The sequence below is a fragment of the Apodemus sylvaticus genome, chromosome 1, assembly GCF_947179515.1.
Source record: "Apodemus sylvaticus chromosome 1, mApoSyl1.1, whole genome shotgun sequence".
Lineage (NCBI taxonomy): Eukaryota > Metazoa > Chordata > Mammalia > Rodentia > Muridae > Apodemus > Apodemus sylvaticus.
Window position 1 is genome coordinate 187779340 of NC_067472.1, and position 72089 is coordinate 187851428.

Genomic DNA, 72089 nt, shown 5'->3' on the forward strand with positions numbered 1-72089 from the left:
ACTTCGTGGGTTCTTTAAAATCACAAGCAAGCTCACTAAATGCAAATCTCCCATAGTCACCGGTATGCAAAGGAACTGTATAAAAACAATCCTACAAATCCATAATAACTTTGTATACGTTTCCTGGAATGGCAGCTGGAATGGGCAAACCAGGCTGCAAAGCCCCCACAAGTTCCATAGCTTCATCAACCCTTTGCTACCTTGCAAAAATCACAACCTGCCCAACCACTCATCCTAATTACAAATATGTGTGAGTTAAAATCCTCAGCCTATGATTGAACTGCAAACTGCACCCAATGAAACACTGGCAGTACAACCACAATCTTCAAGTTCCCCTTGCAACAACAGAGAGCATACCCACAACTTTTGGAAGCAAAATTCAACCTTTAACAAACATTCCATTCTCTCCAAAATCAATACCAAGTGATTTTGCTACCCCTATGCTACAAATTTTGGCTGCCAGTTCCTGTACACAACACATGATGATGCAGCCTCCAACACCTCACCAAAGAGACACTGCCCAAATTCTATCTCCCTCCTTCCTCCTTGGTAACCATGGTATAATCCTGCTGCCCAGGTCATGTCCTGGATAGGACAGGCATTGACTGAATTCCACAAGAAGGGCACTGCTTCCTCTTCCGCATGCCATCTCTCTTTCCAGCAGAGATGTGAAGTCCCTTTAAGAAAGATGGGCACAGAACCCCTTGCTTTTCATCTTAGCTTTGAAGAGGTTAAGATTAAGGATCAGTCCTTGCCTGGGTAACATGGAAAGATCCTGTCTAAAAATTAAAACTATTACAAGGGCTGGTTGATGTACCATAGAGGTAAAGCCTGGCCTTCACTAGCCACAGGTAAAGCATCCCAGATGTGTGTTAGTGTTAGGGGACTTTACCAGCATGTTTGAGGTCCTAGGTTAATCTCCATGAAGAAAGATAAAGACAGGTAGAGAGGGGTGGAAAATCATGACATAGATAAAGAAGTAGGGATAAAAGGCAGATTAATCACAGAGATTCATAATAGAGAAAGAATATGAAAGCAAGAAATTAAGAAAGAAGCCACGAATCTGAGAGAAGCAAAACAAGAAAGTATAAACATAAAGGCCAGATACTCAGGGACTCAAGAAGAGAGTGTTGGGTAGGTCACTCAGTATCTGAAGCTGAGGAAATACACTGGGCTATGATGGTTCAACTTCATTGTTGTTCAGGTCAGATAATCACAAACCTGAGCCTTTAGTGTGTAAAGTCTTGCCCTCAGGGCAGATTTTCAGACACGTACATATAGGCAAATTTAGGATCACACGAACCATTTCTCTGGGTCTGCCTTTTAAAGGGCATTTCTACAAATGTTTCATTGAATAGAGAATCCCTACCCTGAATATAGACAGGCATCACCATTGATAATGTGTCCCAGACAAAATTAAAAGGAGAATGTAGGATGAACACAGCACACATCTACCTCTGGCTCATGACTGTGGATGCATTGTGCCAATCTGTCATCTGCTGCTGTGTATGCATTGTGACAGTCTGTTATATGCTCCTGTCACCCCTGATGGATGGAACCCTCAAAACAAACTCTTTCTGTTTCCTGTTGCTGCTTGTCAGGTACTTAGTCACCACAATGGAGAAGTGATTCCTGCTGGAAGTTTGTACACACAGGGGTTTGCAACTGTGATAAGCCTGATCTTGTGGTTCCCAGATCTTTGGAACTGATTTATGGAAAGAACATAGGCCTTTAAAGAAGCCCTAAAATGACCTGTGTTGGGGTGATCTGATGAAACTTTGGAAGACCAGGATAATAAAAGAATTGCAAAGAACAGTAGGACTCTATGAGAATGAGGATAAACACCACCCAAACATTCTGGGAAAGAATCTAGTTCTGTCTGTGTCCTGAGAACCTGTAAGAAGCTGAATTTTAAAGGAATGGAATCCTTTATTTGGTGGAGGACATTTCTTGACAAGGGGCAGTAGTGCCGTGGCATGGCTACTGCTCATCCCATAGATTCAAGTCTACATGAGAAGGAACAAAAAGGGGCAGGAAGACTAGTGGCAATTTAACAAGAAAAGAATAAGAGAACATTTAAGGTTGCAGATGATGTGGGTTCAGAGGAAGGGGCTCTAATTGTTAAGGTAAAAAGACCTTAAGTAGAAGCATATGCTCTGCACTTGCACAATAGGAAACCTGTTCCAAGGGGAAGACTTCACCCGTTGTAGGCTAGGTTTGCATTAAGCAAGATTTAATTTAATTTAATTTAATTTAATTTTATGTTTCCTAAAATAAATATAGTCTCCCTGTTAGTGACTATATTTTTCATACCCCAGGGTCACAGCAGCCAACAGCATTTCAGGAAACAAAACAACTCATCCACAGGAACAGGCTATAGTTTTCTAGCAGTAGAATTTGGATACTGTTTCCCCCCAGAAGTTATTTCACTGTTGAGAACAGTTTTAGCTGGGTTTTTGTAATTCCAGATGAATTTGAGAACTGCCTTTTCTTTTTTCTTTTCTTTTTATTGAATATAATCTTCATTTACATTTCAAACGGGTTTCCCTCCCTTCCCAAAAACCCCCAACACCTCCTCCCACCCCCTGCCTCCAAGTATATGCCCCTCCACCCTACCCACTCACACCTACACCCCCTCAATTTCCCTTTGTTGGGGAATCTATTGAGCCTTCACCTGACCAAGGACCACTCCTCCCACAGATGCCCTACAAGGCATTCCTCTGCCACATTTTTGTCTGGAATTGTGTGTACCTCTTGGTTGATGGTTTAGTCCCTGGGAGTCTTGTGGCATCTGGGTGGCCAACATCTTTGTTCTTCCCATGGGGCTGCAAACCCCTTCAACTCCTCTGGAACACCCTCCAACTCTTGCATTGGGGACGCCATGCCCAGACCAATGATTGGCTGCTAGCATTTGCCTCTGTATGTATAAGGCTCTGGCAGGGCCCCTCCAGAGACAACCATGGCATGCTCTTTTTGTTATGCACTTCTTGTTGCCCATAATAGGGTCAGGGTAGGGTGACTGTTTATAGGATGAATCCCCAGGTAGCACAGTCTCTGGGTGGCCTTTACTTCAGGCTCTGATCCACACATTGCCTCCCTTATTGCTCCTGTGAGTATTTTGTTCCCTTTCTCAGAGGAACCAAAGCACCCTCACTTAAGTCCTCCTTCTTCTTGTGCTTCCCGTGCTGGGTGAATTGTAACTTGTTTATTTTGAGCTTTTGGGCTAACATCAATTTATCAGTTAGTACATACCATGTGTGTTCTTTTGTAATTGGGTTACCTCACGCAGGATGACACTTTCTAGTTCCATCCATTTGCCTAAGAATTTCATGACTTCATTGTTTTTAACAGATGAATAGTACTCCATTGTGTAAATATACCACATTTTCTGTATCCATTCTTCTGCTGAAGGACATCTGGGTTCTTTCCAGCCTCTGGCTATTATAAATAAGGCTGCTATGAACTTAGTGGAGCATGTGTCCTTATTACATATCCGTGTATCTTCTGGGTATATGCCCAGGAGTGGTATAGCTGGGTCCTCAGGTAGTACTATGTTCAGTTTTCTGAGGAACTTCCAAACTGATTTCCAGAGTGGTTTTACCAGCTTGCAATCCCACCAGCAATGGAGGAATGTTCCTCTTTCTCCAAATCCTCTCCAGCATCTGCTGTCCCCTGAGTTTTTCATCTTAGCCATTCCGACTGGTGTGAGGTGGAATCCCAATGTTGTTTTGATTTTCATTTCCCTGATAACTAAGGATGCTGAACATTTCTTTAGGTGCTTCAGAGCTATTCGAGTTTCCTCAGTTGAGAATTTCCTGTTTAGCTCTGTACCTCATTTTTAATAGGGCTATTTGACACTCTGGAGTCTAACTTCTTGAATTCTTTTTATATATTGGATATTAGCACTATATCAGAAATAGGATTGGTAAGGATCTTTCCCCATTCTATTGGCTGCCATTTTGTCCTATTGACAGTCTCCTTTGCCTTGCAGAAGATTTCTAGTTTTATGAGGTCCCATTTTTCTATTCTTGTTCTTAGAGCATAAGCCATTGGTATTCTATTCAGGAAATTTTCCCCTGTGCCCATGTGTTCAAGATTCTTACCCACTTTCTCCTTTATTAGCTTCAGTGTATCTGGTTTTATGTGGAGGTCCTTGATCCACTTGTACTTGAGTTTTGTACAAGGAGATAAGAATGGATGGATTTGCATTCTTCTGCAGGCTAACTGCCACTTGGACCAGCACCATTTGTTAAAAATGTTGTCTTTTTTCCACTGGATGGTTTTAGCTCCTTTGTTAAATATCAAGTGGCCATAGGTATGTGGGTTCATATCTAGGTTTTAAATTCTATTCCTTGATCTTCCTGTCTGTCTCTGTAGCAATATCATACAGTTGTTATCACTATTGCTCTGTAGTAGAGCTTGAGGTTAGGGATGATGATTCCCCCAGAAGATCTTTTGTTGTGGAGAATAGTTTTCCCTATTCCGCGTTTTTTTGTTATTCAAAATGAATTTGCAGATTGCTCTTTCTAGCTCTATGAAGAATTGATTTGTAATTTTGATGGGGATTACACTGAATCTGTAGATTGCTTTCAGCATGATGGCCATTTTAACTATATTAATCCTGCCAATCAATGAGCATGGAAGATCTTTCCATCTTCTGAGATCTTCTACAATTTCTTTCTTCACTAAAGTTCTTATCATGCAAGTCTTTCACATGCTTGGTTAGAGTCACACCAAGGTATGTAATATTATTTGTGACTATTGTGAAAGGGTGTCATTTCCCTAATTTCTTTCTCGCTTGTTTATCCTTTGAATAGAGGAAGGCTACTTATTTGTTTGAGTTAATTTTATATCCAGCCACTGTGCTGAAGTTGTTTATCAGATTTAGGAATTCTCTGGTGTAATTTTTGGGGCCACTTAAGTATATGATCATATCATCTGCAAATAGTGATACTTTGACTTCTTCATTTCCAATCTGTATCTCTTTGACCTCCTTTTGTTGTCTAATTGTTCTGGATAAGAATTCAAGTACTATATTGAATAGACAGTGAGAAAATGGGCAACCTAGTCTGGACCCTGATTTTAGTGGGATTGCTTCATGTTTCTCTCCATTTAGTTTGATGTTAGCTACCGGTTTACAGTATATTGCTTTCACCATGTTCAGATACCTTGAATTTCAAGTCTCTCCAAGAATTTTATCATGAAGGGATGCTGAATTTTGTCAAAAGATTTTTCAGCATCTAATGAAATGACCATGTGGCTTTTTCTTTGAGTTTGCTTATGTAGTATATTATATATATGGATTTATGTATATTGAACCATCCCAGCATCCCTGGGATGAAGCCTACTTGATCGGGATGAATTATCATTTTGATGCATTCTTGGATTCAGTTGGCAAGAATCTTGTTGAGTATTTTTGCATCAATGTTCATAAGGGAAATTGGTCTGAAGTTCTTTCTCTTTCCTTGTTTGGTCTTTGTTTGGTTTAGGTATTGTAGCTTCATAGAATGATTGGGTAGTGTTCCTAGAGTTTCTATTTTGTGGAATAGTTTGAAGAGTAATGGATTTAGCTCTTCTTTGGGGATCTGATAGAATTCCCCACTAAACCCATCTGCTCCTGGGCTTTTCTTGTTGGGAGACTATTAACAACTGCTTCTATTTTCTCAGGTATTGTGGAATATTAGATGGTTTATCTGATCCTGTTTTAACGTTGGCACCTGGTATGTATCTAGAATATTGTCAGTTTCATCCAGATTTTACAATTTTGTTGATTATAAGCTCTTGCAGTAGGATCTGATGATTTTTTTAAATTTCCATGGTTTCTGTGGTTATGTCTCTCTTTTCATTTCTGATTTTATTAATTTGGGTAATGCCTCTGAGCCCTCTGGCTAGTCTGGCTAAGGGCCTATCTATCTTGTTGATTTTCTCAAAGAACAAGCTCCTGCTTTTGCTGATTCTTTGTATAGTTCTTTTTGTTTCTATTTGGTTGATTTCAGCCCTGAGTTTGATTATTTTCTGCTGCCTACTCCTCTTGGGTATATTTGTTTCTTTTCCTTCTGGAGTTTTCAGGTGTATTGTCAAGCTGTTAGTGTAAGCTCTCTCCATTTTCTTTTTGGAGGCACTTAGAGCTGTGAGTTTTCCTCTTAGCACTGCTTTCATTGAGTCCCATAAGTTTTGGTATGACATTCATTTTCATTAAATTCTAAAAAGTCTTTAATTTCTTTATTTCTTCCTTGACCCAACTATCATTGAGTAGAGCATTGTTCAACGTCCATGTTATTTGTGTTTTCTGTTGGTTTTGTTTGAACTTAAGACCAGCCTCAAGCTGTGGTAAATTCATGGAATTATTTCAATATTCCTGTATCTGTTGCGACCTGTTTTGTGACAAATTCTATGGCCAATTTTAGAGAAGGTTCCATAAGGTGATGAGAAGAAAGTATATTTGTTTGCTCAAAAATGGAATGTTCTATAAATATCTGTTAGATCCATTTGGCCCATAACTTAAATTAGTTTCACTGTGTCTCTGCTTAGTTTCTGTTTACATGATTTGTCTATTGTTGAGAGTGGGGTGTTGAAGTCTCCCACTATAATTGTGTGGGGTGCAATGTGTGTTTTAAACTTTAGTAAATTTTCTTTCATGAATGTTGGTGCCCTTACATTTGGAGCATAGATGTTCAGAATTGAGAGTTTATCTTGGTAGATTTTTCCTTTGACAAGTATGAAGTGTCCCTCCTTATCTTTTTTGACAACTTTTGGTAGAAAGTCGATTTTATCCAATATAAGTATGGCCACTCCAGTTTGTTTCTTGAGACCATTTGCTTGCAAAAATGTTTTCCAAACTTTTGACTGTCTTTATCACTGAGGTGGGTTTGCTATATGCAGCAAAATAGTGGGTCCTGTTTATGTGTCCAGTCTGTTTGTCTATGTCTTTTTTATTGGTGAATTGAGTCCGTTGATGTTAAGAGATATTGAGGAAAAGTGATCGTTTCTTCCTGTTATTTTTGTTGGTACAGGTGGAATTCTGTTTGTGTGGCTATTTTCTTTTGAGTTTGTTGAAAGAAGATTACGTTATTGCTTTTTCTAGGGTGTAGTTTCCTGCCTTGTGTTGTTATTTTCCACCCACTATCCTTTGCAGAGCTGAATTTGTGGAAAGATATTCGGTAAATTTAGTTTTGTCATGGAATGTCTTGTTTTCTCCGTCTATGGTAATTGAGAGTTTTGCTGGGTATAGTAGCCTGGGCTGACATTTATGTTCTCTTAGGGTGTGTATGACATCTGCCCAGGATCTTCTGGCTTTCATAGTCTCTGGTGAGAACTCTGGTATAATTCTGATAGGTCTGCCTTTATATGTTACTTGACCTTTTTCCCTTATTGTTTTTAATATTCTTTCTTTGTTTGGTGAATTTGGTGTTTTGATTATTATGTGTTGGGAGGAGTTTTTGTTCTGGTCCAGTCTGTTTGGAGTTCTGTAAACTTCTTGCATGTTCATAGGCATCTCTTTTTTAGGTTATGGAAGTTTTCTTCTATAATTTTGTTGAAGATATTTTCTGGTCCTTTAAGTTGTAAATCCTAGCTCTCTTCTATATCTATAATCCTTAGGTTTGGTCTTCTCATTTTGTCCTGGATTTCCTGGATGTTTTGGGTTACAAGCTTTTGGCATTTTGCATTTTCTTTGACGGTTGAATCAATGTTTTCTCTGGTATCTGCAGCTCCTGATATTCTTTGTTCTATCTCTTGTATTCTATTGTTGATGCTTGCATCTATGACTCCTGAATTCTTTCCAAGGTTTTCTGTCTCCAGAGATGTCTCACTTTGTGATTTCTTTATTGTTTCTACTTCTGTTTTTTAGATCCTTGGAAGTTTTGTTTAGTTCCTTCACTTATTTGTCTTTTCCTGAAATTCTTTAAGGGATTTTTTTGTTTCCTTTTTAAGGGCTTCTACCTGTTGACCCATGTTCTCCTGTGTTTCTTTAAGGGATTTTTGTGTTTCCTCTTTAAGGGCTTCTACCTGTTGACCCATGTTCTCTTGTATTCTTTAAGGGAGTTATTTATGTCCTTCTTGAAGTCCTCTGTCAGCATCATTAGATGTGATTTTAAAATTCAGCTCTTGATTTTCTGGTTTGTTGGGTTATCCAGGATTTGCTGTTATGGGAGAACTGGGTTCTGATGGTGCCATGTTGCCTTGGTTTCTGTTGGTTATTATCTTGCATTTGCTTTTTGCCATCTAGTTTTCTCTGGTGTTAGCTGGTCTTGCTGTCTCTGATTTTGGTTTATCTGTCCTACAAGCCTATGTATATGTACTCCTGAGATTCCTGTTCTCTGTGTGCACACAAGTATGTAGACTTTCATGGGAACTAGCTCTTCTGTGCTCCCAGACCTCTCTGCACTCCTAATGACCTGAGTGAGGCTGGTTCTCAAATGCCCTGAGTGTGGCTATTTCTCTAGGCAGTATCAGGAGTTGAATTCTTCACTATGGCTGACCTGGCAAGGTTCTGCCATGGCAGAAAGGGCAAATGCCCTGAGTGGTTGCTTCACAAATGCCCTGAGTAGCTAGTTCTCTAGGAAGTATCAGGAGATGGATTCTTCATTATGGCAGATCTGGTAAGGTTCTGACACAGCAGAAAGGGCTGGCAGCAGTGGAAGGGGGAGAAGAATTGGAAGGAAAATGCTATTCAGAACGTGGGTCTTTGGGTAGTTGCTGGGTAGTATGTCCTGCCAGACCCCTGATGGCAGCTCTGGGCCTCCAGAGGTGGGAGAGGGGTGTTCTCACCAACTGCCCAGAGTGGCTGGTCCTCTAGGATATATCAGGAGATGGATTCTTCACTATGGCAGACCTGGCAAAGTTCTGTCACAGCATAACAGGCTGGCAGCAGCAGAAGGGGAATTAATATTATTATTTATTATGATATTATTTCTCTGTGTAGCCTTGGCTTACCTCTATTTGTTCCATAGATTAGGCTGTCCTTGAACTCACAGGAACCTTTCTATCCCTGTTTTTGTCACTCAAATATTGAAAGCAAAGGTATGAATTTAATTATTTAGTATCTACATAATCTTGAAAATATTTATTTCATTTTTATTTCTTTCTCCATTTTTGGATACTATTATCTATGTAGATGTATTTGGCTTACCCTTTTCTCTCTTAATTTATTATCCATTTCTGTATTCCACTTCATTCACATTCCCTTCTATTTAGTGTATAAGCATATTCCCAAGTAACATTGCATCTGCTTAGAGGTTTTGCCTTGAGTTTATGTACCATGCACTAGGGTGAGCTGTAAACAGTTCACCCATGGGAGCCCACATTTAAAAGACTAGCTGTTTAGAGTAGCATTGACACCATACCTCACTGAAGGTAGAAAGTCCCCAATCTATGTCATTTTAAATGGGACCATCTGTGTGTCCAGTTGAGTATTGTGATGGCATATCACATTGAGACTTTAATTGGCAATAATCCTTTGTCTTTTATAATCTAAAACAATATCATATTGTCTCTTGACATATGTGCTTATTTGATTGATTTATCTTTTTTGACAAAATGCATTTGTATACTATATTCCCAAGTTGATAATGTGTAATATAGTTAATTCACTTGACCATATTATTCTTTATTCTTTTGGCCAGTGGTATCTGGATTCCTTACACTGACTAGCCGAATATGTCTTTCCTGGGGAAAATGCTTTTTGCAATCAGAAAAAGCATTATCTTTCTATTTGAAATGGAAATCATTTGAAATGTTAATGAAAATCTATCGAATAAATAAATAAATAAGTAAATTTTAAAAAAGAAATTATAAACATGTAATATGTGAGTAAATATACCTATATTCCTCTTTTGTATAAATTTAAGATTGAGGTGTGTTTGTTTTTAAAATTACTAAGTATATTTCTACTTACTGTTAAGCAAAAAAAAAAAGTTAAATAGTATCTTTAAGAGAAAAATTATCATTTTGCATTTTAGATTGTCATTTGCAAGTAGCTGTACCTATTGCTAGAGGCTTTAACCCTGACTTTATTGTTTAGATCAGGATAGTCTAGAATTCACAGAGATCTGCTAATTTCTGTCTCATGTCTGTTGTGTTTTAGCTCAGAGGCTGTTGTCCCTTTGTATATAGCGAGAGACATTTAAGCCTGCTACCTGACTTTGGCCATAATAGTCAACCTAGGGCTGCATTTCCACATGCCATGATCTCTGAGCACTTTTCATAGGACAGGATTGGGCCAACCTGCTGTGTCAAGCTTGGAAGAACCTGAAGTGGCTTATCCTACAGATGTAGTCTCCATATAGGTTCCTCCCCTCAGATGATCTGCCCCTCAATTTCTCTGTTCTGCTTTTGAATTTGATAGAGTCTTCTTTAAAAAGCCACTTTCTTTGCTACCTCTCTGTAGACTCCTTCCTGGCCACTAGTCTTGTGCTGTTCCAGGAAGTTTCATCATTCTTTTATTAAGGAACCAAACCTCTTGTCCAGAGAAAAGTAGATATTTCTCTACCTTTTTAAGTAAAATTGTACCTTTTACTTTCTTTTTTCTTTTTATATTTTTATTAGATATTTTCTTTATTTACATTTTAAATTCTATGCCCTTTCCTCATTTCCTTTCCAAAACCCCATTATCACATCCCCCCTTCCCCTGCTCACTAACCCACCTACTCCCCCTTCCGTGACCTGGCATTCTCCTACCCTGGGGCAATGAGCCTTCATGGGTCCAAGGACCTCTCCTCTCATTGAAGTCCAACTGGGCCATCTTCTGATACCCATTTGGCTGGAGCCATAGGTCCCTCCATGTATACTCTTTGGTTGGTGGTTAAGTCCCTTGAAGCTCTGGAGGTACAGGTTATTTCATATTGTTGTTCCCCCAAAGGGGCTGTAAACCCCTTCAGCTCCTGGGGCTCTTTCTCTAACTTCTGAGTTGGGGACCCAGTACTCAGTTCAATGGTTGCCTGACAACATCCACCTCTGTATTTGGCAGTGGCAGGGCCTATCTGGAAACAGCTATATCAGGCTCCTGTCAGCAAGCACTTGTTGGCATCCACAATAGTGTCTAGGATTGGTAACTGTATATGGTATGGATATCCAGGTGGGGCAGTTTCTGGATGGCTTTTTATTCAATCTCAGCTCCACGTCTTGTCTCCTTATTCCTCCCATGGGAATTTTGTACCCTATCTAAGAAGGACCAAACTATCCACACTTTGGTCTTCTTAAGATTCATGTGGTGTGCAAATTATATCTTGGGTATTCCAAGTGTTTGGGCTAATATCCACTTATCAGTGAGTACATACCGTAGGTGTTCTTTTGTAACTGGGTTACCTCACTCAGGATGGCATTTTCTAGTTCCATCCATTTGCCTAAGAATTTCATGAATTCATTGTATTTAACAGCTGAATATTACTCCATTGTGTAAATGTACCACATTTTCTGTATCCATTCCTCTGCTGAGGGACATCTGGGTCCTTTCCAGCTTCTGGCTATTATAAATAAGGCTTCTATGAACATAGTGGGGCTTGTGTCCTCATTACATGTTGGAACATCTTCTGGGTATATGCCCAGGAGTGGTATAGCTGGGTCCTCAGGTAGTACGATGTTCAACTTTCTGAGGAACTGCAAAACTGATTTCCAGAGTGGTTTTAACAGCTTGCAATCCCACCAGCAATGGAGAAGTATTCCTCTTTCTCTACATCCTCTCCAGCATTGCTAACCCTTGAGATTTTTATTCTGGCAATTCTGACTAGTGTGAGGTGGAATCTCAGGGTTGTTTCCATTTGAATTTCCCTGATGATTAAGGATGTTGAACATTTCTTTAGGTGTTTCTCAGCCATCCAGTATTCCTCCATTGAGAATTCTTTGTTTAGCTCTGTACCCCATTTTTAATAGGGTTATTTGGTTCTCTGGAATCTAACTTATTGAGTTCTTTGTATATATTGGATATTAGCTCTCTATCAGATGTAGGATTGGTAAAGATCTTTTCCCAATCTGTTTGTTGCCATTTTGTCCAAAAAAAAACAGTGTCTTTTGCTTTCCAGAAGCTTTGCAATTTTATGGGGTCCCATTTGTCAATTCTTGATCTTAGAGCATAAGCCATTGGTGTTCTATTCAGGAAATGTTCCCCGTGCCCATGTGCTCCAGGTTCTTCCCCAACTTCTCTTCTATTAGATTGAGTGTATCTGGTTTTATGTGGAGGTCCTTTATCCTTGGACTTGAGCTTTATACAGGGAGATAAGGATGGGTGAGTTTGCATCTTTCTACATGTTGACTGCCAGTTGACCCAGCACCTGTTGAAAATGCTTTTTTCCACTGGATCATTTTAGCTCCTTTGTCAAAGATTGAGTGACCATAGGTGTGTGGGTTCATTTCTGTGTCTTTAATTCTATTCCATTGATCTTCTTGCCTGTTTCTGTATGAATACCATGCAGTTTTTAACACTATTGCTCTGTACTAGAACTTGAGGTCAGGGACAATGATTCCACCAGAAGTTCTTTTATTCATGAGAATAGTTTTTATTATCCTGGGGGTTTTGTTATTCCAGAAAAATTTGGAAATTTTATTTTCTAACTCTATGAAGAATTGAGCTGGAATTTTGATTGGGGTTGCATTGATTCTGTAGATTGCTTTAGGCAAGATGGCCATTTTTACTATGTTAACCCTGCCAATCCATGAGCATGGGATATCTTTCCGTCTTTTGAGATATTCAAATTATTTCTTCAGGGACTTGAAGTTCTTTTCATGCAAATCTTTCACTTACTTGGTTAGAGTCAAACCAAGGTATTTTATATTATTTGTGATTATTGTGAAGGGTGTCATTTCCCTAATTAATTTCTCAGCCTCTTTATCCTTTGAGTCTAAGAAGATTACTGATTTGTTTGAGTAAATTTTATATTCAGCCACTTTACTAAAGTTGTTCATCAGGTTTAGGAGTTCTCTAGTGGAATTTTTGGGGTCACACAAGTATACTATCATATCATCTGAAAATAGTGATATTTTGACTTCTTCCTTTCCAATTTGAATCCCTTTGACCTCCTTTTGTTGTTTAATTACACTGGCTATGACTTCGAGTGCTATATTGAACAGGTAGGGAGAGAGTGGAGAGCTTTGTCTAGTCTCTAATTTCAGTGGGAATACTTCTAGTTTCTTGCCATTTATTTTGATGTTGGCTACTGATTTGCTGTATATTGCTTTTACTATGTTTACATATGGGCCTTGAATTCCTGATCTTTCTAAGACTTTTATCATGAAGAGGTGTTGGATTTTGTCAAATGCATTCTCCGCATCTAATGAAATGATCATGTGTTTTTGTTCTTTGAGTTTGTTTATATAGAGGATTACATTGATAGATTTCCATTGAACCATCCCTGCATCCCCGGGATGAAGCCTACTTCATCATGGTGCATGGTCATTTTGGGTAGGCAGGAATTTTATTGAGTATTTTTGCATCAATATTCATAAGGGAAATTGGTCGAAAGTTCTCTTTATTTGTTGGAACTTTGTGTGGTTTTGGTATCAGAGTAATTGTGACTTCATAGAATGAGTTTGGTAGTGTTCCTTCTGTTTCTACTTTGTGCAATGCTTTGAAGAGTTTTGATGTTAGGTCTCCTTTGAAGATCTGATAGAATTCTGCACTAAAACCATCTGGTCCTGAGTTTTTTTTTGGTTGGGAGACTATTAATGGCTACTTCTATTTCTTTAAGGGTTATGGGACTGTTTAGATGGTCTATCTGATCCTGGTTTAACTTTGGTACCTGGTATCTGTCTAGAAAATTGTCCATTTCCTCTAGATTTTCCACTTTTGTTGAATATAGGCTTTTATAGTAGGATCTGATGATTTTTTGGATTTCCTCAGTTTCTGTTGTTATGTCTCTCTTTGAATTTCTGATTTTGCTGATTTGATTACTGTTTCTGTGCCCTCTGGTTGGTTTGGCTAAGGGTTTATCAATATGATTAGTTATTTTCAAAGAGCCAGCTCCTGGTTTGGTTGATTCTTTGTATAGTTCTTTTTGTTTCTCTTTGGTTGATTTCAGCCCTGAGTTGATTTCCTGCCATCTACTTCTCTTGGGTGTATTTGCTTCGTTTTGTTCTAGAGCCTTCAACTGTGCTGTTAAGCTGTTAGTGTATGCTCTCTCTAGTTTCTTTTTGGAGGCACTCAGAGCTGTGAATTTTCCCCTTAGCACTGCTCTCATTGTGTCCCATAAGTTTGGGTATGTTGTGCCTTTGTTTTCATTAAATTCTAAAAAGTCTTTTATTTCTTTCTTTATTTCTTCTTTGACCAAGTTATCATTGAGTAGAGTGTTGTTCAGTTTCTATGTGCATGCGGGCTTTCTGTTGTTGTTGCTTTTATTTAAAACAAGCCTTAGTCCATGGTGATCTGATAGGTAGCATGGAATTATATCAGTCTTCTTATATCTGCTGAGGTCTGTTTTGTGACCGAGTATATGGTCAGTTTTGGAAAAGGTACTGTGTGGTGCTTAGAAGAAGGTATGTTCTTTTGTTTTAGGATAAAATGTTCTATAGATATCTGTTAAATCCATTTTGTTCATAACTTCTGTTAGTTTCATTGTTTCTCTGTTTAGCTTGTGTTTCCATGATCTGTCCATTGAAGAGTGTGGGGTGTTGAAGTTCCCCACTATTATTGTGTGGGGTGGGTGCAATGTGCTCTTTGAGCTTTATTAAAGTTTCTTTTATGAGTATGGGTACTCTTGTACTTGGAGAATATATGTTCAGAATTGAGATTTCATCTTGGTATATTTTTTCCTTTGATGAGTATGAAGTGTCCTTCCTTATCTTTTTTATTACTTTAGGTTGAAAGTTGATTTTATTTTATATTAGGATGGCTACACCAGCTTGTTTCTTGGGACCATTTGCTTGGAAAATTGTCTTCCAGCCTTTTACTCTAAGGTGGTGTTTGTCTTTGTGCATGAGTTGGGTTTCCTGTATGCAGCAAAATGTTGGGTCCTGCTTATGTATCCAGTCTGTTAGTCCATATCTTTTTATTGGAGAACTGAGTCCATTGATATTAAGAGATATTAAGGAGAAGTGATTGTTTCTTCCTGTTATTTTTGTTATTAAAGGTGGAGTTATGTTTGTGTGGCTGTCTTCTTTTTGGTTTGTTAAAAGAAGACTAATTTCTTGCTTTTTCTAGTGTGTAGTTTCTCTCCTTTTGTTGGTGTTTTCCATTCATTATCCTTTGAAAGGCTGGATTTGTGGAAAGATATTGTGTAAATTTGGTTTTGTCATGGAATACCTTGGCTTCTCGATCTATGGTATTTTGTCATGGAATACCTTGGTTTCTCCATTTATGGTAACTGAGAGATTTGCTGGGTATAGCAGACTGGGTTGGCATTTGTGCTCCCTTAGGGTCTTGTATGACATCTGCCCAGGATCTTCTGGCTTTCATAGTCTCTGGTGAGAATTCTGGTGTAATTCTGATAGGTCTACCTTTATATGTTACGTGACCTTTTCCCCTTACTGCTATTAATATTCTTTCTTTCTTTAGTGCATTTAATGTTTTGATTATTATGTGACAGGAGGCATTTCATTTCTGGCCCAATATATTTGGAGTTCTGTAGGCTTCTTGTATGTTCATAGGCATTTCTTTAGGTTAGGGACACTTTCTTCTATAATTTTGTTGAAGACATTTACTGGCCCTTTAAGTTGGAAATCTTCACTCTCTTCTATACCTATAATCTTTAGGTTTGGTCTTCTCATTTTGTCCCAGAATTCATGGATGTTTTGGGTCCAGAGCTATTTGCATTTTGAATTTTCTTTGACTGTTGTGTCAATGCTTTCCATGATATCTTCTGAATCTGAGATTCTTTCTTCTATCTCTTGTATTCTGTTGGTGATGCTTGTATCATGACTCCTGACTTCTTTCCTAGGTTTTCTATGTCCAGAGTTGTTTCCCTTTGTGATTTCTTTGTTGTTTCCGCCTCTATTTTTAGATCCTGGATGTTTTTGTTCAATTCCTTCATCTTTTTTATTGTGCTTTCCTGTAATTCTTTAAGGGCTTCTACCTGTTTACCTGTGTTCTCCCATATTTCTTTAAGGGAGATATTTATGTCCCTCTTGAAGTCCTCTATCAGCAGTATGAGCTGTGATTTTAAATCCAAATCTTTCTTTTCTGGTGTGTTGGGGCATCCAAGACTTGCTGTTGTGGGAGAATTTGGTTCAGATGGTACCATGTTGCCTTGATTTCTGTAAGTAACATCCCTACATTTGCCTTTCATCAACTGGTTATCTCTGTTGTTAGTTGATCCTGCTGTCTCTGGCTGGTGCTTGTCCCAGCTGTGTGCCTGCAAGCCTATCTCAGCACTCCTGGGTGACTAGCTCTCCCCTGGCACAGAGTGCTGTAGCATTGTCCAGCTCCTGGGTGCAGGTGGGGCCCTGGCAGACCCTGTTCCAGTTGTTCTGACACTCGGTGTGCCTTATGCTCTTGACTGTACCTGCCTGTCGAGATTCTCTCTTCTATCTCTTGTATTCTGTTGCTGATGCTCACATCTATGACTCCTGATCTCTTTCCTGGGTATTCTATCTCCATGGTTGTCTCCCTTTTTGATTTATTTATTATTTCATCTTCCATTTTTAGATCTGGGATGGTTTTCTTCAGTTCCTCCACCTGTTTTGGTTGTGATTTCCTGTAATTGTTTAAGGGCTTCTACCTGTTTAACTGTGTTCTCCTGTATTTCTTCAAGGGAATTATTTATATTCTTCTTAAAGTCCTCTATCAGCATCATGAGATGTGATTTTAAATACAACTCTTGCTTTTCCAGTGTGTTGGGGGTATCCAGTACTTGCTGTGATAGGAGAACTGGGTTCTGATGTTGCCAAGTAGCCTTGGCTTTTGTTGGTAGGGTTCTTGCACTTGCCTTTTTCCATGTGGTTATCTCTGGTGTTAGTTGGTCTTGCTGTCTTTGGCTGGAGTTTGTCCCTCCCGTGGGCCTGTAAACCTGTGTCATCACTCCTGGGAGACCAACTCTCTTCTGTTAGGATCTGTGTGCAGTTGGCTATGGAGCCACTCTGCTCCCAGGTGCAGATGGTCACTAGAGGCTCCTGTCCCAGCTGCTCCACTGACTGTATGCTCTGTGCACTCCTAGCTCTTCCACTCCAGACAGCTTTGGAGTGAAGATCCAAAGACAGTGAAGAAAAAGTGGAGATCTCACCTCTGTGCCCAGAAGTGAAAGCACTGCTGGGAGATCACTCTCTCCTGGTGGGCAGTGCCCAGAGGGAGGTAGAGCTGTCTGGCTCCCTGGTGCAAATGGTGACCAGAAGCTTTTCTCTACCTTTTCCTCGGCTTTTTAAGGCTGTAAGCTTGGGTTCTAATTGCCTCATGTTGGTCACCATTTTAGAACTTAAGTGTGGTCTTTCCTCCCAGTCCCATGACCTCAAAAATAGGACTCCGACTCAGAATATATTTAAATGTACCTTGGCCATATGACTAGATCTACTCCTTATTGGGGGTTTCCTTTAATCTCTTTAACAAGCAAAGCTGGTGCTTATTGAAAAGAGACTGTGACATCCTCTAAGCATGGTTGGAGAGATAGGTGCTTGAGAGAAGCACAGGTGTGTGTACCCAAGAGGGCACTGTGTCTTTCTCAGCAGAGTCTCCTTGCTCTGAACTGTTCCTGGGTTATTGGATCCCATAAAGCAGGGTCACTGTTCATTGCCTCCGAAAAGGGGGCACTGTCTATTGTCTTCTTTTTCTGTGTAGAGAAAGTCCAAAAGGAGATTGATCAGATGATCAGCTCACACTGGCTACCAGCCCTTGATGACTGCTCCAAAATACCATACACTGATGCGATCATCCACGAGATTGAGAGACTTTCAGGTCTATCACACAGAGTCACCAAAGACACACTGTTCCAAGGTTGCCAGCTCCCCAAGATGAGACCAGCTATGATTCCTCATCGCTACTCCATGATCATACTCCGCTCTCCTAATCATAAACCTCGTCTTGTTTGTGGTTTCTTCGCATTCCGTGTTTCTTAGGGACTGACTGTTTTCCATAATGGAGTCAGAGCATGTTACCATCTTAATATCTTGTAACATCTCCTAGAACACTGAGATGTACCCCATCCTAGTTCAGATCCTTGAGCAACCAGGATGACCTTGAACAATCAGGACACCTTCAATCCTGAGCACTTCCTGGATGCCAATGGGGCACTGAAGAACAGTGAAGCTTTTCTCCCCTTCTCCACAGGTGAAACAGATCTGTGATTCCTTCCCCATACAACAGAGGGCAGTCCTACCCTCTGGGTCACAAACAGCAATAGATCCCTGTTTACTAAGTCTATCCCAGCTGCTGTGTCTAACCAACCTATTAACTCTAGCTGTAACCCCATGTGGGGACTCATGAATTAAATTAAAGAAGTATCCTAGTCAGAAGGAATTTGGGGATGTGTCTAAAAGCCTCTTAATCTGGGTAAATTAATTTTCTTTCTTTTTTTGAATATGTATGTATGTATGTATGTATGTATGTATGTATGTATGTATGTATTGTACACAGTGTTCTGTCTGAATGTATGTCCACAGTCCCTAAAATTGGAGCTAGAGATAGTTGTGAGCCACCATGTGCTGGGAATTGAACTGAGGTCCTCTAGAAGAGCAGCCAGTGCGCTTAACCACTGAGCCATCTCTCCAGCTCTCATTACCCTTTTTCTTTTATAATTAGGAGAAAATCTTTTTCACTAAATGAAAACATTTGTCTTTAATCATGTTTATATGCTCAACTAAAGAGAATCTTTACAGAGAACAAAATGAGCTCAGTGCAAAGGCAGGTTTCCACCGCTGCTCCAGAAATAAATAACAGATTAATAAAGGAGAGAGGAGCACAGAGTATTCTGTTGTCAGAAAGCCCAAGACATCCTTACATCCAACCAGTAGTTCCTATACAAAGTCCTAAAAATAGCAGAAGATGACTTCTTTGCTTTAGAAACTGTAATGACCAAAATAACTCATCGATTCTTTTTAGTTGCATCAAATTCATTAATTGTATCCCTTAGTCTTATGTTTTTTTTCTTTCTTTTTTCCCTATTGTCACAAATAGACTCTTTTCTCACACAGTATATCCTGGTAACAGTATCCTTTCAACTACTCCTCCCAGTTCCTCCCCACCTCCTCTCCCAACTGGATCCACTTATTAGAAAATATCAGGCTTCTACAAGATAAGAACAAGCCATAACACGATAAAATACAATAAAACAAAAACTTATTGCATTGCACTTGAACAGTGCAAACCAACAGAAGGGAAAGTGCTCAAGGGAAGGCTCAGGAATCAGAGACCCACTCCCTCTCACACGCAGAAATCCCAGGGTAATACTGAACTGATCATGGAGATTTAAAGGCTTTGGTCTGCTGGTGTCCTCCATATCCTCTCCTCTTCTACATTTTCCATCTCCTCTACCTTAGGTTCCCTGAGCTCAGAGGGGAAGGATTTGATGGAGACATCCCATTTAGACCTGTGGATTCCAAGCTCTCTCTCTCTCTCTCTCTCTCTCTCTCTCTCTCTCTCTCTCTCTCTCTCTCTCTCTCTCTCTCTCTGTCTCACTCTCTCTCACTCTCTCTCTCAAATCCATCTTCCCTCCCTATCTGATCCTTCCATTCCTGTTTCCTCTGCTGTAACTAGTCCACCCATATAATCTGTTGTGTTTTACTTTCCCAGGGAGATTCCTGTATGCCTATTTTGTCTATTCATAACCTTTCTAGGTCTATCTTGCACATGTCAGAAAGGCTAAGATCAATAACACAAGTGACAGCTCAGGCTGGCAAGGATGTGGAGCAAGGGGAACAGGCCTCTGTGGTGACAATTTTGGAGTTTTTGATTCTTTGAAAAACACAGAAATACGGGAATGTGTTTTTGTTTGAATCCCATGTGTGGGATATAGGGCTGCATCAGATTTTTTCACAGGAATGAACTGTGGTTTGGCATGATTTTGCCAACTGCAGATAGTTCCTGTGATTATATGACATTTGGAATTCTGTGGACTTCTTTTCCCTTTATTATTTTATTTATTTGATATATTTTTGTTTACATTTCAAATAATTTCCCCTTTTCTGTTTCCCCATTCCCTGAAAGTCCCATAAGCCCTCTTCCCTCCCCCTATTCTCCCATCCACCCCTTCCCACTTCCCTGTTCTGGTATTCCTCTATACTGCTGCACTGAGTCTTTCCAGAACCAGGGGCTACTCCTTCATTCCTCTTGGACATCATTTAATATGTGGATTATGTCTTGGGTATTCCACATTTCTAGGCTAATATCCACTTACCAGTGAGTGCATACCATGATTGATCTTTTGACACTGGGTTGCCTCACTTAGTATGATGTTCTCCAGCTCCATATATTTGTCTAAGAATTTCATGAATTCATTGTTTCTGATGGCTGACTAGTACTCCATTGTGTAAATATACCACATTTTTCTATCAATTCCTCTGTTGAGGGACACCTGGCTTCTTTTCTGTGGACTTTTAAGGCGGTGCATAAATGCTAGGGCACTGAGAGGCTGGGTCGTTGGTGTGTGGGTGATTGTTATTGGTCATGGTTTGTTAAGTATTTGAGTATGAAGTAGAAATAAGAAGGAGGGGAGGAGATGGAAGAGGAGAAAGAGGTGGAGAAGGAGGAGAAAGAAGAGGCCCTTGTTCCTGTGAAAGGGAATGCCATGTCAGGAAAGCAGGAGAGGGGGTTGATAAGCAATGGGAGGGGTGGTGGGATAGGGGGTTTTCAGAGGGGAAACCAGGAAATGGGAATAACATTTGAAATGGAAATAAAGAAAATATCTGGTTGGCAAGGGTGGGATGGCGTAATAATGCAATTTGTTTGTGAAGGCTGCTGGGTGAAGCAGGTTTGTCCTGTAGCCTGATGAGTATTCCTCTGTGAGTTAGTGGACAGAAAATTCAAGAAAGATGTCTAAGCAACAACCAACTCAGTTTATAGATCCAGAAACTCCTAGGTATGTTGGATTTGCAATTCTTCCCAATCAAGTTCACTGAAAATTACTGAAAAGGGGGTTTGAGTTCACCCTGATGGTGGTTGGTGAATCTGGTCTAGGAAAATCAACTCTCGTAAACAGCTTATTCCTGACTGATCTCTACCCTGAAAGATATACCTGGATCTGCAGCAAAAATTGAAAGAACTGTCCAGATAGAGACTTTGACTGTTTAGACTGAAAAGCAGGGTGTAAGCTACAGCTTACAGTAGTGGACACGCCTGGGTATGGGGATGTCATCAACTGCAGGGATTGTTTCGAGGCAGTTATCTTGTACATTGATGAGCAGTTCGAATGCTACCTACATGATGAGAGTTGAGTGAACAGGTGGCACATCATTGATAACAGGGTACATTGCTGCTTCTACTTCATTTCACCTTTCGGACATGGACTGAAGCCCTTAGATGTTGCATGTATGAAAGCGATACACAATAAGAGGAACATTGTGCCTGTCATTGTGAAAGCTGACACTCTAACTCTGAAAGAGTGTGAGTGGCTTATGGGACATAAGGGGGGCTTATGGGCTTATGGGGGGAACTGGGAAAGGGGAAAGCTTTTAGAATATAAACAAAGAATATAGAAAATAAATTTAAAAAAAAAAGTATTTTGGATGAAAGTGAAGAGTATGGCATTAAAATCTATCACTTGCCTGATGCAGAGTCAGACTAGAATCCTCAAGGCCAGTATCCCATTCAGCCAGCTGATTGAAGCCAAAGACAAGAAAGTTAGAGGTGTATCTAACCGTGGGGTGTTGTAGAGGTGGAGAACGCAGAACACAATGACTCTCTGAAGCGGAGAACAACACTCATCACCCACATGCAGGACCTACAGGAAGTGACCCAAGACCTTCACTACAAAAAGCTTCTGATCTGGGAGGCTGAAGAGAGGGGGCAGGAAAGTAGACAATGAGAACATGAATAAACACCAGATCTTGCTGGGAAAGGAGACTGAGATTCATCACATGCAAGAGATGATTGCAAGGATGCAAGCACAGATGCAGAGGCAGAGGCAGAGGCAGAGGCAGATGCAGAGGCAGAGGCAGAGGCAGGGTGGTGACAGTGACAGCGGGACTCTCGGGCACCATGTGTGAAGTGGACTTTTTGTATTGGAAACACTTTGGATAAAAAAAAAATTCTGCCTGATAAGTGGTACAACTCCAAGTTTCTTAGCCCTGTGAAAGGGTACCCATCCACATTGAAGTACTTATGTCTGAGGATTTCATTTGCTTTATTTTGGGTTTACTTGGGCAGATAGGGTTGCTTTTTAACATTTGATGGTTTTGATTTTTGGTTTGATTCTTTTTTCTTTTCCTTCTTTCTCTGCCCCACCCTCCCCAACTCTCTTCGGTATGAAGTACTTTTAACATTTATATTTCATTGCTATGTTACACTTTAAATTTTGTGAGGAAAACTCTGATATTTTATTCCTCCTGAACCACTGCTAGAATTTATTTCTAAGAATCAGTCAACAAGTATACTCTTAATAGTGAATTTCTTCAATATAGATGACCTGACTAATAACTGACAAATACTCTTTGATGTCTATCTAGACTTTTTTGTTTGCTCAGAATGTTTCTGCGTGGTGGGCATGTTGCACCTGTGACAGAAGTGGTTGTGCACACTTGGTTGCAAGATATTTGCTTATTAGAATGAAGTCGCACTGCTAACTTTGCATTTGTACAGAACCCCTAAAGCCAATTTTGGTGCTATTGATCGTTTGGTTAATTCATCTGCACAATTATCAGTTAACCAGGTAGAACAGAAGAGAGTTATCTCGTGAGATACACGTTTATACTTAAAAAGCTTTTAAAGGGGAGGATTTTGGGGTTGAATTTTAAGAGCTCTGTATTCTAGTACCAGATAATTTTCAAACTTCTGTAGAGAAAGCTCACTACAAGGACTTTTATCCTGTGGATGCTGATTATGCTAAGCCATGGAGAGAACCAAAGCAGCTATGAGCTCCAGCTTCATATTGTAACAAGACTCTATAAGGATTAGTCAGTAAACTTTTTACTCAACTAAAAAGGCAATGCTTTTTTAAAGAAACCAAAATGTTTATATTTTTTACTACACTTTAACATACTTTCTACAACTAGGTGCAAAGGGTTGGCCATAGAAGTGGAAATCCTAGTCCTTGGCTGGCCTGGATCCAAACCCAGGCTTGTGACTGGGTGGTAGGTGCTCTTGCACAAAATGCCACTTAAAGCCCAAATAAATGCCAGGGTTTCCTGGTTTCCTCTAACTCTTCCCCTTTCCAGTGTTTCTTCTATTGAAAGGATAATAGCAGTGCGGGTTTTTCTGTGCAGATGGTCTCATCTGTGTTCAGGCCGTCATTTCCTTCAGTTTGTGTAGTATAAATGTCTTCATGGCATGGATGAAAGTCTGCTCAGATCTGTGCCCCAGGCAGGCGGTGAGCAGAATCATGCCTGGTTTATATTCTGGCACTTTCCTCTTCTACCATGACTAATGTCAGTCAGTGGCCTTAGAAAGAGGGGGACAGGTGAACGGGCAGGGTGTGGGAAGCAAAGCTGGTGCTAGCTGGGTGCTCTCATTTGCTGCAGGAGGAAGGGCTTGATTGATGATGAGACGAGAATTTACATTTAATTCAGGCCAAAAATCAATAGTGCCAATCAGGTGAAGCTTAAAATGGTTATTTATACATTACAAGGAAAAATACATTGGCTCATGTTGCCCCTAAGAAAAACATCAATGACTTCAGAGTGTACCTGTGCAGTCCTTTGTGTGGCTTATTTTGACATTAATTTTATTGGAGAAAGATTTAAAAACAAAAACAAGCAAAAAATGAAGGAATTCTCAAGCATTCAGTGTGAGTCTCGTGTTTGAGTTAAGCGTGCCACTTGGGGCCAGCTGACACCTAAGGGTGGCAGTGTGCATTGTGAGGTCTTGCAGCCACAGGTCTAATCCCCTTCAGTTTTGCCGCTTCTGCTAACAAATACTTGTTCTTTCACTAAGAAGTAACTTGTACTTGTAGAAATGTATTTTGAAAACATTTCACTTTCAACTTTGTATCCATTTAAATTAACCCTTTTTCAATAAAACACTATTGTTTGGATATTTTTAAAAAGGAAAATATCTAATAAAATGGAATAAAAAAAGCTGTAAACATGGAAACTTTGTGTTTTGGTTTCTTTTCTATTGGAGAAATGGATGTTGCAGAAATGGTTCTATAGACTTTGGTCACCAACCCCTTCCCTTGCCACAATCCTCAGGTTAGGAATGGAACCCAGGGCAGTGTTGTTTTAAGCAAGTTTTCTTACAAGCAGTACACACTTCCAGCCCCTCCCTGATGCATTCTAGAAGATCCTTTACTGCTGATCCTCTAGGTATCTAGAAGATCCCCTTTGCCCCCATCCCTCACTGAGGGATTTTAGGCAAGTGTTCTCCTGCTGAGCCATGTCTCAGTTAACTGTCTAGTCTTGAGTATTAGTGACTTCAGTGACCCTGGGCTCAGCCCTGCTCCTGGCTCTGTCTGGTATAATAAATAGCCTCTTTCATATTTTATCTTTGGAGTTAGAGACACATAGGGCATTGAGATAAAAATTTAATTGTTCATAGAATAGTTCCAAGATTGGAAAGGCAAGTCATGTGAAACAAAAAGACAAAGATAAATTAACAATAGAGAAGCAAGGGCATTAAAGGAGATGCCAACAAAGAGAGGCACACCAAGAGAGACAAGGCAGCTCCAACAAAAGGAGACATTTTAGGAGAACTAGGGAATGAGCAGGAGACAGAAGAAAGATGATGAACCAGACAGGAAGAGACGGGAGAACAGAAAAGGAAGTTGGAGAACCCAACAAGAAAATGATGAAGGAATAAGAGGGAGAACGGAGAAGGAACGTGTGACAAAATGTCCTTAGACAAAGAAAGGGGGTGGTTAAGATGGTATCTAGGGAATTGAGAAAAGACATAAACAGAGAGAAAAGATAAAAAGACATGTAGTGCTGATAGGTACAGACAAGGTTTGTGGAGAGAATGATGGACAGAGAGGGGAACGATGGAAGGATGGAGACAGACTGAAATAAGTCATGAAGCTGTTCTGGAAAAATTTAGGTCACAAAACCAGTTCTAGGAAAATCATCTCTGAGAGCTACTCTATAAATTACTAAACTCATGTCATCCAAATTCTAGAAAGGAGATGCCCAAAGAGATAGGGAACTTTTCTAAATACACCCACACAGGGAAATTTTTCTAACAACCTACAAGGCACAGAGGTTGCTGGGAAATCCCTGCTGAACCTGGAGGCCCAAGGCAGTCAGTTGCAGATAAAGAATCTGATGTAGAGAACAGGCTGTGGTGCCTGTGCATTTGATTTCAGGCTCCCATTGCTCTATGGTGCTCCATGCCTGAGGTTACAAACCAGCAAGGGCTCTTCATTCCTCTGAGAATCTAGTGTATATCTTCATGTGCACTATTCTCAATTGCCTGAACTGTTGTGTTTCTGAACTTGCTCATTCAAGCTCATTAATCTCAAGGTGTAGAACAATATCAGAGAAAGAGAGGGGGTGGTGAGAGACCAAAGGGACAGAGAAAGATGAGAGACAGAGAGCTCTTGCTATGTAGCCCAGATGAACTCATCATCTTCCTACATCAGTCTCCTAAGTGCTAGGATTACAAGCTTGTGCCTCCAGGTCTAAAACATATAGGATTCTTTCTAAACAGTACCCTTTCCCATAGGGCAGCCCTATGAGATTGGTATCAATCTCCACTTATGAGAAAAGAGGGACACTAAAGATCTTGCATTATAGATGTGTGCACAAACACACTTTGTACCTAGTCTAAGTGGATTTTTACAATTGTGGAAGAAGAACTCTGGTAATCTAACAAAAGCTGCAAATCTGTCAAAAGCAACTATGAGACATTCAACAACAATTTGCCCTTCATTTTATGTATATGCATTTGCATGTGTAGACATATGCACTGTGGTGTGTGTTTGTATGTGTGTGGGGGAGTCTCTCCTTCCACCATGTGGGTCCAGGGGATTGAGCTCATGTTCTCAGGACTGGCGGCAGGCTCCTGCCCATTCTAAGGCATCTCACAGGCCCTTGCACCAATTCTTTCAGGTTTGGAAATCTCTTAACATTCTGATTTGAATTACAGGTTGAAGGTTAAACTCATTGCAATGGTCAGAGTTGTCCAAATTGATTAGGGATGGGACATTTCATAAGCTGCATACTGGCCTGAGGCTCACATGACTCACTTTCCCTGCACACAGAAAAGCACCTTTGTCTTGGCAAAGGCATTGACTGCAATAAATTGTTCCTTTTCTTCCCTACCATCCTCCAGAACTTCTCAATGCCTAGCCCTGTAGCTCCTAAGGATGTTGACCTCACTCCCAAGGAGGGTACTAGAAAAATACCCCCAGTATCCCAGATCTTCCTCTTAGCCCACTGATTGGACTGAGACAGCCAGATGTCTTGAGTTCTGTTGAGAATGGCACCATCTTTGTGCCTCTGAGAGACCTGTTGGAAACCAGGCCATAGTTTGCTGCTCACGTCTTCCTCCTATTGTGGCTTCTCCAAAGCACCAAAGCATGTTCAGCTGTCTTTCTGTTTGTTTGAACAGAGACTTCTGGAGTCCACATCTCATGGTGAGTCACTTCCCTCTTCCTCCTGACAGCTCCAGTCCCCACTTATCAGCTCCCCATGCTCTGTGATCTGTGCTAATGGACTCTGAATAAGGCCTGAATTCTATGTCTATAGATGTGCTTAATATGTATGGTTCAGGTAAATGGAATCAAAGTAGTGTGTGATTTTTGGTGACTCATGCCTTTACTTCACATAATCAACTTAGTTTTCTGTATCCTATATGCCATAGTCACACACCTTCATGAGCCTTTCTCTTCTTCCTTTTCCTGCATTTCTGTCTAGGCAAAGCACTCCTCAGCCCATGCTCCCTGAGCTGCATGTTTCTGAACACTGACCTCAGATTCCTATATATTTCTCTTTAAATTTCCCAAGAATCACAATAATGCTTGCATTAGTAAGTTTCCTCTAAAGGAACAGTATTGACAGCATCAATAAGCCAATCTGTGTGTGTGTGTGTGTGTGTGTGTGTGTGTGTGTGTGTGTGTGTATAATCAATTTTCTATCTATTTATCAGCCTATCTAAGGGAATTATTACACTGGCTTTCAGGTCATGGCTGTGTAGTGCAACAATGACTGTTCATAATAGAAAAGCTGAGAATTAGGTAGTTGTCCATCCATGAGGCTGTAAGTCACATCTGTCCCATACAGTGCCACAGTCCTGAAACGTGCCTGGAGAGTTACTAGTGTTTAAGTGCCTGTTGTAATCCAGAAGAAGTTGGATTTATATCAACCAAGTGAAAGGTTAGACAAACTTGCCAGGGAGAATAAGGGCAGGCAGGCAAAAATTCTTTTCTTCTGCCCCTTGTTCCAATTCAAAGTTGCCTCTCTCTGTTTGTGTATTTGTGTGTACTATATCTATCTCTTTCGTCTCTCTCTGTGTGTGTGTGTGTGTGTGTGTGTCTGTTTCTCTGCATCCCTCTCACTCTATTCTTTCTTGTCTGCTGCTATTTGATCAGTGACAATTTCCCATATCAAAGCTGAAGCCCAAGCTACCAAAGAATTTCAGGCTAGGAACAGCAAGTTGATGTTTATCACTCTAGAACCCCACTCCTGGTACTGATTTTCTGCATTAGTTCCTGTATTTGTCACTATGGTTAAATATCTGATCAGAAGCAAATGTTCAGAAGGATTTGTTTATGGCCAATATCATGGCAAAGAGGCATGGCAGCTGGGAAGAAAGTAGCATCTGGGAAGGAGAGACATAGGCTGGGAGGGAGAAGGTCCTTGAAGTAATCTACTTCATTCTGATAAGTCTTCCATGTAAAGTGTATGAGAACTTCTTAAATATGCTGTTCATTAGAGATCAAGCATTCAAACACATGGAGTCATGGGAAATATTTCACATTCTTCTTTTTTCTTTTTACTTGTTCTTCCCTCTTTACTTATTCTCCTTCCTCCATTCCTTTCAGTTTTACATCATACCTCTCCCTCCCCAAATTTCACTGCTCCTCTGTTTGCACGATGAAAAGAGCAGGATTCCTAGAGATATCACACAAACACACATTACCTGAAGCTATTAGACTAGGCACAAAGCCTCATATCAAGGCTGAATGAGGCAAGCTAGCAGGAGGGGAAAGGGTCCCAGGAGCAGGCAAATGATTGAGAGACAGACCCACTCCCATTAACCACAGCACTTTGTGAATAGATTAATGGTAGTATTATAGGGGTGTGTCTTCTATGGGTGTGCTCAGGGTCCTTTTTAGTTCTCCTAGTCTTATCACACTTGCTTGACCCTGTGACATATTACAGTTCAGCAACAAAGGCCTCGCCAGATACTGGTGGTGTGTTCTTGAAAATAACTGCTTCAAAAATGTCTGCTATCATAATCACCCAGTCTATGGCATTCTGCTTCAGGAGAAAACAGACTGAGACAGGCTCTGCATCCTCCAATGCAAAGTCTACAGCAGAACAGAGACACCGTCAGAGAGGGGTAGCAAGAGGGAGGTCAGGGTGCTTCATGCATCTTGAAATACCAAGGAGGAAGCAATCACCATTCACAATGATCAGAGACCTAGAGGTTCCAACAACTCCTCTTCCAGGCTGAAGCCTCTCTCTCCACCTGACTGCTGAGCCTCACCATAACTGTATCTCTTTCTCCCATCCTTTCTTCCTTTGCTCCCCATCTGTGGCTGTCACAGGTTAGAGAGTGCAATGGGGACTCTGGAGAAATCACATCTGCACTGGGGTTGGGGTTTGTACAAACACAGTGAGAATCACACAGTAACATGCAATTCTACTTCTATCTACCACTGACACACAAAACTAAGAACATACAGAGTAGCTTCACAATGGACCAATATGCTTGTGAGCTGTGCATGCATTGTGAATCTTAACATTCAGGAGTCAGAGATAGGAGGTTCTCTGAGTTGGAGACCAGACTGGTCTATAGAGCAAGTAACAGGACAGTCATGGCTACCCAGAGAAATCTTATCTTTAAACCAACACAGGAGACAGACACACAAACACACACACTCACACACACACATGTGTACACGTGTAAGCATATGTGTAGAACACAGAAGACCATGCATGCACATTTGCTCTGGAAATCAATTTGGCCACTTCTCAAAATATTAGGAATAGCTCTACCTGAAGACCTAGCTATGCCACTTCTGGGCAATTACCCAAAAGATGCCCAGGGACACTTCCTCCACGTTGTTCATGGCAGATTTATTCAAAATAGCCAGAAACTGGAAGCAATCCAGATGTCTCTCAACTGAAGAATGGATGCAGAGACATAATGTGCCAGGGTAGGCAGATACCCAGTGGGGGCCTCGCCCTCTCAAAGGAGAAGAGGAGGGATGGAAGGGTGGAAGGACTATGTGGTGGGAGGATTTTGAGGAGGAGGCAATGATTGGGATGTAAAATAATTTAATTAACTAATTAAATGATAGATAGATAGATGATAGATAGATAGATAGATAGATAGATAGATAGATAGATAGATAGATAGATAGATAGATAAATGGGAAAAAAGAAGCATTCCTTCACATATGCAGCACACATGGGTCCATGCCTGAGTAAATACACAGATAAAACTGAGCTGACAAATGCAGAAATCAAAGTGTGTTACTCCCAATACCCTTTTGTCCTGTGTATCTATTTCATGATGTCTTTGCCAACATCTCGGGTTGGGATAAGGGAATGGGGAGTGAGCAGGTCACCAGCAGCCCAAACAGGAAGTATGGGTGCTCACATACCTGGACAGTGATGAGACGGGGACAGGAACAGCTGGAGTTGCATAAGTGAGTAGGGAGGCGGGTTCTCTGTAAAAGCTCTTGCTGGAGTGTGCACTGAAGTCAGCGGTGGTTACACCAGGAACATGGAGGTCAGTGTCCTGCTCCTCCTCGCTCTCACCGCAGGCTTCTTGCTATTCTTAGTCAGCCAAAGTCAGCCAAAGACACATGACCACTTCCCACCTGGACCTCATCCCCTGCCCTTCTTGGGGAACCTCTTGCAGATGGACAGAAGGGGCCTTCTGAACTCTTTCATGCAGGTGAGTCATGCACAGGGCCAGAGCCCTGTGGGCTTAGCCCTTGTTTTCTCTAGGAGGTCACTCAGCAGGAAGAGCAAGGGACTCCTTCCAGGCTGTAGGCTCAGGTGGGAAGGTCACTGAGTGAAAAATAGCATGCTGTCTCATGATGGGCAAGCAAGTCTTCCTGTGTTGGAACTGTTTTGGGCACTATGCTTGGAGTGCGAGAGGGATGAAGGTATTGAGATGTGAGTGTATAGGTTCACTTCTCAGGGCTTGTCTTTTCTAGAAGAGAAATAAAAATGTCAGAGGCATTAGTTCTAGGTTTTGTTCATGCCAAAAAAAGAGATTAGCTTGAGGTGTTCCAAACAAAGAGGAGGAGAGGAAGGGCAAGAGGTGGGGTGAGTAGGTGGGCAGGTAGGTAGGACTAACTGGTTATAAACACCATGCACCATCCAAGCCAAGAACACTGGCACCATCTTTTCCGGTCTCTGTATTGTTGCTTCACAAGTGATATTTCATGTTAAATTATCACTTGTTCATTAATAGTCAATGACTGTCCATGACCTTGTGTCCTATTGAAAAAGCAGATATAGTGGCAGCAATCCCAACTTCCTGACCTCCTTTTAACAGACCAGCCACCTGGATTCAGTGGCCTAATCATTCATTTTTATATAGCTTTTGAGACAAGGTTGGCCTACTTTTCCCAGGCTAATGACAAACTCATGATCCTCCGTCAAGTTTTATATAATAGCTTTTATCTGATCTGTAGATTGTTATTGCACTGTTCCATAAGTTATGGTGCTGTGACACCACCTAAAATCACAAATACATCAATGTCAAGCATATAGAGCTTTTTCATAGAACACATTCCATGACCACTTCCATAGCATCTAATTTATATTAGCTGCATGGAAATCTAGACTGAGCTAAAAGTCCCAAGAGAATGAGGGTAGGTTATTTGCAAATGTGCACCATTCTATTCAAGGGCTTTCAGCACTAGAAGGTTTATATATTCCTGGGAACAATTCCCTGTAGTTGCCCAGAGATGGTTGTACTGCTAGGTAGTTTCCCAATCTGTACTGTAGACATGTTTTACAGTCAGGACCAACAACAGAGGTCATCCATTTCCCCACCCACGTAACCCAGTGGATGGGCCAGGGCCATTCTCTCTGACTGTTTTCAGGAGGCATTGATCACGTTAAAGCTGAGTTCACAGAAAGGATAGTTTCTAGATGAGATACTAGGAACTGCTGGCCAGACTGAAGGGCATGGTCATGGGTCTATAGCTACATCTGTATCTATATTTATATCTATATATAGATCCATATCTATTTATTTTGTTTTAAGATTGGGCCTTGGGTATTCCAGGAAGACCTCCAACTGAATATATACCCAAACATAACTACTCATTCTATGACTTCTACCTCCTCAAGACTGAGTTTGTAGTCATGTGTTTAGAGCCCTACTTAAACTCTACGTTCTGGTGCATCGATTAGAACATACAACCAACAGTGCAGACCTGTTAGGTGGTGAAGTAACCGTTCACCTCTCAGAAGGGGAAAGATGGCCAGGACAAGAGATGCCTATTTATCAATCTATATCTAAGAATTTTAACAGTTTAACAACAATGTCTTGCTGACTAGCCATAATCCTGGTGCCCTTATGGTTTGGCAGCTTCAAGAAAAATATGGAGATGTATTCACAGTACACCTGGGACTGAGGCCTGTGGTCATGTTATGCGGGACAGATACCATAAGGGAGGCTCTGGTGGACCAAGCGGAGGCTTTCTCTGGCCGGGGAACAGTTGCTGTGCTTGATCCAATTGTTCAAGGATATGGTGAGATATGGGACAGGGTGGAGAGGAGAATGTGGCCCAGGAAGGTGAGTCTGAGAGGTGGGACCTGAGCTGTGGGGATGGACTTGGGATTCTCTGAACTTCCAGTGTGACCTATCCAACCATGCTTCCCCTACTTTCTTAGGTGTGATCTTTGCCAATGGGGAACGGTGGAAGACCCTTCGGAGATTCTCTCTGGCCACCATGAGAGACTCTGGGATGGGAAAACAGAGTGTGGAGGAGCGGATAAAGGAAGAGGCCCAATGTTTGGTGATTGAACTGAAGAAATACAAGGGTGAATCTTGGAAAGTGTGCATAAAGATAATATGAGGGCACAACCAAAGAAAGAGACACACAAGAGTAGAGAAAGACAGTAGAGACATAAATGAGATGAGGGAATGAAAGGCCGGATATGAATAAATGTGGAGAGAGAAAATTACAGAGACAGAAAAAGAAAAGTGAGGTTTATATTATCCACAAATATCTCAGAGACATAGATTAACCATGCTGGTCACTTGTGTACAGAGAATCAATTTTTGAATTAATTTTATCTGTCAGTTGGCTAGGATTGGTGTACACTTGTCATCTTGGAACTCAGAAGGCTGAGACAAGATGGTCATGAGTTCAAGGCCAGTCCTGTTCACATTGTGAGGTCCTGGTTTACACTGTAGTTGTGGGTGAGTTGGAGAGTGCTTTCAGTACCATATATAGTTGTCATGGAGGAGTGTGACTGCAATCCCTGAAGTCCAGAGGTGGAGGCAGAATGCTGACATTTTCAAGGTCATCTTCTACAACATATAGAGTTCAAGGCCACCTTGACTTAACCGTCCTCATGTCCCCCCTGCCCTACAATAGTCTTAGTCCCATGGTTCTCAACCTTCCTAATGCTGTGACCCTTTAATACAGTTCCTTGTGTTGTGGTAACTCCTCAACCTTAAAACTATTTTTGTTGCTACTTCATAACTGTAATTTTGCTACTGTTAGGAATCATAATGTAAATGTCTGTGTTTTCTAATGGACTCAGGCAACCACTGCATTGTTTGAAATCCAAGGGATCATGGTTGACAACCACTGGTCTTAGTCAAAGGCAAGTGTAGAGCTTAGGTAAATGAAAATGAAGAAAGAAGGAACAACTGTAGACATGTTTAAAGCAGAAACTGTAATTTCTCCTTGTTTTTGTGCTGATGGGAATCAGTGAGCACAGAGGCTCATGGGAGTTGTAGTTTGGTAGAATTCTGAGGCACTTCTTGGTCCTTCATGATTTCTTATAACAGGGGCATCTTGGAGACACAGACTGTGATTTGCAGCTCCATTTCTTTACAGAAGGCATTTGCTGTCTCTTTTCTCTTTTTTCTTTTTTCTTTTTCTTCCAAGACAGGGTTTCTCTGTGTAGTCCTGGCTGTCTGGGAACTCACTCTGTAGACCAGGCTGTCCTGGAACCCAGAAATCCGCCTGCCTCTGCCTCCCAAGTGCTGAGATTACAGGTGTGTGTCACCACTACCCATGCATTTGCTGTCTCTTATTGACATTTCTCAGGAGAGCTGAAGTGATGTCAATGCAAAAGCAGGAAAGGAAGAAAGGCTAGACCCAGGGAGAGCACAACAAGGGTCCAATACTGTTGGACAGACAGCAACTCTCCAGCCACCTGGGTGGGTCCAAGACTGAACCTGGCCTGAGAAAGATAGTAGGTCTTCATGGCTTCTGAAACACTACAGAGTCTAGAAGTCTGAGAAGGGATGGGGGAAGACTGGCAGATGGGAGTGGAGTATTCAGGGCTTGTGAATCCACACAGGTAATCCCTGAATCTTTCTCTGTCCTTTCCTGCCACTGGGAATTACCTATCAGCTCAGAGTCAGAAGGTGACCAGGGAGAATGTGCATTGTGGAAACTAACTATACATGCTGTCCCTCTCAGCCCCTGGGGACCTAAATCCTGCCCCCAGATGTGAGTAGCTGTGTTATCTTAGTGAACTTAGCTACCCTGTCTGTATGCTAACAACACTGTGTCTTATGTGCTATAGCCTGGGAAAATCGAACAAAATTATGCATTGAGTGCTGAGAAGAGGGCTTGGTCCATCATATGTGCTAATGAGGTTAGCTGTTGTTGTTCTTTGAGTAGTGAGTGGTGTCTCACTAGATGGGAATAAACTCAAATATTCTCCTAGTTCTATATCCTGTCTCCTGTCTTGCCTCCTCACCCTCCAGGAGCTCCCCTGAACCCCACCTTCTTCTTCCAGTCAATCGCAGAAAACATCATCTGCTCCATTGTCTTTGGAGAGCGCTTTGACTACAAAGACCACCAGTTCCTGCATCTGCTGGATCTGATCTATCAGACATTTTCCCTCATGAGCTCATTGTCCAGCCAGGTCAGTGGGAGTGAAAATAAACATATCCAAGGCAAAGGAAACAAGAGATTGCTTTGTGGGTAAAGGAGCGAGTGTCTTAGGGTTGGAAGAAAAACAGAGACAACATGGAGAATTAAAGAGGCTGAGACCTGGAGGCAGGGAGGGTGCATGTTTAACAGGTTAGAGAGACCTGAATGTAGAAATGCAGAGCCATCCAGACATGACGAAAACAATGATGGGTTATGGAGATGTAGTTCAGAAGACAGAATACCATATTTTCATGCCTGATCCCCTGGGTTCATCCCCAGCACTGTATATCCTGGGTTTGGTAGTATACAAAACATGAAATTCCAGCATTTGGGTGATGGAGGCTGGGGGACCAGAAATTCAGGGTGATCCTTGGGTACATACTGAGTTTAAGGCCAGTCTTGCTTAAATGAGACTCTGTGACCTCCCCAACCCACAAATTAAAACAAAGACAATTCAGCAAAGGGGGTTGGGAAGGAGCACAGAGGAAAGGACAAGAGAAATACATAGAATTCAGGACAAAGGTTAGAGACGATTCAGAGCTACAGTTCAAAAACAGGTATATGTATGATAGATAGATAGATAGATAGATAGATAGATAGATAGATAGATAGATAGATAGATAGATAGAAAGATAGATAGATAGATAGATTGACAGGTGATAGATAATAGATATAGATACCATACACTCCATATACATATATACATACATACATACACATAAACATACGCATATATACATATATACATATAAACACATACAGACAGACATTCATACATACACACATACATTACATACACACATACACATATACATACATATGTATATGGAGTGTGGGGCGGTGTGGGATGTGTGTGTTTTGCTTCATGAAATCTGAAGTACCTAGGAACTCTGCCTACTTCCTGTGACACAATAGCTCTAGGTGACCTCCTGGGCCCTTCCTCTTGCAGGTGTTTGAGCTCTTCTCTGCTGTCCTGAAGTACTTTCCTGGCACCCACAAACAAATCTCCAAAAACCTGCAGGAAATCCTTGACTACATTGGTCAGAATGTGGAGAAGCACAGGGCCACCTTGGACCCCAGCGCTTCACGGGACTTCATTGATGCCTACCTTCTGCGCATGGAGAAGGTTGGTCCTGCATGGATGAGAGAGGGGGCGGATGATAATGAAGGATGGGATGGCATCAGAGGAAAAGAGGGGAGGGGAGGGAGGATGGTGAGGAAACAGAGTGGAAGAGATGCAGAACATATGGCAGGAAAGAGGAAGAGAGGAGAAAATGACATAGAGAAAGAGCAGGGGTGTGGCTGAGGAGAAACACAGGGCAAAGAATAAAAAGCAGACAAGACCAGAGTCTAGAGAGATGGCTCATGGTTTAGAAACACTGTCTACTGTGGCAGATGACCAGGGTTCCTTTCCCAAATCCTGCCTGAGGCTGCTCATAATCATATTTAACTCCAGCTCCACGGACTCCAATGCTGTCTCCTAGCTTTTCTGGAAAATACAGACACACAGAGCCACTGACAGACACACACACACACACACACACACACACACAGCAGGCACTCACAGTCACATACGTATGAATATACATAAAGAAAACCTTTTTAAAAAGAGCTAGAAATAAAAAAGAGAGAGAAGTGAGATTCTAAAGAGCAAAGGAGTCAGGTGAAGTCTGAATAAAAAGAGGCTAAGAGTCAATAAGACAAGTGGTGTGAACTGCTGAGGCAGCACACGCTTATTGGTCCAGGTAGTGTGAGACACAAGCACAGTGACTAGAAAGGCACATGCATCTTATTGCGAGGATCTAATCACCCCGACCCTCTTTTCTCTCTCCCATCTGGAACCAGGAGAAGTCCAGCCACCACACAGAGTTCCATCACCAGAACCTCATGATGTCTGTGCTCTCTCTCTTCTTTGCTGGCACCGAGACCACCAGCACCACGCTCCGCTATGGCTTCCTGCTCATGCTCAAGTACCCCCATGTTGCAGGTGCGCCACGGGTGGGCAGTTGGGCGATCTTCAGCTCAGCTTTGGCTGCAGGGCTTGGTGTGGATGAGAGAGACATGGGCCTCTAACATCTGGAGCTCTGAAGGATTTGTTTGGTTTCCTCTAAACTAAAGCAGTGCTGTGGTGGTGTGTGAACAAGGAACCAGATGACCCGTTTTCTGTTGTTTCTTCCTATCACTTAAAGGTTGATCCTACTATCAATTCATCCTTCCTTCCCTCCTTCTATCTTTGCCTTTACATCCATGCATCCATCCATCTGTCCATCCATCCATCCATCCATCCATCCATCCATCCAACCTTCCTTACCTCCTTCTGTCTTTTTGTATTTGCATCCATCCATCTATCCAGCTATCCAGCAACCCAACCTTCCTTACCTCTTTCTGTCTTTCTGTCTTTACATCTATCCATCCATCAATTCAACCCTTCCTCCCTCCTGTCTCTCTGTGTTTGCATCCATTCATCCATTCATCCATTCATCCATCCACCCATCAATCAAACCTTCCTTCCATCCTTCTGTTTTTTGTCTTTACATACATACATACATACATACATACATACATACACATACGTACATACATACATACATACATCAATTCATCAATTCAACCTTCCTTCCCTCTTTCTTTGTCTTCATCCATCTATCGACCCATCTGTCCATCTGTCCATCCTGTCCTTCATTCTTTCCTTCTGTCTTACATCCATCCATGCACTCATCTTTCTATCCATCCTCTCTTCACCATTCACCGTTCCATTCACTAACCCAGACATCTATTGTTTATACATACATTTTCCACCCATCCATCTATAAGCCTATTCACCCAATCATATAGTCACCTACCTATCTTTATATCCATAGATTATCAATCCTTGAAGCACCTGCCCATCTTTCTCTATATCCATAGATTATTTATCCCTGATTTGTTCATCTCTGATTCACACAAGAACATGCCTCTCACTCATTCATTTGGATTAATTAGCTCATGAGTTTTATTTTTGATCAGGAATGTTTGAGTGGGCTGTTGTTACTGGCTCATTGGTCCATTGAAACATCAATCTTTTCATTCCTTAGCCCTTCCTTCTGGCCTTTGAATTCACCCTTCTTGTCTCTACCCATTTCTCCATGAATCCACTTAATAACTCACTCATTTATCTATGATTTTTTAGAGAGGAAAAGTTTATTTCATCTTATATCTTATAGTACACCATGAATGTTAGTCAGGACTGGAAATGAAACATGAACTTGGAGGCAGGCACTGACGAAGAGGTCATGAAGGAATAGAATTACTTTCTTGTGCAGACTGATTTCTCATTTCAGCTGTTCAGGGATGGCACTTGCAAAATAAATCATCAGTCAGGAAAATACTCAGTGATCTTTTGCCTACTAGACAATGTGATGGAGGCATTTTCTCAACTGAAGTCTCCTTTTTCAGTTTGACTCCTGTTAGACTATATTTTTTTAAAAAACAAAGAACGAAAGAAAGAGGAAACAAAAGAAGAAGATTTATCTATGATTTATTTATCCTTCAATATATCTATTAATTCCTATTAATCGTCATTAAATTTAACATTCGATTGATCATTGGTTAGTTGTGTTCACTCATTTTTTGTTTATGAATCAATTAGTAATTTTAATTGATTAGCATGGCAAGTAATAGGTGGAAAATTCACATCCTATTTCCATCACTCATCAATCTTTCCTTTTATTAACTGGCTCACCCTCTTCTTGTTTGACCTACATATACACATTTTAACTTTTTAAAAATGATTTGAAGCTAGTGTGAGCCTGCCTCCCACAGCTCTACGTAGACATGAAAGGAGTCCTTTGTGTATTCTGTTCTCTCCTTACACCTGCACATGGACTCTGGATATCAAAGTCGGGCTGTTAGGCCTGCAAGTCAAGTGCACTTATTATCTGAACCGTTTCCTCAGCCAACATATTCATATTTTATAGGAAGCTATGCACACAGTAATTAACTTCCTTTTTTTATTTCTGAGGACATAGCATCAAATTATTAGCCTATATGTTAAAATTTATTTTACTTTAATATACATTAGTGTTTTGGCCAGATATATATTTGTGTGAGGGTGTCAGAGTACATGGACCTGGAACTACAGAGAGTGGGCTTAAATTGGGTGCTGGGAATTGAACTTGGGTCCCCCTCGTGAGCAACCAGTGTTCTTAAACATTGAGTCATCCCTCCAGCCCCTGGATTTTTAACTGTAAATTCCATGCAAAGGAGTGTGCGTGTGTGTGTGTGTGTGCGCGCGTGCGCGTGTGCGTGTGTGTGTGTGTGTGTGTGTGTGTGTGTGTGTGTGTGTAGACCTGTGTATGCAGGAATAAGGATAATACTCCTTACATTCTTGCCTTTTCCCCCTCCAGCCCTCACTTGGGATTGACAGTCAAAATGGCTCCTTACGGGGGGAGGGGGAGGGGGGTGTCCTTTTCTCTTTTACAAGCAAAGCTGGCACTTATTGAGAAGAGGCTGTAACATGCTCTAAGCATGGTTGGAGAGACGGGTCCTTGAGAGAAGCACAGGTGTGTGCACCCAAGAGGGCACTGTGTCTTTCTCAGCAGAGTCACCTTGCTCTGAACTGTTCCTGGGTTATTGGATCCCAGAAAGCAGGATCACTTTGCATCGCCTCCGAGAAGGGGGGCACTGTCTATTGTCTCCCCTTTCTATGCAGAGAAAGTCCAAAAGGAGATTGATCAGGTGATCGGCTCACACCGGCTACCGACTCTTGATGATCGCACCAAAATGCCATACACTGACGCAGTCATCCACGAGATTCAGAGATTTTCAGATCTCGCCCCCATTGGTCTACCACACAGAGTCACCCAAAACACACTGTTCCGAGGCTACCTGCTCCCTAAGGTGAGACCAGCTGTGATGCTTCATCGCTACTCCATGAGCACATGCCACTCTCCTAATCAACAAACTCACCCTGTCTGTGATTTCCCAGAATTCTGTGTTTCTTAGGAACTGACTGTTTTGCATATGGGAGACGGGGCATATTAACAACTTTGTATCTTGTAACTTCTCCTAGAACACTGAGGTGTACCCCATCCTGAGTTCAGCTCTCCATGACCCACGGTACTTTGAACAACCAGACACCTTCAATCCTGAGCACTTCCTGGATGCCAATGGAGCACTGAAGAAAAGTGAAGCTTTTCTGCCCTTCTCCACTGGTGAGGCAGACCTGCGATTCCTTTCCAAGACACTAGAGGGCAGACCCACCCTCCGGGACACAAACAGCAGTAGGTCCCTGTTTACTGAGTCTCTCCCAGCTGTCTTGCCTGAACAATCCCATTTACCATGGCTACAGCCCCATGAGGGGAGTCTTGAACAAAGAATCCTGATCCGAAGGACTTTTTGGAGGAGTATTTAAAGACCTCTAAACCTGAGAAAATTCATTTTCTTAAGAAACAACAACATCATCTATGCACAGTGCCCTGAGCTTGGTTTGGGGAGATGGCGCATGTCTTGAAATGTGTGTCCCTAATTGCATTTAAATATTCCTTGGCTTGTTAACTTGCAAGAGAAATCAAAATCATGACCATCTACTTGAGCAAAGAACCTATTCCTAATGGTTAATAACCTGAACCAGCAAAAGTTCGGAGTTACGGCAGACAGTAGTGTTGGTAGGAGGTGAGCATTTGGAGCTGAGCATGTGGCTATAACCTGACTTTAAGCCAGCTTCACTCTTCTCGCACTTGGCCATGCTGTAGTAGTTGGCAGCCTAGGATTGATCTGCTGCTATGTTTGGCTGTGATTCAGTTTTTTGCTGGCAGAATAGTTACTTGCTGGTGCAATATAACCTCAATACAGTTTGCAGTTCACCACTAATGAAGTTAGGTTATTTTCTGTTATGTATATGGGCAGCCTTGTGCCAAATTGAATTCATTTTAACCAGATCTTGCCATGAAAAACCCCATCTAGATAGATTCCTTATCTTTGGAGATAAAGGAAAGTCCAAGAAGGAACTCCTTAGACATTTTCATTCTGTGGTAATGATTGAAACTAGAATTTGAAAATATTAAGCAGGGACTCTACCACTGAGTCACATCCCCAGCCCCTCACTGGGGGATTCTAGGCGGGGCTCTACCACTGAGCCACGCCACAGCCCCTCACTGGGGGATTCCAGGCAGTAGCTCTCCACTGAGCCACGCCCCCAGCCCCTTCCTGGGGGGTTCTAGGCAGGGGCTCTACCACTGAGCCACGCCCCCAGACCCTCACTGGGGAATGCTAGGCAGGGGTTCTACCAGTGAGCCACGCCCCAGGCCCTCACTGGGGGATTCTAGACAGTAGCTCTCCACTGAGCCACACCCCCAGCCCCTTAGAGTTGAGTGACTCAGGGCTCAGCTCTACCCTGAAATATCCGATGTATTGGCTTTCTCCCCTATTTAACCTTTATTTAGTGTGGGGACAAGGAGTTGGATGAAACTGAATATCTCCATTCCATAGTTGTAAGTTTAGAGGGAGGCAGGAATGGAGATAAGGGTACAGATGGAGAATGGATGATAGATAATGAAACTGAAACAGGAGGCCCAGGGGATAAGGTGTACTAGTCAGTCCTAAATGTCAACAAGCAAACATAGAATTACCTGAGGAAAGAGTTGCAGTTGAGCAGTTGCCTACATTAGCATGGTCTGCTCCTTGGATGTTAACTAATACGGGAAGACCCAGCCCACTGTGAGAGGCATTAGTCTTTGTCTGAGGCCCTGAAAGAGAGGCGAGATCTAAGCTGAGCTTCACGGAAATAGGCAGCATGCTCTGGACTGTGGATGTGGGAGTGACCTGCTGTCCCCAGCGCTTGTTTGTTTGGTTTGCTTTTTGTTTTTTGTTTTTTGTTTTTTTTTACTTCTCTGGCATGAAAGTCAGTTTTCTGAAATTGTAAGTCAAAGAGAGGCCCCTTCCTCATCCATGTTGATTTTGTTGGGATGTTTGTCACGACAATAGAATTGAGGACCTTTGCTGACCAGCCGGGCGGCAAGCAGCTGCTGTTGTGCGGCGCCTTTCGCTGCAAGGAAGCCACTTCAGAACTCGGCCTCCCGCCAGTCAGGAGAGGCTCATCTCCATCTTGGTTTCAGACTCCAGAGATCGGACAGACTGAGGTACACAAACATAATTACAGGAAAGCACAAACAAGCAAGTGAAGGAGCTAAGCAAAACCATCCAGGATCTAAAATCAGAAGTAGAAACAACTAAGAAAACTCAAAGGGAGACAACTTTGGAGATAGAAAGCCTTGGGAAGAAATCAGGGGACAGAGATGCAAATATCAACTACAGGATACAAGAGATAGAAGAAAGAATCTCAGATGCTGAAGATTCCATAGAAACCATGGACTCAACAGTTAAAGAAAATGCAAAATGCAAAAAGCTTGTAACCCAAAATATCCAGGAAATGCAGGACACAATGAGAAGACCAGACCTAAGGATTATAGGCATAGATGAGAGTGAAGATTTAAAACTTAAAGGGCCAGCAAATATCTTCAATAAAATTATGGAAGAAAACATCCCTAACCTAAAGAGAGAGATGCCCATGAATATACAAGAAACCTACAGAACTCCAAACAGACTGGAGCAGAACAGAAATACTTCCCGTCACATAATAATAAAAACACCAAATGTTCTAAACAAAGAAAGAATATTAAAGGCAGTAAGAGAAAAAGGCCAAGTAACATATAAAGGAAGACCTATCAGAATCACAACAGACTTTTCACCTGAGACTATGAAGGCTAGAAGATCCTGGGCAGATCTCATGCAGACTCTAAGAGAACACAAATGCCAACCAAAACTACTATATCCAGCAAAACTCTCAATCACCATAGATGGAGAAACTAAGATATTTCATGACAAAACCAAGTTTACCCAATATCTATCCACAAACCCAGCCCTACAAAGGATAATAGGAGGACAACACCAATACAAGGAGGGAAACTTCACCCTGGAAAAAGCAAGATAGTAACCTTTCATCAAACCCAAAAGAAGTTAAGCAATCAAATTTAAAAAATAACGTCAAAAATGATAGGAAGTAACAATCACTATTCCTTAATATCTCTTAACATCAATGGACTTAATGCCCCAATAAAAAGACACAGACTAACTGAATGGATACGTAAACAGGACCCTCCATTTTGCTGCTTACAGGAAACACACCTCAGGGTCAAAGACAAACACTACCTTAGAGTAAAAGGCTGGAAGACAATTTTACAAGCAAATGGTCTCAGGAAACAAGCTGGAGTAGCCATTTTAATATCAGATAAAATTGACTTTCAACCTAAAGTCATCAAAAGAGACTCTGAGGGACACTTCTTGCTGGTCAAAGGAAAAATACAAGAAGAATTCTCAATCCTGAACATCTATGCTCCAAATGCAAGGGCACCCTCTTTTATAAAAGAAACGTTACTAAAACTCAAAGCACGATCGGCGGCGGCGGCGGCGGCGGCGGCGGCGGCGGCGGCGGCGGCAGCAGTGGCTGCTCCAGCTGAAGGGCCATCAGCAGTGGAACCAAGGCGTCACAGGGACCAGTTAGGCCCTGCGCCCACGACCACTGACCTTCGCTGACCAGCCGGGCAGCAGGCAGCTGCAGTTGTGCGGCGCCTTTCCTGCACGGAGGCCACTTCAGAACTCGGCCTCCCACCAGTCAGGAGAGGTGCATCCATCGTGGTTCCATACTCCAGGGATCGGACAGACTGAGGTACACAAACATAATCCGAGGCCAACACCGCGGTGGTCTGAGCCCGACGGGCGTTGGCCTGCACCCAGGCCCTGGGCGGGTCGGGGGGCCATCGGGGTGCCAACCCAGCCAGGAGGTTTTTTGCCCAGGCCTGAGAGCACGCCGCCGCCATTTTGCCTGCAGGACGACAGAGAGCTCAGGCGGGCAGACCTGTAACAGGCATAGCCTAAGGCTAACAAAGCGGGGGTGCAGACCCCAAAAGGCACAGGACTGACCCCAAGAACTGGGCGGCTTGGTGGGCCATCTGTGAGTCAACCCGCCCAGGTGATTGTTAGCAAAGCAGACTCTCCCGGCGCTTTCAGGGAGCGCGGGCACGCACGCCCGCCATCCTAGTCACCTGGCAGACCCAATTAACAGTCGTAGCCCTAGGGGAACTTTGCTCGGACCTTGGCCTCCCAGGCTTTTGCCTGGACTCAGGGACTGGGCGGCCAGGCTAACCTTGTGTGCGACAGCCCGGTTGGCGGATCGGCTGCCCAGCTGAGTGAGCAGAACACAGGGGAGGTCACAGTAGCATACACCGTCGGCACTCCCTGGGAGTGCACACGGGCTCCATCTGCTCCACAGACACAATCTGGGGCAAGGCCTCAGGCAGAAGCCCTTAGCTCTACTCTCTCCGCTTCCGGATCCAGATCAGTCTGGGCGGCAGCATTACATCTCCAAGTCCTGCAAGTGGCTAGCTGGGCTTCCGGGCGGCCAGCTGGGAGAAGTCAGTGTGCTCCAGTGAATCCAGCGGGCCCCAGCGGGAGCCTTCGGGTGCCTGCTTTGGGATCGGAACAGCCTGGGCAGCAGCACACTGTCTACAAGCAGTGCAGGAGGTAAGCTGTGCACCAGAGGCCAACTGGGAAGGGGCAGCTTGCACTGGTGAGTCCAGCACTGACAAGATAAACTAACACCAGTGAGAACTAGATGGCAAAAGGCAAACGCAGGAACGTCACTAACAGAAATCAAGGCAATATGGCAACATCTGAACCCAATTCTCCTCTACCAACATGTCCTGGATACCCCATCACACCAGTAAAACAAGATTTGGATTTAAAATCACTGGTCATGATGCTGGTACAGGAACACATGAAGGTCATACATAAAGAAATTCAGGAGAAAATGGATCAAAAGTTAGAAGCCCTTGCAAGGGAAACACAAAAATCATTGAAAGAAATCCAGGAGAATACAAAAGCCAACAAGGAGGAAATGCAAAAAACACTTAAAGAAATACAGGAGAACTTTGGTCAACAGGCTGAGGTCATGAAAGAGGAAACACAAAAATCTTTTAAAGAAATACAGGAGAACTTTGGTCAACAGGCTGAGGTCATGAAAGACGAAACACAAAAATCTCTTAAAGAATTACAGGAAAACACAAACATGCAAGTGAAGGAGCTAAGCAAAACCATCCAGGATATAAAATCAGAAGTAGAAACAACTAAGAAAACTCAAAGGGAGACAACTTTGGAGATAGAAAGCCTTGGGAAGAAATCAGGGGACAGAGATGCAAATATCAACAACAGAATACAAGAGATAGAAGAAAGAATCTCAGATGCTGAAGACTCCATAGAAACCATGGACTCAACAGTTAAAGAAAATGCAAAATGCAAACAGCTTGTAACCCCAAATATCCAGGAAATCCAGGACACAATGAGAAGACCAAACCTAAGGATTATAGGCATAGATGAGAGTGAAGATTTACAACTTAAAGGGCCAGCAAACATCTTCAATAAAATTATGGAAGAAAACTTCCCTAACCTAAAGAGAGAGATGCCCATGAATATACAAGAAGCCTACAGAACTCCAAACAGACTGGAGCAGAACAGAAATACTTTCCGTCACATAATAATCAAAACACCAAATGTTCTAAACAAAGAAAGAATACTAAAGGCAGTAAGAGAAAAAGGCCAAGTAACATATAAAGGAAGACCTATCAGAATCACAGCAGACTTTTCACCTGAGACTATGAAGGCTAGAAGGTCCTGGGCAGATCTCATGCAGACTCTAAGAGAACACAAATGCCAACCAAAACTACTATATCCAGCAAAACACTCAATCACCATAGATGGAGAAACTAAGATATTTCATGACAAAACCAAGTTTACCCAATATCTATCCACAAACCCGGCCCTAAAAAGGATAATAGGAGGACAACACCAATACAAGGAGGGAAACTTCACCCTGGAAAAAGCAAGATAGTAACCTTTCATCAAACCCAAAAGAAGTTAAGCATTCAAATTTAAAAAATAACGTCAAAAATGATAGGAAGTAACAATCACTATTCCTTAATATCTCTTAACATCAATGGACTTAATGCCCCAATAAAAAGACACAGACTAACTGAATGGATACGTAAACAGGACCCTACATTTTGCTGCTTACAGGAAACACACCTCAGGGTCAAAGACAAACACTACCTTAGAGTAAAAGGCTGGAAGACAATTTTACAAGCAAATGGTCTCAGGAAACAAGCTGGAGTAGCCATTTTAATTTCAGATAAAATTGACTTTCAACCCAAAGTCATCAAAAGAGACCCTGAGGGACACTTCTTGCTGCTCAAAGGAAAAATACAAAAAGAAGAACTGTCAATCCTGAACATCTATGCACGAAATGCAAGGGCACCCTCTTTCGTAAAAGAAACTTTATTAAAACTAAAAGCACACTTTGCACCTAACACAATAATTGTGGGTGACTTCAACACTGCACTTTCCTCAATGGACCGATCAGGAAAACAGAAATTAAACAGGGACACAATGAAACTAATTGAAGCTTTGGACCAATTAGATTTAACAGATATATATAGAACATTCTATCCTAAAACAAAAGAATATACCTTTTTCTCAGCACCTCATGGTACCTTCTCCAAAATCGACCATATAATTGGTCACAAGACAGACCTCAACAAATATAAGAAGATCGAACTAATCCCATGCCTCCTATCTGATCACTATGGAGTAAAAGTGGCCTTCAATAGCAACAGAAACAACAGAAAGCCCACATACACGTGGAAACTGAACAATACTCTACTCAATGATACCTTGGTCAAGGAAGAAATAAAGAAAGAAATTAAAGACTTTTTAGAACACAATGAAAATGAAAACACAACATACCCAAATCTATGGGACACAATGAAAGCAGTGCTAAGAGGAAAACTCATAGCCCTGAGTGCCTCCAAAAAGAAAAAGGAGAGAGCATACATTACCAGCTTAATGACACACCTGAAAGCCTTAGAACAAAAAGAAGCTATTTCGCCCAGGAGGAGTAGAAGGCAGGAAATCATCAAACTCAGGGCCGAAATCAATCAAGTAGAAACAAAGAGAACCATACAAAAAATCAACAATACCAGGAGCTGGTTCTTTGAGAAAATCAACAAGATAGATAAACCCTTAGCCAGAATGACAAAAGGGCACAGAGAAAGTATCCAAATTAACAAACTTAGAAATGAAAAGGGAGATATAACAACGGAAACTGAGGAAATCCAAAAAATCATCAGATCCTACTACAAGAGCCTATACTCAACACAACTGGAGAATCTGGAGGAAATGGACAATTTCCTTGACAGATACCAAATACCAAAATTAAATCAGGACCAACTAGACCATCTAAACAGTCCCATAATGCCTAAAGAAATAGAAGGAGTCATAGAAAGTCTTCCAACCAAAAAAAGCACAGGACCAGATGGCTTCAGTGCAGAATTCTACCAGACCTTCAAAGAAGAGTTAACACCGATACTCTTCAAACTATTCCACAAAATAGAAACAGAAGGAACACTACCCAATTCCTTCTACGAAGCCACAATTACGCTGATACCAAAGCCACACAAAGATCCAACAAAGAAAGAGAACTTCAGACCAACTTCCCTTATGAACATCGATGCAAAAATACTCAATAAAATTCTTGCCAACCGAATCCAAGAACACATCAAAACGATCATCCACCATGATCAAGTAGGCTTTATCCCGGGAATGCAGGGTTGGTTCAATATACGGAAATCCATCAATACAATCCACTACATAAACAAACTCAAAGAACAAAACCACATGGTCATTTCATTGGATGCTGAAAAAGCATTTGACAAAATTCAGCATTCCTTCATGCTTAAAGTCTTGGAGAGAACAGGAATTCAAGGCCCATACCTAAACATAGTAAAAGCAATATACAGCAAACCGGTAGCCAGCATCAAACTAAATGGAGAGAAACTTGAAGCAATCCCACTGAAATCAGGGACCAGACAAGGCTGCCCCCTTTCTCCTTATCTTTTCAATATTGTACTTGAGGTACTAGCTCGGGCAATTCGACAACATAAGGAGGTCAAAGGGATACAAATTGGAAAGGAAGACGTCAAACTATCATTATTTGCAGACGACATGATCGTCTAACTAAGTGACCCAAAGAACTCCACTAGAGAGCTCCTACAGCTGATAAACCACTTCAGCAAAGTGGCAGGTTATAAAATCAACTCAAGCAAATCAGTGGCCTTCCTATACTCAAAGGATAAGCAGGCTGAGAAAGAAATTAGGGAAATGACCCCCTTCACAATAGCCACAAACAGTATAAAGTATCTTGGGGTGACTCTTACCAAACATGTGAAAGATCTGTATGACAAGAACTTCAAGACTCTGAAGAAGGAAATGGAAGAAGACCTCAAAAAATGGGAAAACCTCCCATGCTCATGGATCAGTAGAATCAATATAGTTAAAATGGCCATTTTGCCTAAAGCACTATACAGATTCAATGCAATACCCATCAAAATCCCAACTCAATTCTTCACAGAGTTAGAAAGAGCAATTATCAAATTCATCTGGAACAACAAAAAACCCAGGATAGCTAAAACTATTCTCAGCAACAAAAGGAAATCTGGGGGAATCAGTATCCCTGACCTCAAGCAATACTACAGAGCAATAGTGTTAAAAACTGCATGGTATTGGTACAGTGACAGGCAGGAGGATCAATGGAACAGGATTGAAGATCCAGAAATGAACCCACACACCTATGGCCACCTGATCCTCGACAAAGAGGCCGAAAACATCCAATGGAAAAAAGATAGCCTTTTCAACAAATGGTGCTGGTTCAACTGGAGGTCAGCATGCAGAAGAATGCGAATTGATCCATCCTTGTCTCCTTGTACTAAGCTCAAATCCAAATGGATCAAGGACCTCCACATAAAGCCAGACACTCTGAAGCTAATAGAAAAGAAATTGGGGAAGACCCTTGAGGACATCGGTACAGGGAGAAAGTTTCTGAACACAACACCAATAGCGTATGCTCTAAGAGCAAGAATTGACAAATGGGACCTCATAAAATTACAAAGTTTCTGTAAGGCAAAGGACACCATCAAGAGGACAAATCGGCAACCAACAAATTGGGAAAAGATCTTCACCAATCCTACATCAGATAGAGGGCTAATATCCAATATATATAAAGAACTCAAGAAGTTAGACTCCAGAAAACCAAACAACCCTATTAAAAAATGGGGTACAGAGTTAAACAAAGAATTCTCACCTGAAGAACTTCGGATGGCGGAGAAACATCTTAAAAAATGCTCAACTTCATTAGTCATTAGGGAAATGCAAATCAAAACAACCCTAAGATTTCATCTTACACCAGTCAGAATGGCTAAGATTAAAAATTCAGGAGACAGCAGGTGTTGGAGAGGGTGTGGAGAAAGAGGAACACTCCTCCACTGCTGGTGGGGTTGCAAATTGGTACAACCACTCTGGAAATCAGTCTGGCGGTTCCTCCGAAAACTGGGCACCTTACTTGCAGAAGATCCTGCTATACCACTCCTGGGCATATACCCAGAAGACTCCCCACCATGTAATAAGGATACATGTTCTACTATGTTCATAGCAGCCCTATTTGTAATTGCCAGATGCTGGAAAGAACCCAGGTATCCCTCAACAGAAGAGTGGATGCTAAAAATGTGGTATATCTACACAATGGAGTACTATTCAGCCATTAGAAACAATGAATTCATGAAATTCTTAGGCAAATGGATGGAGCTAGAGAATATCATACTAAGTGAGGTAACCCAGACTCAAAAGGTGAATCATGGTATGCACTCACTAATAAGTTGTTTTTAACCTAGAAAACTGGAATACCCAAAACATAATCCACACATCAAATGAGGTACAAGAAGAAAGGAGGAGTGGCCCCTGGTTCTGGAAAGACTCAGTGAAACAGTATTCAGCAAAACCAGAACGGGGAACTGGGAAGGGGTGGGTGGGAGGACAGGGGAAGAGAAAGGGGTTTGCGGGACTTTCGGGGAGTGGGGGGGGGGCTAGAAAAGGGGAAATCATTTGAAATGTAAATAAATTATATCGAATAAAAAAAAATAAATGTAAAAAAAAACCTCAAAGCACACATTGCACCTAACACAATAATTGTGGGTGACTTCAACACTGCACTTTCCTCAATGGACCGATCAGGAAAACAGGAACTAAACATGGACACAATGAAACTAATTGAAGCTTTGGACCAATTAGATTTAACAGATATATATAGAACATTCTATCCTAAAACAAAAGAATATACCTTTTCTCAGCACCTCATGGTACCGTCTCCAAAATCGACCATATAATTGGTCACAAGACAGACCTCAACAAATATAAGAAGATCGAACTAATCCCATGCCTCCTATCTGATCACTATGGAGTAAAAGTGGTCTTCAATAGCAACAGAAACAACAGAAAACCCACATACACGTGGAAACTGAACAATACTCTACTCAATGATACCTTGGACAAGGAAGAAATAAAGAAAGAAATTAAAGACTTTTTAGAACACAATGAAAATGAAAACACAACATACCCAAATCTATGGGACACAATGAAAGCAGTGCTAAGAGGAAAACTCATAGCCCTGAGTGCCTCCAAAAAGAAAAAGGAGAGAGCATTCATTACCAGCTTAATGACACACCTGAAAGCCCTAGAACAAAAAAGAAGCTATTTCACCCAGGAGGAGTAGAAGGCAGGAAATCATCAAACTCAGGGCCAAAATCAATCAAGTAGAAACAAAGAGAATCATACAAAAAAATCAACAAAACCAGGAGCTGGTTCTTTGAGAAAATCAACAAGATAGATAAACCCTTAGCCAGACTGACCAAAGGGCACAGAGAAAGTATCCAAATTAACAAACTTAGAAATGAAAAGGGAGATATAACAACGGAAACTGAGGAAATCCAAAAAGTCATCAGATCCTACTACAAGAGCCTGTACTGAACAAAACTGGAGAATCTGGAGGAAATGGACAATTTCCTTGACAGATACCAAATACCAAAATTAAATCAGGACCAACTAGACCATCTAAACAGTCCCATAATGCCTAAAGAAATAGAAGGAGTCATAGAAAGTCTTCCAACCAAAAAAAGCACAGGACCAGATGGTTTCAGTGCAGAATTCTACCAGACCTTCAAAGAAGAGTTAACACCAATACTCTTCAAACTATTCCACAAAATAGAAACAGAAGGAACACTACCCAATTCCTTCTACGAAGCCACAATTACGCTGATACCAAAGCCACACAAAGATCCAACAAAGAAAGAGAACTTCAGACCAATTTCCCTTATGAACATCGATGCAAAAATACTCAATAAAATTCTTGCCAACCGAATCCAAGAACACATCAAAACGATCATCCACCATGATCAAGTAGGCTTTATCCCGGGAATTCAGGGTTGGTTCAATACATGGAAATCCATCAATACAATCCACTACATAAACAAACTCAAAGAACAAAACCACATGGTCATTTCATTGGATGCTGAAAAGGCATTTGACAAAATTCAGCATCCTTTCATGCTTAAAGTCTTGGAGAGAACAGAATTCAAGGCCCATACCTAAACATAGTAAAAGGAATATACAGCAAACTGGTAGCTGGCATCAAACTAAATGGAGAGAAACTTGAAGCAATCCCACTGAAATCAGGGACCAGATAAGTCTGCCCCCTTTCTCCTTATCTTTTCAATATTGTACTTGAGGTACTTGCTCGGGCAATTCGACAACATAAGGAGGTCAAAGGGATACAAATTGGAAAGGAAGAAGTCAAACTATCATAATTTGCAGACGACATGATAGTCTACCTAAGTGACCCAAAAAACTCCACTAGAGAGCTCCTACAGCTGATAAACCACTTCAGCAAAGTGGCAGATTATAAAATCAACTCAAGCAAATCAGTGGCCTTCCTAAACTCAAAGGATAAGCAGGCTGAGAAAGAAATTAGGGAAATGACCCCCTTCACAATAGCCACAAACAGTATAAAGTATCTTGGGGTGATTCTTACCAAACATGTGAAAGATCTGTGTGACAAGAACTTCAAGACTCTGAAGAAGGAAATGGAAGAAGACCTCAAAAAATGGGAAAACCTCCCATGCTCATGGATGGGTAGAATCAATATAGTTAAAATGGCCATCTTGCCAAAAGTGATCTACAGATTCAATGCAATACCCATCAAAATCCCAACTCAATTCTTCACAGAGTTAGAAAGAGCAATTATCAAATTCATCTGGAACAACAAAAAAACCCAGGATAGCTAAAACTATTCTCAGCAACAAAAGAAAATCTGGGGGAATCAGTATCCCTGACCTCAAGCAATACTACAGAGCAATAGTGTTAAAAACTGCATGGTATTGGTACAGTGACAGGCAGGAGGATCAATGGAACAGGATTGAAGATCCAGAAATGAACCCACACACCTATGGCCACTTGATCCTCGACAAAGAGGCTGAAAACATCCAATGGAAAAAAGATAGCCTTTTCAACAAATGGTGCTGGTTCAACTGGAGGTCAGCATGCAGAAGAATGCGAATTGATCCATCCTTGTCTCCTTGTACTAAGCTCAAATCCAAATGGATCAAGGACCTCCACATAAAGCCAGACACTCTGAAGCTAATAGAAAAGAAACTGGGGAAGACCCTTGAGGACATCGGTAGAGGGAGAAAGTTTCTGAACAGAACACCAATAGCGTATGCTCTAAGAGCAAGAATTGACAAATGGGACCTCATAAGGTTACAGAGTTTCTGTAAGGCAAAGGACACCATCAAGAGGACAGATCGGCAACCAACAAATTGGGAAAAGATCTTCACCAATCCTACATCAGATAGAGGGCTAATATCCAATATATATAAAGAACTCAAGAAGTTAGACTCCAGAAAACCGAACAACCCTATTAAAAAATGGGGTACAGAGTTAAACAAAGAATTCTCACCTGAAGAACTTCAGATGGCGGAGAAGCATCTTAAAAAATGCTCAACTTCATTAGTCATTAGGGAAATGCAAATCAAAACAACCCTAAGATTTCATCTTACACCAGTCAGAATGGCTAAAATTAAAAATTCAGGAGACAGCAGGTGTTGGAGATGGTGTGGAGAAAGAGGGACACTCCTCCACTGCTGGTGGGGTTGCAAATTGGTACAACCACTCTGGAAATCAGTCTGGCGGTTTCTCCGAAAACTGGGCACCTCACTTCCAGAAGATCCTGCAATACCACTCCTGGGCATATATCCAGAGGATTCCCCACCATGTAATAAGGATACATGCTCTACTATGTTCATAGCAGCCCTATTTATAATTTCCAGATGCTGGAAAGAACCCAGGTATCCCTCAACAGAAGAGTGGATGCAAAAAATGTGGTATATCTACACAATGGAGTACTATTCAGCCATTAGAAACAATGAATTCATGAAATTCTTAGGCAAATGGATGGACCTAGAGAACATCATACTAAGTGAGGTAACCCAGACTCAAAAGGTGAATCATGGTATGCACTCACTAATAAGTTGTTTTTAACCTAGAAAACTGGAATACCCAAAACATAATCCACACATCAAATGAAGTACAAGAAGAAAGGAGGAGTGGCCCCTTGTTCTGGAAAGGCTCAGTGAAACAGTATTCAGCAAAACCAGAACGGGGAAGTGGGAAGGGGTGGGTAGGAAGACAGGGGAAGAGAAGGGGGCTTATGGGACTTTCAGGGAGTGGGGGGGATAGAAAAGGGGAAATCATTTGAAATGTAAATAAATTATATCGAATAAAAAAAATTTAAAAAAAATAATTGAAAGCAGGACACAAGAAAACCATGGTGGGAATGGCATTTTAGGACAGATACACAGTGGAGTGGGCAGTAGAAGAGGGATAGAAGGGTGTGACAAAGAGCTGAGAATGAAAGAGCAGAAGGAGGGGTGATGGAAAATGAAGAGAGAGAGGAACAGAGTAAGAAATAGTCCTAAGGTGTATAAAGAGGAGGTTTTTACATGAACACGTGACAAGGAAAGAATAGGAGGGGAGAGAGGGGTGGGATAGTGGAGAGAGGGGTGAAAGGGGGAGAGGGGGGGAGGGGGAGAGGGGAAGAGAGGGGATGAGATGGAGAGAGAGGAAGAGGGAGGGGAGAGAGGGAAAAGAGGAGAGGGAGAAAGAGGATAGGTGGAGGAGAGAAAGGTGAAAAGGTAGAAAAAGAGAAGGGGCTGGGCAGTGGTGGTGCACGCCTGTAATCCCAGCACTTGGGAGGCAGAGGCAGGTGGATTTCTGAGTTTGAGGCCAGCCTGGTCTACAGAGTGAGTTCCAGGACAGCCAGAGCTACACAGAGAAACCCTGTCTCAAAAAACCAAAGGAAAAAAGAGAGAGGGGGGAATAGAATAAGAAAAGGGAGAGAGGGGAGGGAAAAAAGAGGAAGGAAGGGAGAGAGGGAGAGGAGGATGGAGAAGGGAAGGAAAAGAGAGAGGGGGAGAGAAATGGAGAGAGGGAAAAAGAGGTGAAATGGAGAGGGAGGGAAAGAGGGAGGGGAGAGAAGGGAAAGGAAGAAAGAGGAGGAGAGGATAGACTGGGGAGAGAGAAAACTAATAGGGAGTTTAGACAATAATAAGCAGAACGGGGTGAGGTGAAAGAAAAATAGTGTCTGGTGGGTAAGAACATGCATGTCAACTGCCCTGGCCCGCAAGAAAAAAAATAAATGGAGCCAAAGAGCTATGGAAGGTGTCCAAATCGTCAGCTCCAGGCCTGGGGACATTGTGTGTGTATATATATACATACAGTGTGTGTGTGTGTGTGTGTGTGTGTGTGTGTGTGTGTGTGTGTGTGTGTGTGGAGAGAGAGAGAGAGAGAGAGAAGTTATTAAGCTGTTCAGGAAAAGTCTGGGTCACACAACCAGTTCTAGGAGAACCATCTGAGAGCTATTCCATAAATTTCTAAGTTCATGTCACCTAAATTCTGGGAAGGACATGCCCAAAGGGATGGGGTGCTTTTCCTAAATACTCCCACACAGCCACAATTTCCCAACAACAGGCACAGGGGTTGTTGAGAAATCCCTCCCACACCTGGAGCTCCTGGGGGTAGGGAGGGGGGTGCAGACTAAGAATCACTGAAGTATGGGTTTTCAGTCTGCCCTTGCTCTGTGGTGCTCCATGCCAGGCTCCATGCCATGCTCTGAGGTTCCAATCAGCAAGGGCTCCTCTTTCCTCGGAGAACCTGGTGGGTGTACAGACCCCTTATCACATGGGCCCGACCATTCTCAATTGTCTGAACTATTTGGATAGGAACTTGTTAAAGCTCTTCGCTAGGGCTGAGAACAGGAGGGGGTGGGTCAGGGAGATCCAGAAACATCTTCCGCACTCCCACATAAGCACACTACACTGATAGGAGCATTCCTTTCTCCACACTCTCCTGTGTTCTTCTCCTTTCTCTCCTTCTCACCCGCTCTACTTTCCTCCTCCTCCTCCCCTCCCCCTTCCTATCCCTTCTCCTTCCCTTCCTTCTCTTACTGTTAGTTTTTTGAGATGGGCGGGGGGTCAATCTTGCTATACAGCCCAGGCAGCCAGTTTTGAAGTCACCGCCCATTTCTGTCAACTTTCCCATGTGCTAGAATTACAGGGGTCCACCACTGTGTCTGGTTCACAGAGAATTACTCATGCCAGCCAGGTGTCAGTTTAAGAGTCATTATGAACATTAACTCTGCTCACAATAGCTTTGCAAGCTGGCTGCCATTGTCCTCAAGAGAAAAATCAAAAATCCTAAAGGTATCATCTTATAAATGTTCACATCCACCACCCACCTACCCACCCTCAACTCCACGTTGTTCCTTCTTCCTCTGGGGCAAAGAGAGCTTTAGAAATCCAACTCTCACAAGTGAACACCAGCCATCCACCAAGCATTTTTTGAGGTCTGGAGGGTTGCTTTATAGTCCTTCTCATTGCAAGTTAAGGGGCAATCTCATTTTTCATTGAGATGGCCGCGGTCATCTGGGTTTAGGGATGAAATCGTACAAAGGTTATACACTGCCGCGAAGCTCAAGTGACTTGTCCTGTGTGCCCACAGGAAAGCGCGTTTGTCTGGGAGAAGGCATTGCCCGCAATGAACTGTTCCTTTTCTTCACCACCATCCTCCAGAACTTCTCTTTGGACAGCCCAGTAGCTCCTGAGCACATTGACCTCACTCCCAATAATAATGGGGCAGGCAAAATACCCCCACCATACCAGATTCACTTTCTGTCCCGCTGAAGGGGCTGAGAGAGGAGAGTCAATGGACCTCAGGTCCTCACATGTCCCCATTTCTGTCCCCTGTGAATGGAATAGGAAAACCCAGTGAAGCGCCTTTCTTGATGTATGAAGAGACTTCTGGAGGCAACGACTTGTTCTGAGTCACCTTTCTCGTGCTTGTTAACAGCCATAGCCCCAACTTGCCAGAGCGATCTAGACTCCATGATCTGTGCTGATGGACTAGAGATGGTCTCTCTTGAGTTGCCTCCATCATACTCCCGTGTGTTGTGTTGGAGGGTCATGCTTGAAGATTCCCTTTATAGATGAGTAGCAGGCCACACAATGACACCACACTGCTATTGAGTAAGGGAGACCAAGGTCACACCGTGAGTCTGGAACAGCACCTACCTTCCCCTAACTGTGTTTAAACTGAGATGAAGTCATAGAACTAAGCTGACAACATTGTTTAGTTTCCTATTCCCAGACAGAGTCTCATGTAGCTCAGACCGGCCTCAAAATCCTATCTACATCCAAAGATGTCTTGAATTCTGGATCTGCCTTCCAATGCTGACATCATAGGCACGTGGACCTACACCCACGTTTTAAACTGACTATATCTTAATGTTTAGATTATAACGTCTTTTGATTTGTTCACAATACTGTACAACTTCACTATCTAATTTCAGGTATTTTGTCACACGTAACCAACGCCCTGACCTATTAGATCAGTCCCTTGTGACCTATTAGATAGCGTCCCCCACCCCCACCACCCACCCCGCCACACAGTCTGACTTCTATATCAATGGACTGGCCTGACTTGTGTGCCTTGAAGAAAAAGCAACAATGCAGTCTTTTACGTTGGTTGTCTTTTATGGCACAGCCTACTTCTCAGGTCGCTGTACTGTGCAGGCCACGGTCACACACCTTTATAGACTTTCCCCCATTCTCTTTCTTAGATTCCTCCCCTTGCATCTTCTCTCTAGACAAGGAGCTCCTCTGCCCTCGGCCCCTGAGCTGCATAACTCTACTTAGATTCTCGAGCACCGCCCTGTAAGTCCTCGGGGATCTCATAAATACATGAAACCTTCCTCACCCATCAAGAAAGAATCCATGCTGTGATTTTGTTTGAGTGTGGGTTGCTTGCTTGTTTGTTGAGACAGGATGTCATTATGTAGCCCTGGCTGGTCTTGAGCTCACTGAAATCCATCTGCCTCTGTATCCTGAGTGCTGGGATTAAAGGTTTGTGCTGCCACATCTTGGTTAAACACTGCTGAGGGTTTTTGTTTTTCTGTGTTTGTTGTAGTGTGGGGACTGTACACAGGACTGAACCTTTATAAATACTGTGTGGTTTATAAAGTGTTTTACAACCTACAAAGACATTTTGTTTGCAAAATTCCTTTGGCAGCATGCATTGTTATAAGGTGATTTTCCATTTCACAGAGTAAATATTTTAATTCCTGTGTAATGTTCACCAGGAAGCTTCCATGAATAAAGGTCTTTATTTTGTCTACAAAGCTCATTAAGTGGAAAACTACTTGATGATAGCTTAAATTTTTCAATGCCCTTGAAGCGAGGGACTGTTTTTCAGTCTTCCCACACTGATATGACGAGTGTTTCCTGGGTGTCCACTAGGGGGCAGGCAAGGTCCTTAGCGTGGGACTTGAGAGTTAAACTAAGGAGAGGCCTGTCGTTTTGGTTCCATTTCTGTTGACAAGATAAAATACCGTGACAGACAGCAACACAGGGGAGGACGGGTTTATTCTGCTCATAATTCCAGGTGTTATTCCATCAGTGGAGGGGAAGTCAGGACAGGAACTTCAAACAGGTTCACGTCTCATCGGGCAGTCAATAGCAAAAAGAACAAACGGGCCCTGGCTTGGGCCTAGCCAGCTTTCAATCTACAGTCCAGGGTCCCAAACCAGGGGACGGTACCGCTCACAGTGGGCTGGGTCTTACTGTATCCATTAACAACCAAGACAAATCCCCATATGCATGCCCACAGAGCAACCCACTGTACACTACGCCTCGCTGAGACTTTCTTCCCAAGTGATTCTACTTAGCAAGACCCTGTCTCTAAACAAAAATCAAACAAACCTATCACGTTCCTGGATCCCTGAAAATTTTGGTATGAAAATGTAGAGGGCCATACTGTGTAACCCAGGCTGTTGTCCTCGGGCACGATTGCATCAGCCTCCTGAGTGCTAGTATTACAGGCCTGAGATACTCAGCTGGGCATGGTGTAACCTTGGACTTTACAGAATAGGTGAGACTGGCACTGAGGGCCACATTCTCTCAGCCTAAGAAGCTATGTTGTGATCTTCAGAATCACTCTCGCAGTTCCAGTATTTGGCCTACAGGGGGAGCACCAGTCCCAGAAGATCAGACCTCCATTTCATTACTCTGACCTCAGAGATGCGCTCACTTACACAGAGAAATGGGGCCTTTTGGCTCAAAGTTTTGAAGGCTCCACTGTAAGCAGGAGGACCCGTTGCTGTGGGCCATCTGGTGGGCAGTGCTAGGGAACGTTTGGGGCAACAAGTTATTCTTACTTCATGAACAGAGAAGAAAAAGGAAGGAAGGAAGGAAGGGAGGAAGGAAGGGAGGGAGGGAGGGAGAGAAAAAAGAAAGGAAGGAAGGAAGGAAGGAAGGAAGGAAGGAAGGAAGGAAGGAAGGAAGGAAGGAAGGAAAGAAAGAAAGAAAGAAAGAAAGAAAGAAAGAAAGAAAGAAAGAAAGAAAGAAAGAAAGAAAGAAAGAAAGAAAGAAAGAAAGAGAAGTTAGGAAAGGAAAGGAAAGGAAAGGAAGGGAAAGGAAAAATAGAGGAGAGAAGAAAGGAAAAGAGATAGGGGTCCCCCAAAGCATCTTCAGCCATATCTCCAGGACTAAGAAAATCTCACAGTTCCCCGTCTCCGAAAAGTTCCACAATCTCCAAATAGGACCATCCTGAGGATCAAATTACCATACAGACTTTAGGGGGTCGTCCAAGTTCTCCCCACTTTTTCAAAACCTAACTCGCATGCACCAAGTTTCTATTTCTCCTTCCCTCATTCAGCTTTGGGGAAGGCGTTGTAAACTAACAAAAATCAAAACGAGGTGTCTCTCTGAGTTATGAGTGCTTGCTGGGAGAGCCTGAGAAACCAAGTTCAAATCCCCATGACTCATGTAAACATCTGGGCGTGGCCACGTGCAGCTGCACCAGTAGCACTGGCAAGGGGAGCAGAGACAGAGGCACGGGTTTGGGAGTCTAGGCTGTCAAACAAAGTAACTAGTTTCAGGCTCAAGGAGAGAACAGTTTTGAAGTGAGTAAGGCAGAGAATGAAAGGAAACTATGACAGCCCCTGCACGTGGGCACAGACACACACACACACACACAAACACACACACAGGGGGGGGGGAGGGATTGTTCAAAATCCGTTGTGTGGCCCCATCATGCCAAGCGAGAGCTAGGGAAAAAACATGGTTTTGCATACCCAGCTGAGTGGAAAATAACAGAGACTTGGAAGGCAAGAATCCGTACCTGGCATTTTCTATTGCGTTCAGTTTAAGCAAGTTTAAGAACTTGTACCTCTACCTTCCAAACCTATAATTAATCTCTAGCACCAATAGTTGGTGAGAGGGCTAGACAGATAAATTTAGCCTTTGTCCGTATTACCAAGGTGATAAAGACTGATTCAAAATGATCTCTGTATACAGTAAGCCTTACCCTGCTTTGTGGGCAAACCAAGATCAGCTTAAGAATATGCTCTGGGGTAACCAAACAACTGAGTCTCAGCCAATCACAGCCTCCCAACTGACTAGACCATTTCCATAAGAAGCAAACTACAGAAAATCAAGCTGTTTCCGGGTTTGTTTGTTTGTTTGTTTAATATATATATATGATTTGAGAATTTCATAAAGTATTTTTAAAATCATATTCTTTCCTGTCCCCTCAAGCTCTCACAAACCCCCTTCCCTTCGACAAACCCAGGGACACTCCCTTAAGGAAAAGCATTTCCCCCTCTGCCATCAGCTGTCACTTGTGAAGAGCTTCTTAGATTGAGTGGGACATTGTGCCCGCTCCTACCCACCCCACCCCACCCCACCCCCACGCCCACCCCCACCTCCACCCCACTGGGGTTGTATCTGGCTTGAGCTTATGCGGGTCCCGCGCGTGGGCAGCCTGTGAGGGTCCCAGCGTGCAGTCAGGGTCTCTGAGTTCATTTGTGCACTCGCCTGGTGTCTGGAAATTTTTGTCTCCTTTTGGTCATCTACCACCTCTGGTTCTCACAGTCTTCGGATTAATATTGTGAAAACAATCATTGTACCAAAAGCAATTTACAGATTTGATACAATTGTCAAATTTTCAATAAAATTTTTCATGACATTGAAAAAAATCTTAAACTTTCATATGAAAGCTTTTTTGTTAAACCTATTAGATTTTTCTTTAACAAGAGGTTATTGATATTACAAGTGGGCAGTGTGAAAAGGATACGCTCTGGATAGGGCGAGACCAAGAGCTCAGCGCAAAGATTTGCTTGGCCCCCGGGGGGGAGGGGAGGATAAGGAGACAAAGATGGAGATGGAGGATGAGAGAGAAGGGAGAAGGAATGAGGGAGATGAGGAGGGGTGTTTGTCCCAGGGGCACAAAGGCCTGCCAGGGGGTAGAGAGGAGACCGACGAGGCCCATAGGAAAATGGTGATTTAAAACTGGTAAAACGGGAATCCTCTGCTCGGATGAGGTGTTTATTCTAATTGGGCATGCTAATTAAAGCAGCCAAAGGGGCTGTTAACTGCTGAACGGCAATGCCTTGATAGCTGGGCCTTCATAGTCTCCGGAAGGGGACGTGAGCAGGGAAAGAAAAGAGTTGGTGGTTAGCTACAGAAAGAGAATCGAATGGGTTTCGGGTTTTTTTTTGTTTTTTGTTTTGTTTTTTGTTTTGTTTTGTTTTTTAGCAAGGCAGAGAGAATAAGGGAGAAAGGCAAGGCCCGCCGTGCTCAGGCTGGCCGAGCCCCTGCAGGAAGTGTGGGATGTTGGGTCCTGTGTAAGGAATATTATTCGTGTTACTACGATCAGCCAACGGTCAGTAAACCCATAACACATAATATCCTAGGTACGAGGATGGGAGATGGAAGAATAAGACAATTACGCCCCCCTTCCGTATGTAAATATCAGCAGATGAGGCCAAACACAAGCAGGTCATGAGATGAGCTCAGTCAGTTAAGAACTATGACAGAAACTGGGCAAGCACAGGTGGGTATTGTCAGGTCACGGTCCTTTTAGCCTGAATGGTGGGAGGGCTTTGGGAAGTGTGAGCTCTGCAGGTGGGAGGGGTGTGGGGAACAAAACATTCCTTTTGTATAGGGAGCCCCAGGGGCAAAGGCCTTGAGGTGAGATCAGGTTTGGCAACTTCCAGGATCAATCAAACATCCTATCTGACAGGGTCTTCTGAGAAAAAAAAGTTTCACAAGAGTCCCTTCTCCCCGCCCCTCTGTGCGCATGCGCATGCTTGCGCGTTGGGGGCGGGCGGGATGTGGGTGTGGGTATGTGTTCATAGCGCATGTCTGTGAAACGTGAGTGCACATAGTCTTGTGTAAGCACACAGAGGTCAGAGCAGGACACAGAGTCTCTATGGCTCTCTGCCTTGAGAAGGTCTCCCACCTGGCCTGTGAGCTCTTGGGGTCCATTTGTCTGCATTATCCTATACGGAGATTGCAGGCAACACCGAGCCATGCTCAGCCTTCTTTTTGTGGGCTCTGGGGATTTGCTGGATAAACATGAGGTCCTCGTACTTATCCAGCAAACACTCTTGCCCACATAGCATCTCCCAAGCTTCGTACTTGAGATAGGATAGCTCACTCAGCTCTGGGGGGTCCGGGGCCGGGGGAGTGCTGACTAGGCTGGGCTGATCGCCAGCAAACCACAGATATCCACCTGCCTCTGCTTCCCCAGCTCTGATATTAAAGGATTGTGGCACTGTTCCTTGATTTCTTCTTCTTTTTTTAATGCCTGTTCTGGGGACTGAATTCAGATCCTTATATGTTTTTGCCACGTATTTTACAAACTGAACTGTCTCCTCAGCCCTAGGCAGGAATGTATGTGTATGCATATATAATATATTATATATAATATATTATGTGTAATATAATATATATAATGATAATGTGTAATATATTATATATAATGTGTAATATATTATATATGACATAATATATGATATATAGCATATAGTATATAAGATATAATGTTATATGATGTGATATATATGTATATATCACATTATATAATATATATGTATATATATCATAGGAAAGTCCAAGTTGATCTTGGAACTATGGGCCTGAATGTTGGTATTACAGAAGTGTGCCTGGCTCAGTTCGCTAATTTCTTGTTGCTCACTTCTTCTCTTTTACTTATATAGACCCCCTCACATGTAGCAAGCACACTGTAGGACTTACAGTAAATATTCTCAAAGTAAATAATAGCCAAGTGCTCGAGGGATGTGAATATACTTCGACATTGTGTTTCTGGGTTGACACGGTGGTCTCTAGAGCTCCTAGAAGATCTTCAGATTCTAGGGTATGTCTCATGTCTACAGAATTAGAAACCGCATCTCTAACCTCAGCTTTTCCTTAGCACAGGAATCACCATGGCAGGATCTGCTTACACCTCAGTGTTGAATCTGAGCTACTAGGTGACTTTGAGATGTGGTTTAACCCCACCTCTGCCTTACTCATGCATTTGTAAGGCCATGAAGATAACAGGGCTTATGGAAGAGCTGCTGGTGGAATTAGCTGCCGTATGTACAAATGCTCGCACGTGTCTGGGATCCAGCCAGTGCCCTGAAGAACTGGCTGTACCCATCAGTGGTGAAGCCTGTTATTGAGGTTAAGTGAGCTTTGATTTGCATCACCTGGCACTAAACATGAGTCGGAGAAATGACTGTGCTGGCTGCTCCCAAGGCTTCTGAAGCCAAGCTGGCATGGGGCTTGCTGCTCTGGTTGGCACAGGGCTCACTGCTCTGATTGGACTATACCCTCTCTCTGACACCACCCTGCTTCTGCACAATTGCATTCTTTCTGTTTTCCCCAGTCTCCATCTTTTTCCGGGGCCTTTAGCTCACACTATAGTCCTCGGATGATTGAATTTCTGTGTTCCTCATCAAGGAAGACATGTCCACGGCTCCAAGTCTCTCTGTCTTTAGCTGTGTATCTCTCCCTGTCACTATGTGCTCTCCATGCTTAGTGTCTCCCTCCTTTCCTCCCTCCTTCCTTCCCTTCACATGTACCCCAGGCTGGCCTTGAACTCTCCCGGTAGCAGGGGATGATCTTGAACTTCTGATTTCTTGCCTCTATCACCCAGAATTTGGGGTGTGCACTACTATGGCCGGTGTGTATGTGTGTGTGTGTGTGTGTGTGTGTGTGTGTGGTACTGGGGATGGAGCCCAGGTTGTGCTTGCTGCCAACTGAGCCACATCCCCAACCCTTATTGGTGATACCTTCATTTCTCTCCCTCCCTCTCTCTCATCTTCGCCCCCTACCTCCACCCCCTAATGTCTTTGAGCTATTGAGCCCACCCCCCTTTCTTTCCCAGACTTCCACTCTCTGCCTGTGTCCTCAGATGCCCTCTCCCCTGATCTCTTTTTACTTGCAGATGTCCTTTGTCCAGGGCCATCGCCTCATGACTCGCTTATGGAGAGAAGTTACATAGAAATCATGAACCTGGAGAGGGGTGGAGATAGATAAAGAAGGAACCTAAGCCATGAAGAAGCATTGTGTCCCTCCTCCCTCTGCAGAGCCTTCTCTCTTCTTGTCACCCCACTAACCTAGCCTTATAGACCTCCCCTAGCCAGGCTCATGGTCCATGCAGGTGATCCCAAATACTAAGAAGAATGAGGGAGAGGGGTTAGTGTTCAACACCTACATGATCTGTAGAGAGAATTCAAGGCCAGTGTGGGCAATTTAGTGACAGAGATCTTGTCTCAATTAAAGAGATCAGGGGCAGGGATGGAGATATCTGTGGCAGGGAGTTTGCATAGCATGTGTGAAGCCATGGGATTAATCCCCAAGACCACAAACACAAAATAAAGACAACCCCAAATGGGACTGTCCAAAACCATTCCCACACCAGAGAGATAGGATAGCTAGCTCTCTGACATGGAACATTACGAAAATGAATAGTACAAGGATAAAGGTCCTGAAGGGCCCAGCCCTGCAGCTATGCAGAGCTTCCCAGAGGAGAAAGGTATGGAGTCCTCGCCAACTCCCAGTAAAAGTATAAAGCAATGCAATTAAGAGACACTGTTAGATATTAAAGGGGTGCCTTCAGCATGGTCACGGTCTACTGCTCCATTTTCTAATCACCCAAATCAATATCTCTGAAGACAGAAAAAAAAAGTGTGCCTGGACTCCTCCCTAGCACACAACTGCTGGGTCTCAACAAGGAGAGAATGCTCATCTTCCTTATGGGGGGTGCGGGGAAGGTATGGAAGCTGCCGGAGGGACAAACTGATGTTTGATCCTAGCTCTTCCCCTTTAAAGCCAGGTTCAGGACCCAGAAGAAAGCTTAGTTGGTAGAAATGCTTGCTGTGCACGCACAAGGACCTAAGTTCAGATCTCTAGCATTTATGTAAAAAACCAAGGATGCCTATGTGCATCTATAATCCCAGGGCTGGGGAGGCAGAGACAGACGGACCACTGGAGCTTCCTGGTCATCCATCCAAAGTAGGGAGTTCTCAGATTTCCAAAAGTATGGTGGTAGGCTAGGCATAGTAGCCCATGCCTTTAGTCCCAGCACTCAGGAAGCAGAAGCAGGAGGATCTCTGTGGCTAGCCTGGTCTACATAAATGATTCTAGAGCAGCCACAGCTCAGTAGAGCTACCCTGTCTTAAAGAACACAGAAATGATGAAAAGCAATAGAGGAAGACATACCTGAGGTCTGTGCATGCATGTACCAAACATGTGCACACTCACAGACATCCACAAACACAGAGCCAACCGGCCTCAAGCAAGTCTTCTTATGTCCTTGTTTAAGATGAGACTGACACACAAATTTCTGTTTCAATAAGAAGACTTATACCTGCGGGAGGCTATCTCTTCTCACAGCAGCCATTAGTAGTCTACAGTTCTTTGCCATTGGGTGGGACTCCATGACATTTTTCCCTTCCAACCAAATATTTCCATTGATATTCCCATTGTTCCTCTCTTGTTTATGCAGCTGGGAAAGATAGCTTTATAGCAGACTCCCTGATATTCCAACTCTGACTTTCCTCAGGATGATTCTCAATAGGAAAGGCCATTAAAATTTCTCTTGTAGGGAGGTATCTCTGTCTCATAGGTAATTTCTTCTGAATTGAAACATTCTCTCCTGGAGGGAAGAGGCAGATTCACAAAACCCATGAAGTAAACCAAAACTTACTACATCTGTTCAGATTTGGTCCTTTGCTCTGTATTATAATTTTAAATACTGCCCCCCCATGGCCAGGTTGCCCCCAGGTATGAGAGAATCCACAGGAAAACAATATGTAATCTTGCCCCCCCCCCAAGTTATCCCTGATTGGTAAATAAAGATGCCTACAGCCTATAGCCAGGCAGAAGAGAGATAGGCAGGTTTCTGGGCTTGGGGTGGGAGGCAGGAGGCCATGAGGAAGGAGAGAGAGAAGATGGAGAGAGAACAAGATGACAAGGGGTAGGCCATGAGGGTTGGCCAATTGGGCTTAAGAGCTGACCAGGTGGAAAATGGCAAGTTACAACTCAGGGTTATTGATGGGGAAGTAAATTCTAATGACTTAGAGGGTAGACATCTATCCTGCTTTAATGCTATAAGGGCTTATTATGAATATAAAAGTTGTGTGTCTTTTATTTGGGAGCTTAATGGTCAAAGGCAGAATAGAAACCCTGATTTGAGATTAAATATATGATAACACATACCTAGGAACTTCAGAGTCACATAGCTTACAGGGCCCCTCCCCCAAGGATATAGAATCAGTATGCAGTTGCTGGGAGAGGAGACTCCTTTTAGTCTTTGCAACAACTCAGGCAGGAATGCTGATGCTTGCTGAGTTGGTCTTTGTCTCAATTGTGAGCTGTGTGCTCTGAACACATTGACGCCTGGCACACGGAATAATACTTGGAGTTACATTAGCATCCTGTTTACTGGCTCCAATCAGGGAAGCCAGGAGATGAGCTAGAAGGACCTCATATGCAAAGATATAAGATTTGTGCAATAGTGGATTGTGGGGGCCCAAGCCCTCCAGGTCCCACAGCTGAGAAGTGGCCATGTTGAGATGTGACGTTAACTATCTAAGTGAAGATTAAGATTACTATGGTGTTCTGCAGGGTCTGGCCTCTGTTTTCTGCTCTACTGTGTATGATATTCACCTCAACATCACGTAATAATGAAAAATGGCTCCTAGAGTTCCAATTATTGACTTTTGTCCTGACTATCAGAAAGGTGTGTGCCTCTGTGTGTATGCATTCGTATATGTGATGTGTATATTTTACATATTGATACTTGCATTTTTATTTATGCAAGTACCAATGTGACAGCACCCCCTACCACCTTAGGACAACTCATGCCACATTAGTGACACCCATGATCATTTTTGCCTAAGAGCCTAGAGCATAGAACCCCCACCCCCATCAAAAATGAGAACAAAACTTAATCCATCATAATCTATAGTTGTAGGAAAGTCCCCAAATGTACTAACCTTGCTTTTGGTTTCTGTGTCTCCTCTTACTGCTACTGTTCTTGACATTTGAACTATGTCAATCAGGGTACAGGTTTTGGGCATAAAAGGCAAAGAACAGTAAGTTTCCCATATAACCGGCTGGTCACCAAATAAAAACCTTATATTGGCTTTAAGAGTCCATATGCTTGCTGAAGGCATTAGCTCTCAACACCAAGAAGGTGCCACACAACCTTCTACCCTATTCTATTGTTCACAATCTACTAACATTTTCTCTCCCTTCCTCTGTCCCACTCTTTCTCTCTCCCTTTCTGCCTTACACCCTCCCTTCCCCGCTCTCTTTATTTCTCTACACACAAAACTTAAACAAAATCATTTTTGATACCCCAACCCTGCCCCTTGCCAGCACATCATCTGGGGAGAGCAAACTCCAGCACTTCTTGCCTGAGGAACCCAATAGAATTGGCCCTGGTGCTGGAGGCAGGGTAAGTCAGACCCAAGGGTGTGAGAGCAAAAGAACCATCCCTGCCCCTCATCTGTCATGCAGTAGGGTGGGCTTAAGAGAGGTCACCCTCCCATCACTGCCTTTCACCTCATACAGCACTCAAGAGAGTAGACCCCAGTCTCACCTGGGCAGCACAGTAGAGCTGGCCCCATTGGTGTGGACATGGGGAACTGACCCTAAGGGCATGAGAGCTGGAGATGGGGCCCTGCCCCTTGCCTGGGCAAAGTGGGATATCTGGGTGTGGTGGCATGGTTGCAGGTGGTCTGGTCAACTCAGCCTCCATCCAGGCCCAGATCCAGGGCTCTGAGTTGACCCACCCCAATATCCACCCTATCTATGAACTGTTGGAGTGTGCGAATGGGGTCAGTCCTACAAAACCAAAGCTAGACACGGGGCAACACAACAGGATATCTCAGCGGGATCCCTGTGTGTAGCAGGAACTGCAGGGCTGCCTCTATGTAAACGCTGGGGCCTATGCAGCTGCAAAAGCACCTCCTGCAGGAGGACGTAATTGAGGACTGCCTGAGACAGCAAGGATTGCTGGTGCAACCAATGCCAGCCAATCAGGAACTGCTGTTTAGAATAGATATTTTCTTTAGACCAATAGGAGGCGTGGGTGGAGGGTATTAAAGGAGCTTACACTAGACTCCCCAGGGCTCCCAGGAACTAAGTTATCAACCAAGGGGTACGCATGGTTCCAGGAGCCACATTTGTGGCGGAGGAATGCGTTGTCGGGCATCGGTGGGAGGAGAGGTCCTTGGTCCTAAGAAGGCTCGATAGATGCCCCAGTGTGGGGAAATCGAGAGGGGGTAGGTGGGAGTGGGTTGGGTGGAGGGGCATCCTCATGGGGGCAGGGAAGGAAGGATGGGTTGGGGGTTTTCTGGGAGGGGGGGAACCAGGAAAGGGAATAACATTTGAAGTGAAAATGAAGAATGTATTCAATAAGAAAATAATAATAAAATAAAGGAGCGTTCAGCAGTGCTCAGACCAGCTTGCTGCAGCATTTCTCACCTGCTCCCAGAGTCTGTGTCACTGACTCTGCGCCAACTCACCCCCAACTCCCAAGAGCCGGGAGGGTCTGGCAGAGAGCTATCCAGGATACAGGCAACACCTGTGAAAGTCCAATGTTGATGGCGTAGCAGAAGTCAGAGGTCTCTTACCAGACCAACATATAACTCATTGCAATGAGCATTTACACGTAAAGCTGTTTGGGCAAAAGGGTGTAGTGTGACACACTGTGACACAGCACAACTTCCGGGATGGGATTGTTTTTGTTTAGTTGGTTGTTTGATTTTGGGTTTTTTGTTTTGGATTTTTTTTTTTGGGGGGGGGGGGGGTTATGGTTCTTTGGGGAGGAGGTTGCAAGGGCAAAGGGTGCATATGAAGGGACAGGGATATGAGTCAGATTGAGGAGCATGATGTGAAATACACAAAGAATCAATAAAAAGTTTAAAAAAACATTTGCAACAACTTTATTTATAGCAATCAAACCAAAACACCAGCACCACAAAGGAGAGAACAGCCCAGGTGTTCCTTTGTAAGAAAATGGATATACAAACTGCAGTGTGTTTGGACTCAGCAATACTTAACTATTGAAAAACACAGCAAGGGGCTGGAGAGATGGCTCAGTGGTTAAGAGCACTGACTGCTCTTCTGAAGGTCCTGAGTTCAAATCCCAGAAACCACATGATAGCTTACAACTATCCAAAATGAGATCTGACATCCTGTTCTGGGATGTCTGAAGACATCTACAGTGTACTTACATATAATAAATAAATAAATCTTTGGGTCAGATTGAGCATGGCCAGAGAAAGCAACCATCTGTAATGAGATCTGACCCCTTCTTCAAAACAAAACAAACAAGAATGCATCTTAATCACATTGAGCTAAAGAAAAGATGTCATATACTGGGACAAGGGGTGTAGCTCAGTGGTAGAGCACTTTCATAGAATGTGCAAGGCCCTGTGCTTGATCTCAAAAACAAAACAGAATAAATAAATAAATAATAAAAAAACAAGGCCACCCCCCACCAGCATTCATTCCTAACAGCTAAAATTAGAAACAGCCCAAGAGTCCATTGAGGGGATAAATCTCAGCACAGTACACACACACATTATTCTGCCTTAAGGAGGGAGGGGCTCCGACACTAGCCAACAAACCTAGAAGACAATTTGCTATGTGAGTTGTAGGCTTATATTTTTCAAAACTTTAAATGCTTTTACTTCCCTTCTAGCCCACCACCCACCAGAATGGAAAGGTAAATCGGGCAAAGAAGGATGTGGACCTGTTCTTTGGAACAAATCCAATCTGCATTGTCAGGATATCAGCAGTTCAACTCACATGATTCAGCAGTGGCAGCTCAATCCACTCACAGACACCGTTCATGAATCAGCAAATCAATGAGAATCTGCTTGTAACTTTAATTGGTTTTATAACCTTCCTTTTAATGACGGTTCTTATCTTAGTTAGGATTTTACTGCTGTGAACAGACACCAGGACCAAGGCAAGTCTTATAAAAGACAACATTCACTTGGGTGGGGCTGGTTTACAGGTATTGGTCCATCATCATCAAGGTGGGAGCATGGCAGCATCTAGGCAGACATGATGCAGGAGGAACTGAGAGTTCCACATCTTCATCTGAAGGAAGTTACTGGAAGACTCACTTCCAGGCAGCCCACGCCCACAGTGACACACCTAGTCCAACAAGGCCATACCTACTCCAAGAGGGCTACACTGTCTAATAATGCCACTTCCTGGGCTGAGCATATACAAACCATCGCAGTTCTTAAATGTTTTAACATTGCTTGTAGCCCACTACCCACCAGAGAGAGTGGAAAAGAAAGAATACTGGGGAGGCGACTGGGGGGAGGGTGGGAATTGGACCTGTTTAGAAAGGTTCTTTAGAGCAACTCATGGAAATCGGCAGTTCAGTCCACAGGTTGGCAGTGGCAGCTCAAGCCACTTGCAAGCACCTCATGGATACACTAGCAGTCCAGTTTGGTAGAGTCAGGTTAACAACATTAGTGACATGACCTAGCAGAGACCACCAGGTGTCAGCCTCAGTTCAAATCAGCAGGAGGGACTGGGAGGAACACCAGGAGAAGTTCTCAGCTGTGCCTCTCTCAGGGAAGTGAAGATCAGCGAAGACATGAGGCCCACAAGTGTTGCACAGCTAGCTGTATCAGCAAGCCAAGCTCTGTCTCTGTCACTCTGTGGAGTCCTATTCATACCATCCACACATCATGTGCCTCGCCTCAGCATGGCTATTGCCACAGCAGTGTATGCAATCAGCCCAAGTCCACAGAGTCCCAACAAATGCAACTCAACTACGCAATGCAAGGCGAAACAATACATGTGGGTTGTTAGTAAAGAATCCTTCACCATGTGTCATTTCACATGCTTGCTTTAGCAGAACAACCTTTCTCCTGTGTCTGCTTTGGTGAAGTCAGCCTGCCTTAGCCTTTCACCTGTATCTGCTTCAGGAAAACATTCCTTTATGTGTTTGCCCCAGCAAAACACCATCCAACACAAGTGACTTTCCAAAGAACCCTTAAGTTTCCACTTCACTGCCAATTGGCCTGAGTCCACAGAAGCAACAAGAAACCGCCAGAACACCACCAGAAGTTCCTTTTCTCTCTATGAAGTCATGACAAATGATGACCAGCAAAGAGTGACAAGACAAAACAATATCACAAAGCATCATCAGCAACACCAAAATCAGCAAAGACCAACAACGACCAACAAACAGTGCCAAGGTGTATCAATACCATACAGTGTCATCCACTGTCTGTTGGGTTATATTTACAGCCTTTCCAAACATTACATGTTCTCTCTATCAAAGTATCTGCTCTATCAAAGTATCACATGCTCTTTTTCCAGCCTGCTTCTCAGAAAAACATCCCCCCACATGTCTGCTTCAGCAAAAAAATTCTCTCATAAGGCAATTTCCAGAAAAACATCACATGACATTACTGAGTCTCCAAAGAAACCAGAAATTTCCACTTCAGTAAGATAAGCTGATCACAAAAGCAGAAATACTACCCACCAGGTATGGTAGGCAGGAATATAACAAGTTATATAGTGAGTATGAGGTTGACCAGATCACCATAGTCAGACTCTGAACTCAAAGAGGACAGGAACCTGGAGCCAAGAACTGATGCAGAGGCCATGGAGGGGTGCTGCTTTACTGGGTTGTTTATCGAGGTTTACTCAATCTACTTTCTTTCTTTCTTCTGTTTTTTCCTTTCCTTCCCCCCAAGGATTCTTTTTTGTTCGGCTTGGGGATAGGGGTTATTTGTGTAGGCTTATGTATTTCAAAACCTACTTTAATAAGGGTTCTTGAATGATTCAAAGTCCCTATTAGCCCACTAATCAAAAGTAAGGGAAGAAGATGACCATTAAGAGGAGGGGATGTGGACTTATTTAAAAGTAGTTTTACAGGGTGATTCCAATCTTTGTTGTCAGATGTTCAGTTCACCACAAAAACACCAAACATGAATCAGCAACAGTGACTCGATCCAGAAGAAACCGAGAGGCTCCACCAATCAACGCAAGAGCATAGTCAACAAAGACCAGCATCAACGAGGATCATTGAAGACCAGCAAGGTGCACCAATGCAAGAGTGTCATCCATTGCCTGTTGGGTTATAATTATACTCTTTCCAAACATCATCCGTCCTCCCAAGTGTCCACTCCAGCAAAACAATATGTGTCCTTTTACCAGACAGGTGAAAGGACATCATGTCTGTTCTTAGCAAAGCATCTTCTCATAAGACAGCTTCCAGAAAAACATCGCATGACACAACTGAGACTCCAAAGAAACCAGAAATTCCCACTTCAGTTTGTTTGTTTGGTTTGGGTTTTATTAGTTAATGTATTTACATCCTGGTCATAGTTTCCTCTTCCTCTTCTCCTCCCAGTCCCTGCCTCTCACCTCACCTCCTCACCACCCTCTGTGCTCCCTTTTTCTTCGGAAAAAGGTCAGAAAAACAGAAGGCCTCCCATGGATATCAACCTGTCTTGGCATATCTAGTTGCAGTACGACTAAGTGCATCTTCTCCTTTTATGGCTAGGCAAGACAACCCAGTTGGGGAAAGGGATCCAAAATCAGGCGATAGAGTCAGAGGCAGCCCCAGCTCCTGCTGTTAGGAGTCCCACATGAAGACTGAGCTACACAACTGCCAGATATGTGCTGAGGACTTGGGGCCATGCATGCTCTCTGTTTCTATGGGGCCCCATGGATCCAGGTTAGTTGGTTCTGTATGTTTTCTTATGGTATCTTTGACCTCTCTGGATCCTTCAATTCTTTATCCTCCTCCTCCATAGAACTTCCCAAGCTCTGCCTAACATTTAACTGTGGGTCTCTGCATCTGTTTCCACCAGTTTTCTGGGAGAAGCCTCTCAAATGATAGTTAAGCTAGGTTCCTTTCTGGAAGTACAGCAGAATATCAATAGTCTCAAGGGTGGGCTCTGTCTGTCTCTGTCTGTCT

At 42.8% G+C, this 72089-nt stretch overlaps 1 protein-coding gene and 2 pseudogenes across 1 annotated transcript; all 3 read left to right on the forward strand.

Annotated features, from left to right (window-relative positions):
* Positions 1 to 12216: 12216 nt before the first annotated feature.
* On the forward strand, positions 12217 to 26374 carry LOC127664703 (cytochrome P450 2B9-like; annotated as a pseudogene).
* LOC127683023 (septin-2-like) lies at positions 20878 to 22053 on the forward strand (annotated as a pseudogene).
* Positions 26375 to 29890: 3516 nt separating the features above from the next.
* On the forward strand, positions 29891 to 55456 carry LOC127683025 (cytochrome P450 2B19-like). The gene is made up of 9 exons (XM_052179877.1): positions 29891 to 30064; positions 31718 to 31880; positions 32023 to 32172; positions 34082 to 34242; positions 35200 to 35376; positions 36096 to 36237; positions 38941 to 39128; positions 39301 to 39442; positions 55275 to 55456. Exons 1-9 carry the CDS (start codon positions 29891 to 29893, stop codon positions 55454 to 55456), a joined length of 1479 nt encoding a protein of 492 aa, XP_052035837.1.
* Positions 55457 to 72089: the final 16633 nt, after the last annotated feature.

What these genes read in the sequence shown, in the direction of transcription:
- LOC127683025 (XM_052179877.1), top strand. Translation starts at nt 29,891, where the DNA reads ATGGAGGTCAGTGTCCTGCTCCTCCTCGCTCTCACCGCAGGCTTCTTG. An exon ending in ACCTTCTGCGCATGGAGAAG is followed by an intron (nt 35,377 to 36,095) that starts GTTGGTCCTGCA and finishes ATCTGGAACCAG; the next exon opens with GAGAAGTCCAGCCACCACAC. An exon ending in CAAGTACCCCCATGTTGCAG is followed by an intron (nt 36,238 to 38,940) that starts GTGCGCCACGGG and finishes CTTTCTATGCAG; the next exon opens with AGAAAGTCCAAAAGGAGATT.